The sequence below is a fragment of the Anomaloglossus baeobatrachus genome, chromosome 5, assembly GCF_048569485.1.
Source record: "Anomaloglossus baeobatrachus isolate aAnoBae1 chromosome 5, aAnoBae1.hap1, whole genome shotgun sequence".
In the NCBI taxonomy this organism is placed as follows: domain Eukaryota; kingdom Metazoa; phylum Chordata; class Amphibia; order Anura; family Aromobatidae; genus Anomaloglossus; species Anomaloglossus baeobatrachus.
The window spans coordinates 411,574,311-411,646,399 of NC_134357.1; the positions used below are offsets into that span (position 1 = coordinate 411,574,311).

Here is a 72,089-nt window from a genome sequence, read left to right on the forward strand (position 1 = left end):
GTTATCACGGGGGGGGGGGGGGGGGTCATCAGGATGTCATCAGAGTTCATTTGGAACTCTAATGATCTACTAGATGTCACTTTGTGATGGGCAGTCCGAATCTTTTTGGTGATCCGGTTCCCATGGCTCCGCTCACCAAAAAGAGCTGGCTCATTCGGATCGTTCTTGGCTCCCTATTAAATATGTGTTCACCGCAGGTGAACACATATTTAAGATTATAGTAACACCGCTGAAACCCCGCCCACCCACAGTTAAACCCCGCCCACTTACAAGGCACCAATTATATTGTTGAGTGGGCATGGTTCAGCCGCGGGTGGGCGGGGTTTCGGCAGCGAAAAGAGCAGTTTAGAAAATTTAGTGGCTCTCACTGGGGATCCGGCTCCTGTCAGTCACCGCAGGGAGCCAGATCTTTGTGTCGGATCATTCGCGACTGACACATCACTAACGTCACTGCACACACTGCTTGGTGATTACTCACCTGTCCACGCAATGCTGTCCTCGGCGGTGGTGTACACAGCGCTGTCGCTGCGATGTTCCGGCTTCCAGGTCCTCAGTGCTGAGAATAATCAATGAATATAATAGAAGCAGGAGACAGCAGAGCCAAAAAAAGCAGCGCTGGATACAGGTAAATATAGAAAATCTTTTTATTTCAAAGACCCGTATTTTTCCGGTACCTGTCACACGTATGACCATATCTATGTGTGTGGCTTGTACCTGATTAAACATGGATGTCTGAAACCAAACCAGCCTTAGTGAGGTAAAAAACCCGCCAAATACTCAGTGTATGCACATGGCCTTAGATTGTATTCTACAGCGCTGGCGATTAAAATCTATTAGACATCATGGACGGCCAGTCTTTGCTGCTGCTGAGATGAGAGCATAATCTCTAACAAGTGAAGAACTCATTCTGTGAGGGCTCCTGTATGGTTTTCTGTATAGTCGGAGGTACACCTTACTAATACTACTCTCTTTAGGTTAGGGATTTGGAGCTTTACATCAGCAGATCTCAGTTCACACTGGTATCAGGTGTGAGAGCTGCAGATGTTGGGTCCTGATCCATTCTATGCACTAATCCCCATGGTGAGGATTTCAATGTTATAATTTCACTAATTTGCACTGTTTTTTTTTTTTCTTTCATGTTTTATTAGTAATGTTTGTAGGAAACGGCAGTAATAGTTCAACATGACAAATACACTGTTCTTGTGCTGTTCTCCTTGGGAAATTTCAAGGGATTGGCTTCTTGCAATACAAATCGCTTTTCCCGTGAAGGAACGTAACCACACGTGCCGGAATGCTTCATGAAATAAGTCTGAATAACCTTTGAAACATCTGGTTCCAAAGACCATAATGCATTGCAAAAAGGGAGGAACATGGTATTCCTATAATATATTAATACTATGTTGACCAGAATGCATTACACATTATCGGCTAATATTGAGATGTAGTGGGGGGGGGAGGGTTACAATGAGTACAATGCATTGCCAGGCATGTCATAGGACTAAGAATTACAAGGCCGGTAACCGTGGTCTCCATGGTAAGGGTGGGGCAGGGGGGTGGATGGAACCACAATGCAATGAAGACTGGAGCCACTGAAGTAGAAAAGAAAAATCAGTAAGATTTACATGGCTCCCTACATGAGAACTTAAAGGACCAGAATGCATTGCAAGCTATGATGTTTCATACACCTTACACAAACAAAACACTAGGACCACAATGTTCAAGCTACTGGGAGATGTGTGTCTACTGGGTTATGCATACCCCGCTGCACAGGTGCTGAGACCATCTCCGCAGCAATGATGATAATGATTGAGCCAACGTCAATTCCGAGCCGACCGAACCTGCACCTGTTGTCCTTGTATCTCTATGTTAACAGGAATGGAGAGAAGAATCAAGGGTACATATCCAATCCAAAAATCTAGTCTCACCAAACATGAAGGGACTGGTCCCGCTGAGAGTCTCACTATGCAGTGTCATAGACTCCCAGGTCACAGAGGGACTACTATGCTTGTGTGCTGTGTCTGAGTGTGTACTGCATTTGTGTGTGTTTGTGTGTACACATATGTGATGTGTAAATGTGTGTGTACATGGTGTCTGTAGGTATCAATATCATGGTGCCTCTGGCCTTACACGCGAATCTCTCCAATGCTTGGGCTGTGCCTCGAAGATAGGGGAGAGTTGGGGGCAGGGTGTTGTCACTCTCCAAGCCCCTGGCTTCGGATTCAAGGGGTATCCCTGCGTTTTCTCCCCGAAGTCCTTTGAGGGGTATATCCTATACACAGAATGAGAATTGAGAAATCCCTCATTATTTCACATTAAACACCATCAGTGGTCTCTCCTCTCTCTTTTGCCAGGGGCTCTTCTTATCTTGGTCATCCCCACCTTCAGATTGGTCATTAAGGTCCTCATCCGGGCTGGTCATAGAATCCCTTCTTAGCTCGCTGGTGCTGCTGCGGGAACTGTCGCCTCTGCTGCGCCCTCTCCTGTTCATTACTGGGCAAGTGTCAGAGGCCTCATCGAGAAGTGGTGTGAGTGAGCTGTCTTCTGGGGAGCAGCCACCAGCAGTCCGACTCTCACTTAGGCTCTGTTCTCCTTCTTCAGCAAAGACCAATTTGGAGTAGGTCAAGCTAGAAGGCTGATGCTGTGACCTCCCACCTCTCCCTTCCTCTGGCCCAGGTTTTATTTTAATCTCATTGACATCCACACCTGAGTCCAGACTAGCATCAGTGCTACGTGTTTTGTCTCCAGCTTGCAGGTCAATATAGGAATGACGCACCTGTGCATTGGAACGTCCATCTAGTGACACAAACCAAGCTCGTGGGTGAGGCTTCACTCCAAGTTCTAAAAGCTTCTTCTCGGTCAGTGCTTGAAGTTCCCCATTCAGTTGTGCCATTGTGGACTCATTAAAAACTACAGGAATGGTGACAGAGCCACTCATTTGTGAAGAGTGGTTGCCCCAGCTTTTGCCGTCTTGGTCTTGTGAGGAGCCAGTAGATAACCCTTGTTGGTAGTTATGACCTTGCTGCAGTAATTGCTGGCGTTGGGCATGATCTTGAGGAGCAAAATGATGAGCATGAGAAACCTGGGCAGATCCCATTTCACTTTCTGACAGCTCTTCACCTTGTCCACTAGGATTTTCTTCTGATGATAATCTCACATAATGAGCTGGAATGACTAGTGTAGGCATTGCATGTCTGTAAGCACCTTCCTTCATGTGGTCAATGGATCCACAAAATATAAGCTGCCCAGGCTGTGTCAAAGATGTAGGACGTGATAATGGATCTGCGGATTGTGTCATCAAATAATCGGGTGGCTTTGAGTCTCCAATAACATGCTTGAAAGGTGGTGGAAGCGGAGGAGGAGATGGAGGGGGATCTCTGGCTCCACCCCTACCTCTCCTCTTCTGCTGCCCCTTTCCTCCAGTGCCATAGCTTCTTTTCATATCATCTGAGTCCAGCAAGTCACCAGACCGGGCTGATTTTAATGGATATTCATCTCGAGAACCTGGTCTTAATGGGAGCGTATCTGTGGAATGTTGAATAGAAGAACGGCCACCAGACTTACAAAAGTCCTCTCTTGAAGAAAAAGCAGAGCGCAAAACTGGAGTCCGAAGGTCACTGTCAGCTGTAGAGGTGGAGTCTAAGTGGCTGGTACTGATAAGGTTAAGGTGGGAGGTCGAGGTTGACTGGTCTCGTTTGGGCTCATTAAGGCCGGACAGCTGCAGCTTGTGATGCTGTTGTCTTGGTTTTAGACATCGCCTTCTGCCAAAAAAATAGATTGTAAGAAAACTGCATCAAGACAAATGTCTATGTCACATAGATATGGTAAAAAAAATGTGGTTAGATTATAAAAGGAAACGCACAATTGTAAATGTGCGATCATACATATCCCAGGAAATAAGAATGCACAAACAATGTTACATTGAAGAAGTGTAAGTGCCAGAAAAAAGCTTTTACCTGCAGTAATATATTAATAGGCACAGGAGGATGAGGACCAGGAGTGCAAGAGCGCCCAGGATAGAGAGCAGGAAGATAGTATGGTACCTAGTAATGTCCACGCCGCTCATAAGTGACAGCATACCTGAGAAAAGAGCACAGCATAAATAATCCAGTCATACAAGTATGAGGGTCGTGAGAAAATACCAATAATTGAAGAATGGAAACTCTATATTGGAAAAAAGGACTTACCACGACCAGTGGATGGAATCGCTGCTGCCCAATAACCCAGTTTTGGGTAGGAAAACGACCAGTATAACTGTTGTCCATCTGTTCGCACTACACCCATACCAGCACGTAGCCACAGACCTTAAAGGGATAGACGTGAAGTAGCCAGACCACTCAGCGCAACAAGCACCAGCTGATATGGAAAATATGCAAGTTTTCATCTAGCTGTTCACCTACCAGTCTTTGGCTCAAATTTCCAGGCAGGTATGCTGCTGGACGGTGTAAGACCACTGTCTGAAGGGAGGGGAAGAAACAGCTGAGCAGGACCCGTGAGATGGACTTCGGAGCCATTCCCTGTAAAGAGATGGACGCTCACTGCAGCAACAGGCAGCAGCTCCACCCAGCTGGAGTTACCTGATTATAAGAACAAGAGAGAGAAGAAGACAAAGGCCAAGTGAAGACAGAACCTAGGCCATAAGGAGCAAGTAAAACCTAAATATCTTTTACACACACACACACACACACACACACACACACACACACACACACGTCTCAAAACAATGATGTAGACATAATGTAGCCAACACCATAAGGTTTTTTGGTTTAAACTTGAGAATTAGCATGTGTTAACATCACTGAACGCTGTACACCTGAAGTAGAGTCAAGTTTAGGAAGGGATATATGGCTGCCTGGCATCCAGATGAAAAGGACACTTGGAGGAAGCACAGTCAGCTGCTCTCAGCCAATCAGCATTAGAGGGAGTATCCTCAGCAATTCTGTTTGGTTGGTGGCTATTGAAAGACAGGACACCAATATGTCATTTTAAGCTGGTTACCAGACACAGTAGTATACAGTACTTCAATCTAAGGTTCTGGGAACCGAAAGCTTTTTAACGGCTCACTCTATAGAGAAGTAGAGGAACACTATAAACAACCCTGTGATTTGAAGATACAAGTCACTCTGTTTGAAGACCTGTTGAAGAAACAGTCTTTTCTGTGACCTAATAAGTCAATACACACAGACACACACACACACACACTTGATTTTTATATTATATATATATATATATATATATATATATATATATTTCATACATACACATATATATATACACATTATATATATATATATATATATATATATATATATATATATATATATATATATATATATATATATATATATATATATAGTTATCATAGCTATCGTATCTGGTTAATTAATTTACTTCCTATATACATAGATACCGTACTCTCCAGGGTGTAAATTTTTAATCAAAATACATTTTCTCTGATTGTTTGGAATTAACTACAGATGTTCATTCGCTTTTTATAATCCTCTGAAAAAATGTCTATATTAGTAGAAATTTATTTTCAGAATCCCTCTTGATCTTTTCTTATTTTCTGTATTCATTATTTCACTTATGTTTAAACTTTTATGCATTAATTATAAAAAAATATATTATGTCAATTCAATATCTATATGGCCCTGAATATCTGGGCACAATAATTAGGGAGATAGCAGCAAGCAAATAGTTTCTGCTGCTTACAAGACTCCCCGTAGACAAGAAGATTTCAGCATCTGGGGCCTCATTGGGATTATGCTGCAATTATTACTTTTAAACTGCAAAGTGCTGCACATAAGAAGCCCATAAATAATTAATAATGTGAACAATAAACCATCTCCCTCGACTCACAGTAGGCTTTCCAGAAGCAGCATTCTAAATGTCATTCCCGGGCCTTGGTTCATGGCGAGGGAGGAGGTCGAGGTTATGCATAGACATGTCCAGGTAGAACACAACACAAGAATGGACACACTCCTAGCAGGGTATGGGATTTACAAGCGGTGTAAAAAAGGAGTTTGCCCCCTTCCTGATTTCTTATCCTTTTGCATGTTTGTCACACTTAAAGGGGTTATCCGGCTTCTTTGACATTTTTTTTTTTATTTCCCTATTGGGCTACATTGGGGCAGGTAAGTAGATAGAGACCACTTACCTGCCCTGCCGTCAGCCCCTCTCCCCCGGCTCAGAGCGTTCATGTGACCGCTCCTGCCGCGATTTTGTTGCTTCCGGTCATTTCATGTCTACATGGGAAGGGCCATGTTGACATGCAAATGTGGAACAGCATGTCGCCTCCCTGCTGGGTGTCTACAGTGTGATGAGCACCGCCCCCCTTCCCTGCACCCTCCCACACATTTCCCCCGCACCTCCAGTAACCTCCCCCTGCACTGCTGTGGGGTCCGTGACCTGGGGGCGGGGCCTGGTAGCAGCTGCCGTGATGTCAGCGCCAGCACCGGGCCCCCTGCCCAGGATCGCACATTCAAATGTACCGGCATCACAGATCACCGATGCCGGTACATTTGAAAGTGCTGATCAGAAGCAGCGCAGCGCTGCTTCTCATCACTGTCCCTCCCGCTGTCTGTGCTCTCTTCAGCACAGTGGTGACGTCACTACTGTGCTGAAGAGAGCACAGACAGCGCACGAACGTGCAGGAGCGGCGGGGACCGAGGACAGGTGAGTATGTACTCCACATATGTTCCCGATGGGGATGGGGGGGTTGCAGAGCCATATGTGTGCGTGTGCAGAGCCATATGTGTGCGTGTGAGGTGCTGAGCCATATGTGTGCGTGTGCAGAGCCTTGTGTGTGCGTGTACGGTGCAGAGCCATGTGTGTGCGTGTGCAGAGCCATATGTCTGTGTGTGCGGTGCAGAGCCATATGTGTGCGTGTGAGGTACAGAGCCATATGTGTGCGTGTGCGGTGCAGAACCATATGTGTGCGGTGCAGAGCCATATGTGTGCATGTGCGGTACAGAGCCATATGTGTGCGTGTGCGGTGCAGATCCATATGTGTGCGGTGCAGAGCGATATGTGTGCGGTGCAGAGCCATGTGTGTGTGTGTGCAGAGCCATATGTGTGCGTGTGCGGTGCAGAGCCATATGTGTGCGGTGCAGAGCCATATGTGTGCGTGTGCGGTGCAGAGCCATATGTGTGCGTGTGCAGAGCCATATGTGTGCGTGTGCAGAGCCATATGTGTGTGTGTGTGTGCGGTGCAGAGCCATATGTGTGCGTGTGCGGTGCAGAGCCATATGTGTGCGTGTGCGGTACAGAGCCATATGTGTGCGGTACAGAGCCATATGTGTGCGGTGCAGAGCCATATGTGTGCGTGTGCGGTGCAGAGCCATATGTGTGCGTGTGCAGAGCCATATGTGTGCGTGTGCGGTGCAGATCCATATGTGTGCATGTGCGGTGCAGAGCCATATGTGTGCGTGTGCGGTACAGAGCCATATGTGTGCGGTACAGAGCCATATGTGTGCGGTGCAGAGCCATATGTGTGCGGTACAGAGCCATATGTGTGCGTGTGTGGTACAGAGCCATATGTGTGCGTGTGCGGTGCAGAGCCATATGTGTGCGTGTGCGGTGCAGAGCCATATGTGTGCGTGTGCGGTGCAGAGCCATATGTGTGCGTGTGCGGTACAGAGCCATATGTGTGCGTGTGCGGTACAGAGCCCGATGTGGGGCTGTTATTTGCAATGCTGTAGTGATACCAGGTCAGGTGCTGGGGAAGAATACTGACATGGAATGTGTGTGCAGGGGGCGGGCAGGGGGCGAGGCTGGACACTGGGGTGAGGCTGGACACTGGGGTGGGCGGTGACAGCTCTGACTGAGGTTTTGCACAGGAAGTGGTCATGTTTGCTGGATCTGAATGTAAACAAGAGCTGCAGAGAATAAAAGGATAATTCAAGAGGAACAAAAGTTAGAAAACAAAAAATAACAATGTAGGTGTGATTTATATGACAATACAGCACAGATAAACTCAAAAATTTTTGTTAAGCTAATGTCGGACAACTCCTTTAAATGTGCTTCAGATCACCAAACAAACTTGAATATTAAACACAGATAACACATGTAAACACAAAATGCAGTTTATAAATGAAGGTCTTTATTATTAAGGGAAAAAGAAATCCAAGTATACAGGGCCCTACGTGAAAGGTGATTGCCCCCTTCCATAAATTAACTGTGGTTTATCACATCTTGTGGGAAGTGGAGTTCAATTTCCCTAGCCACACCCAAGCCCGACTACTGCCACATCTGTTCTCAATCAAGAAATCACTTAAATAGGACCTGCCTAACAAAGTGAAGTAGACCAAAAAATCCTCAAAAGCTAAACATCATGCCACGATCCAAAGAAATTGAGGAACAAATGAGAAACAAAGTAATAGAGATCTGTTAGTCTGGAAAAGGTTATAAATCTATTTCTAAAGCTTTGGGATGCCAGGGAACCACAGTGAGAGTCATTATCCAGAACAGGAAAAAATACTGAACATTGGTGAACCTTCCCAGGAGAATCCGGCTGACCAAAATTACCCCAAGAGCACAGCGATGACTCATCAAGGAGGTCACTAAAGACCCCTCAACAACATCCAAAGAACCGCAGGCCTCAGTTAAGGTCAGTGTTCATGACTCCACCATAAGAAACATACTGGGTAAAAATAGCCTGCATGGCAGAGTTCCAATATGAAAACCGTTGCTGAGCAAAAAGAAAATAAAGGCTTGTCTCAGTTTTGCCAAAAAACATTAGATGATCCCCAAGGATTTTTGGGAGAATACTCTGTGGATTGACAAGACAAAAGTTGAACTTTTTGGAAGGTAAGAAACATGGATCTTGAACCGGCACACATCTCTAATTTAGAAAACACCATTCAAGGTTTGGAAAAAGCCACTCTATAATAGAATTAGAACCATGAGAAGCAGGAGCTTTAAGGCAATATACAACATTTTTTATTAATCACAAGGTTAAAAACATCATATAATTAACACCAATTGTGGAAGAATACTAAAAAGTGCTATTTAGATGTTATTCAAGGAAAACACCCACAAGCATGTGGGGCCCTGAGGAAGCGAACACTGTGTGACGCGAAACGAGCGTTGGAGGGGTTTTGTGTATGTGGGAGACGAGGTGTGAGGTGAATTTCTTATGGGTAAGCCAATTATGAATATATAATTATAATTTAAGCCAACGTCTGCCTCCATTACTTTGTGGATGTTTGAATGGCAGTCTCACTATATTTGGCTATGTTATCTGTATGATCTTTGATTGTTTGGGCTCCCTATTATTTTCCTGGAGAGTTTTCCTGATCCCCGTCTCTCACATGCTTGTGGGTGTTTTCCCTGAATAACATCTAAATAGCACATGTTAGTATTCTTCCACAATCGCTGTTAATTATATGCTGTTTTAACCTTGTGATTAATAAAAAAAATTGTATATTGCCTTAAAGCTCCTGTTTTTCATGGTCCTAACTTTTTGGAAGGTGTATGACCCATTACATCTGGCGTAGAAGGAACACAACATTTCAGAAAAGGAACATGATACCAACAGTAAAATATGGTGGTGGCAGTGTGATGAACTGGACCTGTTTTGCTTCTTCAGGACCTGGAAGACTTGCTGTTGTAAATGGAGCTATGAATTCTGCTGTCTACCAAAAAATTCTGGAGGAGAATGTCTGACCATCTGTTTGTGACCTCAAGCTGAAGTGCACTTGGGTTATGCATCAGGACAATGATCCAAAACACACCAGCAAGTAAACTACTAAATGGCTTAAGAAAAACAAAATTAAGACTTTGGAGTGGCCTAGTCAAAGACCTGACCTAAATCCGATTGAGATGCTGTGGCATGACCTTCAAAAAGGCGGTTCATGCTCGGAAACCCTCCAATGTGGGTAAATTATAACACTTCTGCAAGATGAATGGGCCAAAATTCCTCAAGAGTGTTGTAAAAGACTCAATGCCAGTTATTGCAAACGCTTGATTGCAGTTGTTGCTGCTAAGGGTGACCAACTAGTTATTAGGTTTAGGGGGAAATCACATTTTCACACGGGGCCTTGCAGGTTTGGATTTCTTTTTCCCTTAATAATAAAGACCTTCATTTATAAACTGCATTTTGTGTTTACTTCTGTTATCTAACATTTACATTTGTTTGGTGATCTGAAAGATTTATGTGTGACAAACATGCAAAAAAATAAGAAATCAGGAAAGGGGCAAACACTTTTTCACACTACTGTATATAAGGAATGTAGAGTGGGTTCCTATTAACCATAGAAGTCATTGCTACTTTATGTGTATATATGCGTTTGTGGGAACTAAGGCATTTAAAACCTATACTCTGCTAAAATGTTGTCCCTTCTTGTGTTGTGTTACACCTAAACATTTATATTTATAACTCCCCACCCTTGCGCATGAAGAGATTAGCAAAATGATTTACCCAACCCTAGACCAGCGTCCACTTCTAGACTCCATGGCAGCTGGACAAGGGTAGGGTGCAGTACCTTCTCTGATCCGTCCGAATGCAGACATACTGGGCGCGCTTGTGATTGCGCAGCCCTTTCAATGTATGGGGGGTCCGAGGTGGGAGCCGGACCAAAGAAGTGTGAATGGTTTTTTTTTTTGCTCCTCTCTAATATGTATGAATGAGTTATATGTGTGTGTGTGTGTGTGTGTGTGTGTGTGTGTGTGTGTGTGTGTGTGTGTGTGTGTGTGTGTGTGTGTGTGTGTGTGTGCGTGTGTGCGTGCGTGCGTGCGTGCGTGCGCATGCGTGCTTTATTCAGCACTGAAAGAATTACGGATTTGACATACTCAGTAATGGGTGAGCTAGTATATTTGCCTTCATAATTTTCTTCCAGAGTATAATACACCAGGTCGATGTTTGGTTTTGCTGGGAAATATTTAGTATTACATTAGTTTCTACCTCTGCTGATTCACAGATTCAGAGTCCACTAGCCTATTTAGTGATTGACAGCTATTTCTGCACAGATGCTTAACACAGAGAAGGCTGTCAATCACCTACAACTGCCAGCAATATGGCAGCTGCTCCCACAATATCAGCTGTTCCCAACAGCATGAACCCCCCACTATTTATAACATGGTGACAAAAGGACCATTATCCTGACATCAACTTTCCCGAAGTAGACAGCAATCATGGATTAGGCAACATGAAAGCTACTATTTTAGCATTATAGCAGCACCCATACACCCGCCTCCCCCGTTCCTACCCCCATTGCTGGAATCAGGATCGGCTCCAATAAATGCTGGGAATCCTCTCATTTGATGGAGATTGTTAGCAGTGGTGAGTGATGAGGACAGTTGGTTATAAGTGGAAGATCGGGGTAAGCGAGCAGACTTTCTCTGAAACTGAACCAAGGGCTGACTGCGGATGCCTGTAATACGAGACAAGAAGAGCTGAATACACAATATACTCATATTATATCAGACATTAAATACATGCGAGGTGCTGTGTACATTGTCAGAGATTTTTAGCTCCTTACCCATGTCTCCATGTCCTCTCATTAGTTTAGGTTGGGTTTGTACCAACAATAACAAAGCATAGTGCATATTACCACTAAACATGGTAAGAATTGTGCATTTCATGCATAGATGCGGTTGTCTATTGACAAAAAAATATATATATGTTTAGATCTATTCCTGATCTAAGTATATAAAATTACTAATACATTTTTATTTCAGCTTTTGTCCCAGGAGCTCAACACATGTAAAGCTGCTATGACCGAGGACAGTGGCCTATAGGGATCTGGACATCAACACTATTAGCAAATTCTATGAATTCAGATTAGGAAAATATCCAAATTTTAAAGCTGGACAATGTGAAATTCCTGAGTTTGGAGTATACAGTGAATTTTAAAAAAAACAATTACCTCTCTAATGGTATGTTTGAACCTTCTATCAATCAAGGGTGGTACATGGAAAAAGCCTCATATGTCCAAAGAGGCACGGAAATCCATGTACAAACATGAAATGTTCCAGCATCACGTGATGCATGAATATTTCTTTTTTGTAAGTGGATATAAGAAGTCTACACACCTTTGTTAAAATGCCAGGTTTTTGTCATGTAAGAAAATCATTCCAAGAAGAATAATAATTTCAGAACTTTTTCAATGTTTATTGTCATCCAAAATCTGAAAATCTGTACTAATCCATTGAGAAAGAAACTGGTATTTTTATCCCCCATCCTCAAAATAATTTCAAGCTAAAATAATGTGGTTGCGCAAGTGTGAACACCCTCTTATAATTTGGGATGTGATTACGTTCAAAATTAGTTAATCTAATTTAAAATCATGTTACATAATGGTCAGTACATAGCTACCATCATTTACATCGATTCTAATTAATTCCCATAGAAAATGTAGCTGTTCTAGTAGGATTTTCTTAACATTTGCTTAGTTGTATTTTACAGCAAAGCCATTGTCTGTAACACAGCTTACAACACAGCAAAGGAATCTCAGTGTTGAAAGTTATGACAAGAAAGTTACAAAAAAAACCATGTGAGAAATCGTGTGTAATTGTCTGATGAGACCAAGGGTGACATGTATTGGCCATAATTCCAAAAGTATGTTTGCTGCAATGCCAATACTGTGCATCATCAAAAGAACACCATACCCACAGTGAAACATGGTAGAGGAAGCACTATGCTTTGGTGTTCCTTTTTAGCAGCTGGAATTTGGACTTTTGTCAAGGTGGAGGGAACTATGAACAGTTCCAAATATCAGTCAATTTTGCAAGGAAGCCTTCAGGCCTCTGCTAAAATGCTGAAGATAAGAGGCATTTCAGTACTATCATGGCCCTAAGCATACCTCCAAATCAACAAAACAATTGCTTTGCCAAAAGAAGATCAAAGTTCTAGAATGGTCCAGCCAGAGCCCTGATCTGATTCCAATTGAAACTCTGTGAGTAGCCTGAAGAGGGCGCTGTACACACGAGATGATGACAGATTTCGAACGCTACGGCAAGCAAGATTAGGCAAAGATTACCAATTCTTGATGTGCCATCATGGTAGATTCCTACCCAAAAAGACTGAATACGGTCATATATTCGACAAAGTAATAGTTTATTGGTGTGCATAATTATGCAACCAAATTATTTTAGTTCTTTATATTTCTTTTTCCACCTGAAAATATTTCAGTTAATTTTTTAATTGAATTGTACAAATTATGGAGAGTCTTTGTATGACAAAAATCTGGAATTTTATGCGCAATGGAAATGAAGACTTGTACAGGGGTTCAGATTCAGAATCCATCTGCAGCCCTGGTGTCTAGTCTGTGCCCTCAGGACCGGAGGGTGCACAACCTGCAATATCATACCCAACACCATATTTAGGAAGACACTCTGTTCCATACTCCAGAGAGTATAGGGTTTAGGCCTCTCGCTATACTCCCATACAGGTCCGGCATTACGTAGGCAGACAGGGAAATGTAAGCCGCAACTTATAGAGACAGGGATTACAGTTGTGCTGTTGGTGCAGGCTTTTCCAGTTCTGTCTTACTGGATCAGACGGGTCACAAGGTCATGTTTGGATGGTCAGACCATGTCAGGAGGCGAAGTATTCAGTGCACAACATGCAAGCTGCTTCTGCCATTTATGCAATTCTTATTGATATGCAAGAAGTAGTACCTGGGGATCCCAGCAGAATCTGCACATTGTCTTCATAGAGGATGAGTGTGGCCGGCCGCTCAGGAACCAGGTACAGGCTAACAGAGGCGTACACTGCGATGAGAAAAACAAACCATCTGAGTGAGAGAATGAGAAGTTAGCTCTCTGGACAGCGGTAAAGAGAATTGAGAAGCTAAGCAGAATGATATATAGGTTTGTTGTATTTTATTCATTGATATTCCTGGTATTTTTATATATGAGTCCAGTGGGCGGTCCTACTCTGATTAACAACCATGTCTGCATGCACAGTCATACAGAGAAGACTGTCAATCCCTGAATAGAACCGCCCACTGGACTCATGTATACAAATACCAAGGATTTCAATTAATAAAATACTAAGTCGCTGTGTTGTCCCAGCCATAGGCCAGAGTCACACTTGCATGTGACACATGCGAGAATCGAGTCGCATCACCGAGCACAGCCTGCCGACCTCCTGCACTTGTTTCTATGCAGATGCACACTCCTATTCGGAGAACGGCAAACCGTGCCGGGTGAGGAGACTCGATTCTCGTGTGGATCCGTCCTTACTGAAACTTTGCTCACAAAAATGGCCATCAAGCTGATCAGCAGCTCTTGCTCTATAACATCCTGCCTCCACATCACATGCTATTTCCACATTGAGAGGTTCCATTTAATGTTTTAGGCCAGTGACGTTCATTGCCATGTGAATTCATCTATACAGACTTTTCATAAAGTCACAAATTGGGCTTAACTTCTCGTATTCCTGGAGGTTAAAACTGTTCTGGTCAGTCATAGTCTTCAAAACCAGAGACATTTTTAAGGACGTTGCCCTGTATGTAGGGCCTGTTTCACACGTCAGTGATTCTAGTATGTACTGTATGTGCTTTTTTACACGTACCAGAATCACTGACATACACAGACCCATTATAATCAATGGGTCTGCGCACATATCAGTGATTTTTCACGGACCGTGTCTCTGTGCGGCGTACATGAGTGTCAGTGATTGCCGCACAGAGACAAGTCCATTTTTTTCTGGCATCACTGATGTCCCACGGATCACACTATGGTATGGTCCAAGAAACACGTACCAGAAAAAAAATGTACATTGAAAATAAAAAACAAACATTTTCAACTCACCTGTCTCCGACGACGCTCTGTGCAGCCTCTGCTCTCTGCAGATTCCTGGCCGGCTCATTATGGCATGTATATTCGTGAATGCAGCCAGAGCCAACCCGGAAGTAGCTGCAGAGGTGAGAGACAGCGGGGGCCGGATACTGCAGAGCTGGAAACTTCAGCACCATGGGCAGCAGGAACGGGACAGGTGAGTATACGTCCATATGCAATCACGGAGTACGGAGCACGTATCACGGATTGGACATTGACAACCCACGTGTGCCATGAATCACGGCACACGGAGAACCATATGTGTTTTTACACATCAGTGAAAAATGTCTGTGTTTTTCACTGACATGTGAAACAGGCCTAGGAGGCATCCTGCTTAAAAAGGAAGCATTTTTAAGAGTGTTGACTCAAGTTAGAAGTCCATATACAAATTCATCATCCTTAACTGATTTATGGAATCACTAAGGACTCTAATCTCTTGGGAAGCAAGCCCTGGGCTTAGAAATACCAAATGCAGCCGTTAAACAACTGCCGATAGGCTACAGCGCCTTGAAAAAATATTCATACCCCTTGAACTTTTCCACAATTTTTCATGTTAGACCCACAAACTTAAATATATTTTATAGGAATGTTATGTGATATACGGACACAAAGTAGTAAGTATTTGTGAAGTGTAAGTTGGTATATCACCTAAAATCTAAATAAAATACCTTTACGTTTGTGGGTGTAACGTGAAAAAATGTGAAGATGTACACGTAGCATAATACTTTTCTCAAGATACTACATGAAAATCGATCAGTGGCTGCTTAATAGCCTATTTAGGCAGGCCAACAACAATCCTATGTGCACGGAACAATCGTTAATGTTGATCGTTCTGTGCACACAGAAGATCATGTTATCAGTAGCACGTCTTGTTTATACAGGATGGTGTGCCGCCAAGAATGATGATTTTTAATCCTGCTTATAAATCATGGAGCATTTTGCTTGTTTGTGAGGTGAGGCATGCTTGGGTTGATAGCTGGGATAGTCGTTCCTATAAGCACCCGATTATATTGGCCCGAATATAAAAGTTTTTTTGCTCCTTTTCAAAGCTGGTGATGTTGTGTCATTTATCTGTGTATATTTGGAGAGGCAGATAATGAAGAACACATCTGGTAATAACACTATTTATGTTACACACATATAGCGCTTTGCAGACATCACCATCACTGTCCCCATTGAGGCTCACAATCTAAATTACCTTTCAGAGGAAACCCATGCAAATAGGGTGAGCACATAGTAACTCCTTTTAGATGTTGTCCTTTGTGGGATTTGTACCCAGGATCCCGAGCTGCAAAACTACAATGCTTACCACTGAGTCACCATGCTGCCCACCAAAATATGGTATATTGTGTACTAAGCATTCAATAAGGAATTGTTCTCCTTACATCTACTAAAACCAAATTCATCCATCCAGCTACCAAGAGGTATATAGGTTTCAGCCAAAGTAATAGTGGTAAGCTTGATAGCCCTCCAAGTGATGTCCGGCATTGCTTATGGTAGGCGTGTGTGCAGGTTTTCAGCCATTGGAACCCTAAGGTATATACATGTTGAGTATTTTTTCAGTTTTTACCTCAGTATTTGTAGCCAAAACCAGGAGTGGAACAATCAGAGGAAAGATACAATAGAAACACATCACCACTTCCGTATTTATACCCACTGCTGCTTTTGGCTACAAATACTGAGGTAAAAAACTCACCAAATACTCATCGTGTGCATGTGCCCTCAATATGAAGATCCTGAAGATCTAGGAGCAGATAGGACCCCTGAGTGGGTGTCTGATTGGTGGTCTCATTCCGTGACATTTCCTGTCAGCGCGTTTTGTCACTTCACAATAGTGATTTGTGTGGGACAGGTGTTATCCAGTGACAAAACAGACTGAGCTAATCTATATGTTACCGCTGTTTCACTATGGAGACTTGAATTTTAGGAATCCACTTAGAGAAATTGACTCTAAGGCTATGTGCGCACGTTGCGTAATTACATGCAGTTACGCTGCGCTTTGTAGCGCAGCGTAACTGCATGCATCCTGCGTCCCCCGCATAATCTATGGAGATTATGCAGGAGACGTGCGCACGTGGCGTCTTCGAGCGCAGCGTTTCGGGCAGCGAAGCGCGCGTTCTAAGTAGTGACATGTCACTTCTTTCATGCGCTCTGCCTGCAGCCCCTGCTCTGTCTATGGGAGGAGCTGCAGGCAGAGCGCAGGGAATCGGCTTTTTTTTTTTTTTTTCACTACGGACATTTTCTGCAGCGATTTGAAGCGCACGTGTGCTCTTCAGATCGCTGCAGAAATTTCTGCAGTGACAGTACGCAACGTGCGCACATAGAAATACGTGAGATGGCCGACGGTTAGGCTATTATCCCGAGATGTTATGGAGGGTGTGGTATACAGAAAGGTAATATAAAGAGGAATATTGTCTGAAAACCAGGAGATGGAGGCAAAAACATAACTGTGACAAAAATGATAGTTTCTTTCTTTTTGTGACCTTGGATGAAAGACAGGAAACAAGATACATCCTGCCAGACCGGGGGAGGAAAAGACAACAGCAAACAATGCGAGAAAGGCAATATTCAACATAAAAAGACTCGTAAAAAGTCTCCTACTCAGCAAGACAGAAATACATGGCATTGGCAACGTGGCTGTAATGAATTAACTGGGCAACGTTCGATGTTTATTAGGCTACCTGCGCACAGGAGGAGCAGCCATGTACATACCGTAGAATGAATTTACTCAGTAGGAATGACTATATTACTAAGGCACAATATACCTCAGCGATATGAATCGAGAGGTTTAAAAGGGGTATTCCCATCTCCCAAATCCTATTCCAATATTTAGTAGGTGTAATAATAATAATAATAATAATAATAATAATAATAATAATATTAGCAAACACTGCCAATTAGACATGTAGTATTGTTCTCCTGATATAGCCATGTCTCTTACCTTATGTGCAGGGCATTGCAGCTTAGGTATCCATGGTTACGTCCACTCATATAGTAACAGTTAGTTAGTTGCTAATGGTTGTAACCATGGATACCTAAGCTGCAATACCCTGCACATAAGGTAAGAGACATGGCTATATCAGGAGAACAATACTACATTTGTAATTGGAGGTATTTCCTACTTATTAAAAGGAAACTGGTCACCAGATTTGGCGACTATAAGCTGCGGCCACCACCAGTGGGCTCTTATACACAGAATTCCAAAATAGTGTGTATAAGAGCCCAGGCTGCTGTGTAGAACGTAAAAAACACTTATTATACTCACCTAGGGGGCGGTCTGGTTCGATGGGTGTCGCAGCTCTCCAGTCTGGCACCTCCTCTCTACAGCGATAATTGTTCTCCTTCTTTTGAGGCCAGTGTGCATGACACGTCCTACGTCATCCATACAGGCCGGCATTAAGGTCCTGCGCAGGCGCACTATGATCTGACCTGCTCAGGGCAGATCAAAGTATTGTAGTGCCCATGCAGGGACGGTCTTTAACCTTTCCTCGCGCCTGCGCATTACAGTACTTTGATCTGCCCTCAACAGGGAAGATAAAAGTGCATCTGCGCAGGACGCAATGTCAGCATGTGTTGATGACGTGAGGCGGGGTATAAGGAGGACGGTGATCGCCACAGAGAGGAGGAGCCGGACCAGAGAGCAGCAACACCCATCGGACCAGACCGCCCCCTCGGTGAGTATAATAAAAGTGTTTTTTACATTCTACAGCGCGGCCTGGGCTCTTACATACAGTATTCTGGAAGAGCTGACTTATGGTGGCCGCAGCTTATAGTCGCCAAATCTGGTGACAGGTTTACTTTAATACAGTATTTCGTCCACTACATATTGGGATAGGATCTTGGAGATGAGAATATCCCTTTAATGTGCCTCCATTGTAAATGGCAGATTTTCATTAAGGCTCAAATATGCGACAGCCAAGAAGCAAAGATCACAGGATTGTGATCACTCTTGGGCACAGTTGTGACTCAGCTAGCCAGGAATTTCCCTGCATCTGACCAGTGTGGACAGGTGGCTAAATAAGCTTTCCAATATGAAAATAACACCAGATGTCAGCACCCCAGCTACACCCAGGATGATGAAGAAAGTCCACGAGATCTAAAAAGGTCACGGGGTGAATTCAGAGTACAGCTTTATGTGTGAGTGGAGAAAGTAAGAGACCCAAACTCAGCCGTCACAAAAAATTCTTGAGTGTTAAATTAAGGCCAGAAGATCCTCGGTTAGTTACGACATTGTGGTCTGTACTTGAACGGGGAAAGTCAGATATCTGAAACCATCGCACTTTTCATTACTGTAACAGCATGTGTTCCTTCTAATGACTCAGTATTTCCACCGAAAACAGATTTACATATGATGGGTGAGACAATATTTATGGCTGTGTCCCTACATCCATCTGAATATGAACATATATACAGTCATATGAAAAAGTTTGGGCACCCCTATTTATGTTAACCTATTTTCTTTATAACAATTTGGGTTTTTGCAACAGCTATTTCAGTTTCATATATCTAATAAATGATGGACTCAGTAATATTTCTGGATTGAAATAAGGTTTATTGTACTAACAGAAAATGTGCAATTCGCATTTAAACAAAATTTGACCGGTGCATAAGTATGGGCACCCTTATCAATTTCTTGATTTGAACACTCCTAACTACTTTTTACTGACTTACTGAAGCACTAAATTGGTTTTGTAACCTCATTGAGCTTTGAACTTCATAGGCAGGTGTATTCAATCATGAGAAAGGGTATTTAAGGTGGCCACTTGCAAGTTGTTCTCCTAATTGAATCTCCTATTAAGAGTGGCATCATGGGCTCCTCAAAACAACTCTCAAATGATCTGAAAACAAAGATTATTCAACATAGTTGTTCAGGGGAAGGATACAAAAAGTTGTCTCAGAGATTTACTGTCAGTTTCCACTGTGAGGAACATAGTAAGGAAATGGAAGAACACAGGTACAGTTCTTGTTAAGCCCAGAAGTGGCAGGCCAAGAAAAATATCAGAAAGGCAGAGAAGAAGAATGGTGAGGACAGTCAAGGACAATCCACAGACCACCTCCAAAGACCTGCAGCATCATCTTGCTGCAGATGGTGTCACTGTGCATCTGTCAACAATACAACGCACGTTGCACAAGGAGAAGCTGTATGGGAGAGTGATGCAAAAGAAGCAGTTTCTTCAAGCACGCCACAAACAGAGTCGCCCGAGGTATGCAAAAGCACATTTGGACAAGCCCGTTACAATTTAGAAGAAGGTCCTGTAGACTGATGAAACAAAGATTGAGTTGTTTGGTCATACAAAAAGGCGTTATGCATGGAGGCAAAAAAACACGGCATTCCAAGAAAAGCACTTGCTACCCACAGTAAAATTTGGTGGAGGTTCAATCATGCTTTGGGGGCTGTGTGGCCAATGCCGCACCGGGAATCTTGTTAAAGTTGAAGGTCGCATGGATTCAACTCAGTATCAGCAGATTCTTGACAATAATGTGCAAGAATCAGTGACGAAGTTGAAGTTACGCAGGGAATGGATATTTCAGCAAGACAATGATCCAAAACACCGCTCCAAATCTACTCAGGCATTTATGCAGAGGAACAATTACAATGTTCTGGAATAACCATCCCAGTCCCCAGACCTGAATATCATTGAACATCTGTGAGATGATTTGAAGCGTGCTGTCCATGCTCGGCGACCATTAAACTTAACTGAACTGGAATTGTTTTGTAAACAGGAATGGTCAAAATTACCTTCATCCAGGATCCAGAAACTCATTAAAAGCTACAGGAAGTGACTAGAGGCTGTTATTTTTGCAAAAGGAGGATCTACAGAATATTAATGTCACTTTTATGTTGAGGTGCCCATACTTTTGCACCGGTCAAATTTTGTTTAAATGCAGATTGCACATTATCTGTTAGTACAATAAACCTCATTTCAATCCAGAAATATTACTGAGTCCATAATTTATTAGATATATGAAACTGAAATAGCTGTTGCAAAAACCCAAGTTGTTATAAAGAAAAAAGGTTAACATTAATAGGGGTGCCGAAACGTTTTCATATGACTGTATTATGTATTGGTGGCCCGATTCTAACATATCGGGTAGTCTAGACTGTGTATGTAGGTTAGCAGATTGCATAATAAGGTAATGAATGGACTGGATGGGTTAGGTTTAATTTAGTATTCTTATAATAGTTTATTGGTTTTAAAATGACAAACAACAGGAGGAACAGTTTTAATAGATGAGTCTAATGTTTAATGATGTCCATGGCTTGTAATGAAAGAAGGCCATGAACAGTGTAAAGTTAAGTAAAAATATCCTGATGCTGTGATGTGGCCCAATGCTGGTACATGCCCCCATCGTGGTGCAGCCACCATCCTGACATGTGCCGCCATCCTGAGGGGTAATGTGTGCGGGGGGCGGAGTGTGGGTGGGGGGTTGGGGGAGCCGAGCGGGGCCATAGTGCTGAGGACATCAGTGTCGGGGACTGCATGGCTGGGGACAGGTGACTATCCAGGTGTGTGTGTGTGTGTGTTCAGTGTAGACATATGTAGGGTTGAGTGCGGGGGGGCGGAGCCGAGCGGGGTAATGTGTGCGGGGGGAGAGTGCGGGGGGGGGTGGAGCCGAGCGGGGCCATGGCGCTGAGGACTTCAGTGCTGGGGACTGCATGGCTGGGGAGAGGTGACTATGTGTGTGTGTGTGTGTGTGTGTGTGTGTGTGTGTGTGTGTGTGTGTGTGTGTGTGTGTGTGTGTGTGTGTGTGTGTGTGTGTGTGTGTGTGTGTGTGTTCAGTGTATACATGCGAAGTGCGGGGGGTAGAGCCGAGTGGGGTAATGTGTGTGGGGGGTGGAGGCGAGCGGTGGGTATGTGTCGGCTGGGTTGCCAGTGTGGGCTCCCGGGGGCAGCACTCACCGGGGAGTCGGGGCTCCGTGTGGGTGCGGGGAAAAGTGTCGAGCGTCGTCCTGTCGGCCCGTAGTTCGGGCTGTTCAGTTAGCTGAGCCGTTGGTCGCAGGCTTTTTAGCGTGTGCGGTGTGGCGACGGTTGTCACTGTAATGACGTCATTTTGGAGCAAGACAGACAGACAGAATAAGGCAATTATATATATATAGATATATATGTTACAGGCAATGTATAGAATACCTAGGCAATGTATACAATCCCTGTCGTTTTCAGGCAAGGTACGATATATCTGCGTTGTTCTATACTTTTCCTAGGCATTACATAAAATGTCTAGGTATTATAAAGAATGACAAGAACTGCTCAGGCACAGTGTGAAATAATGCCCAGATTGGAAAAGTTAACCATTACATAAAATGTCTAGGTGCCCAGATTGGAAAAGTTAGCCATTACATAAAATGTCTAGGTGCCCAGATTGGAAAAGTTAGCCATTACATAAAATGTCTAGATATCTTTTTGCTGGGAAACAAAAAAAAAAGGAATCAGAAGTGTCATTCCTGACTATTAGTTGCAGCACGGGAGGCTAGAATGGCATTTTGAATTGCACTTCATTTTAATTTTTGACGCAAAGGCATTTGTTAGTTTGGCACTTAGTCTTGCACATACATTTCAAAAATCCTTGGCCACTTCCTATGGACTGAGCAGTAGCAGCAGATCGAAGAGGTATTTTGTGGTCAGGAACATCTTGAACCTTGAGCAAGCCCTTTTGACAAACACTCAATCTTGCACAGAGTCCACTTTTCATTCCTCACAGACTCTTTGGAAAATGAAAGGTGGAATCTGATTGGTTGCTAATGCTAAAGCGGGCTTTACATGCTGCAATCTCGCTACCGAGATCGCAAGGGATCGGACCCGCCCCGTCGGTAGTGCGACATGGGCAAATCGCTGCCCGTGGTGCACAACCTCGTTAGTCTCCGTCACACGGACTTACCTGCCCTGCGACGTCGCTCTGGCCGGCGAACCGCCTCCTTTCTAAGGGGGCGGTTTGTGCGGCGTCACACCAACGTCATACGGCAGGCATCCAATAGAAGCGGAGGGGCGGAAAGGAGCGGGATGTAACATGGCGCCCACCTCCTTCCTTCCGCATTGCCGGCGGCCACAGGTAAGCTGCAGTTCATCGTTCCCGGGGTGTCACACGGAGCGACGTGTGCTGCCTCGGGAACGATGAACAACCGGAGCACAGAAGGACGTTCGATTTTTTGAAAATGAGCGACGTGTCAACGAGCAACGATAAGGTGAGTATTTTTGTTTGTTCACAGTCGCTCATTTGTGTTACATGCTACATAATGTCAATACGATATGTCAAACGATGCCGGATGTGCATCAATAACGATGTGACCCCGACGACATATCGTTAGATAAATCGTAGTGTGTAAAGCGGACTTAAGGGCAACTGAGCCAGTTTCACAGATCTGCTGCTGCCTGCTCTGTCCACCTACTTTTGGACGGACCACCCATGTAGTATTCTAGACGCCGCCTGTTTGTCATTTAGGTATTCAATAGAATGACTAGGAAATGTATGAACATCTGATGTATGTCATACTTTGACGACCCATTTCCGACATTGTATACATTGCCTAGGTATTCTATAGAACAGTGATGGCGAACCTATGGCACGCGTGCCAGACGGGGCATGCGGAGCCCTTTCTGCAGGCACATGCGCCTCATCCTGACGCTTTGTACTGCTGGTGCGGTTGCGCCGGCAGTTCAAAGTTGTGTTGGAGCGTAGGGACATTTCTCCTCGCTCTGCCACTCCTCCTCTCCTAGGCCGCAGGTCTGTTACCTAGGAGACGGAGGAGCGTCAGTAAGCTACGCCGGCATAATGACGTCTTGTGGCCACGCGGGAACTGAGGACCCAGCAGTGCGCAGCAGAGGAGCGGGTGCTGGAAGGTGAGTTGTTGTGTGTTTTTTTAACTTATATGCTGCTGTGCCAAGGTAGGGATGGAGGCAGTACCAGCATGGGGGAAACATGCATGCCAGGGTCGAGGAAACATACAAGCCAGCATGGGAGAAATATACATGCCAGGATGGGGAAAATATACATACCAGGATGGGAAAAATATACATGCCAGGATGGAGGAAACATACATGCCAGGATGGGGAAAACATGCATGGCAGGATGGGGGAAACATGCATGCCAAGATGGGGGAAACATGCATGCCAGAATGGGGGAAACATGCATGCCAGAATGGGGGAAACATGCATGCCAGGTATGGGGAAAACATGCATGCCAGAATGGAGGAAACATGCATGCCAGGTATGGGGAAAACATGCATGCCAGGATGGGGGAAACATGCATGCCAGGATGGGGGAAACATGCATGCCAGGATGGGGGAAACATGCATGCCAGGATGGGGGAAACATGCATGCCAGGATGGGGAAACATCCATGCCAAGATGGGGAAAGCATACATGCCAGAATGGGGGAAACATGCATGCCAGGATGGAGGAAACATACATGCCAGGATGGAGGAAACATGCATGCCAGGATGGTGAAACATGCAAGCAAGGTATGAGGAAAACATGCATGCCAGGATGGGGGAAACATACATGCCAGGATGGAGGAAACATGCATGCCAGGATGGGGAAACATGCATGACAGGATCGGGAAAACATGCCAGGACGGGGAACATTTACCGGGATGGGGGAACATGTCGAGATGGCGGAACATGTCGGGATGGGGTACATTTACCAGAATGGGGGAACATGTCGGGATGGGGAACATTTACCAGGAAGGGGAAGATGCCAGGAAGTGGGACATTTACCAGGATGGGGGTACATTTACCTGGATGGGGATAAATTTACCAGGATGGAGGAACATTTACCTGGATGGGGTATATTTACCAGGATGAGATACATGCCGGGATGGGGGAATCATTTACCAGGTTGAGGAATATTTACAAGGACGGGGAATATGCTGGGATGGGGTATATTTACCGGGATGGGGCCATGATGGGGACAAATATACCAGAATGTAGGAAATATATATCAGGATGGGGGACATGTTTACCAGGAAGTGGCCCAGGAAGGGGGACATAACTACACAATGAAAGGGGAAGGTAGCAACTCATATGTCTTTATGGGATTTCAAGATGTTCAGACTTTGAAATGTAGATGTGGATTACAGGGTGACACCTGATTGCATTCCAGGCTAAAATCTCTGTTTAATATCCTGCAATTTTTTCCAGAGGGATCAATCCAACTGCTGTGTCTGGAAAGGGCAGTGGAGGGGCTCAGCTTCAATGTGTGATTAGCACACATGAGCGTGATGCCCCCTGCTGAGAAGAGAAGACTTCAAAAGGTAAGATTAAAATCAATTATTTACATGATAGGATTGGTTGGCACTTCGGAAAAAAAAGTGGGTTTAGGGCTACAGTTTGGGCACTCGGCCTGCGAAAGGTTCGCCATGACTGCTACAGAATGCCTGTTTTAACACATTGCCGGTAACATATATACATTATATATATATATATATATATATATATATTATATATTATATATATATATATTATATATTATATATATATATCTGATGGTTTAAGACCTGTCAGGCTACTTTCACACATCTGTTTTTTGCTGAGCGGCACAATACGGCGCTTTGCAGAAAAAACGCAACCGTTTTTTTTGCCGCCGGTTGCGTTTTTCTGCATAGACTTGCATTAGTGCTGTTTTGTGCCGCATGGCCTTGCGTGGCGTCCGTTTTTTGCCGAATGCGGCATATTTAGCCTATGTGGCGGCCGGATGGAACGTTGCCTGGCACGTTTTTTTGTGCGGCGAAAAAACCGCATAGCGCCGGATCCGGCGTGATTTACAATGCAAGCTAAAGGACGCCAGATGCGGCGTCCTGTGGCAAAAAACGCATCCGGCTGCCGGATGCGGTTTTATGAACTGCGCATGCTCAGTATCAAGCCGCATCCGTCAAAAAACGGATGGGCCGCATGGAAAACTTATGCAACGGATCAGTTTTTTCTCGCCGCATCCGTTGCATAGGTTTTTGAGCCATATTGTGCCTGATGCAAAAAAACTGGTATGAAAGCAGCCTTAGTAGATACCTACAGATTTTACTACGGAAAGCTCACACTGCAATAAATACTGCACCCAATATGTTCAATGTTATCTTAAAGGGGTTGTCTGGTCCTCTGATAAAATGCTGCTTTTACTCTATATGACTGCAGACTCCTGACTCCTTACAGCATGTGGTCCACACGCTGTTAGGACTCTCCTGTATTGCCAGTGAGAGTGGGCGGTCACATGACCACGGTTATGTAATTTGCATACATGCAGTCACGTGCCGACTAGACATACCCAATCTCTCTAAATTCACATATTGAGAGACGTCAAGAACGTCTAGTCAGAATGTGACTAGAAGTATACAAATCCCATTCTTCCGGTGACATGACTGCCTGGTCTCACCGGCAATACCCGGACACACTCACAACAAAAATGGACAGACATGCCAACTCAATAACTATCGTCAATGGTGACCTGCCTTAGCCAGTGAATGGCTGAGCGGGCATTTCTGGGGTGTCACGACTGGACCTACAACTAGGGGATCAGGAAAATCGAACCAGCAGCTTTAAGGGATCAGTGAGGGTAAGTAATATTTTTTTAATCAGTCAGAGCTTTATGAAAATAATTTTTACTCCCTGGAAACTACTCCAATTAGTCTAGAACTTCAGCCATATTTTTAATAACGGAGTAGTTCATTTTCTGGTGCTATCAGGGGACAATAAGGCTCATTCTCAGTGTCTCTGTGGTTCCTTTGACTTATGGAACATAGATTTAAAGTACTCAAATTATCGCCATAAACTCTCACTCAAAATCGTAAATTCTACTAGGATCACTCTTATATCCTATTTAATGATGCAGTCTAATATAATGAAAAAATTAAAAATAATTGTGTTTACAGAATGATCCCAACACTTGCCATGCTGAATTCCAGCTGGAGTCATGTAAGGCTACCACCAGCCTAAAGTAATCTGCAAAGAGTTTGTTGAATCAGCAATATATGTCCAAGTGATATATTACCCATTGTATTTCTACCGGAGCACATGGCACAGATTCCAACATTACAGTCAGATATATACATATATATGGTATGTCTCACAATCCTTACGTGGAAGTCTATCCACACGCCAGGGCACAGAGTTGGTCACGTAGCCTCTCTTGCTAGCAGTAACAAGAACCCAGGTCCCCAGTCTGTAGCTGATGCCCAGCACTGCCATGCCATCCTGGTCAGTTACTCCAGATGCCAGCCCACTCTGATTCCCGAATATCTCCACCACAGCCGATGCCAGAGGCGACAGGTCTCCATTCTCGTACACTTGGACTTTTATGTTGACTTCTGCCAAGGATACAGATATAGGTTCAGTTAGGTGCATAAAGGGAAAGATAATGACAAATATTACAAGATGTTTAGGAGACAGGGATGGATAGGATAAGGCAGAATTTGGTATCAGATGATAGTTAAATATTTTAATATCTACGGAGCAGTGGTGGCCACAGCAGCCGTCTAGTGACTGGCATGTCCATGGTGCAACTGGGCAAGTGCATGGTACTGTGTATTAAAATATATCAATTTCAGACCTCAGATTCTCCATTTTTTAATCAATCTGCACCTGTTACTGGTGTGGCCATCAACATCTTAATGAAATGGATTTTTGTCACTGTTTCTGTATTGGACTAGAATGAAGAATGATCTTAGGTAGCCCTAAGGTGGTGAAATCCATAAAGTACTAGGTTAACTATCACTGCGAATGAGTACAAAAGGAATTAGAAAGTCATAAGGTCAATTTTATTTGATGTCAGCATAGTCTACAAGTCAGCTCATTTACTTTGGTCTCAAGTTCTTCCATCTTCAACCGTTTGTGTACAAGGAAGCAACTGATGGAGGGATAGGGACAGAGAAATTACCTTTTTGTAAGCTTTTCTCTGCCCGTGATCCTATTCCTTAACTTGTCACATGTAGAATTTTTGTGTCACCCCAACGTTCCTAGAATTAACTTTTCTATGTTGTCCGCTATTTATCAGACGTAAAGTTATATAACCTCGTCTATATTGTTCATCCTCAGGCTGATGCACCAATACAGTCTTCCTTCCGTACAGAGTATGTATCGTACTTTACACTGTATCTGAATTTTGTCTGCTCTGTACACATTCATTTGTATAGCACAAGTTTGTTAAAAAAAAAGTATTATATAGGAAGATTCACTTGGAAAAGTATCTGAATATTCTGTGATAACAATCGCTACGACGAAGCAATCAAAAGGAAACAACGTGCTTCTCTGTATATTGAGCTTCAAACAAGTCAACATGTCCCCATTTCTGAGCAATAAGGTAACAGGAGGTTACTTCAAGCAAGGTGGAACAACGTGTCACAAATCGGCAAGGAGCATGGAAGAATTGGAGCCCTTATTTTGGCAATACGGTAATTTCAAAGTGGTTTTGGCCACCAAGATTGCTGGACCTGACACCACCAGACTTATTCCTATGTGCAAAGGAAAAGTCTAACCTTGCACCCTGGAAGATTTGAAGGAAAACATCCAGTGTGATGCTATCCTCACCAATATGCTTGAAGAACATGACAAGGGAGTTTTCTTGCTTTTCTTAGTGACTAAAGGCCCAGTAGATAGCTGACAGCCAAACAAGCATCTTTCTCAAAACACCCAATCACATGTGTTTGGACAAAAGTCTGGGAGTTTAGGCTATGTGCGCACTAGAAAGTGCCTTTTCTTAAGGAAAATCCGGACCCTCTTAAAGAATCCACAAAACCGCAGCGAAATCCGTATGCTGTTTTACCGCAGATTTACAGCGGATTTTCCGCAGGTTGGTCCCTGTGAATTTTTACCATTATCTATGGCAAAAACCGCAGGTACCTGAGAAAAAGAAGTGACATGCTCATTAATTCCTCAGCGGAAAATCCACGGGTAAATCTGCGGGTATAACAAAATGTAGTGTGCGCACAGCATTTTTTAAAACCCATAGGATTTGCTGGTGAATGACTGCAGCAATGTTAGTCACATTTTCTGCAGCAAATCCACGGCAATTCCGCGGCAAAATCTGCTGGAAATACGCAGCGTGCCCACAGGGCCTTAAAGGAGAGAGCAGAAAAAGCTGCTGCCACCCTCCTCTGGCAGCGGCCGTATGAAAAGGCCAACTGACTGATCATTATCTCCTCCGACATCATCTGTCATGGAAGAGTCGTCAGGCCCCCTACACACAAGACTGTTACCCAATATCGGCAGGTTGGGCCCACTTTAGTCTAATTTGTATGGGGGGCTCTTTGGAAAGATTAGTTTTGCTAAGTAATGACGAGTATTATGAACGGCACATACAAAGATGAGCACAATGAATGTCTATCAAATTCACAAGCTGTAGACAATAGTTACAATCACATCAGTGACAGGTTCACAATGATGATTTTTGTCATCTGGCAAATTCAGAATAAAGCAGAACAATACATTTAAACTCTGTATTTAAATGTCAGCAAGAAAGGGAAGAAGACGCTGTAATAACAGTCAAACTAAGTGTTTTCTCCTTGGTTCGTTAGTCATCATACATCCCCTCCAGAGGTCCCAACTAGTGATGGGCAAGAATGCTCGGTAGTCGATCAAGCATCGGGGTGCTCAGGTTCTCACGGAGCTCAGCTGAGTATCGCAAGTGCTCAGATGTTTTGTCCGTGAAACAACCACAACGCACAGTCTTTCCTCACTGTATGATGTGTGTAGGCACCCCAAGGAGAGCCATTCATAGTCTCACAATGGCTCTGACTGGGATTAGGCCAACATTTAACAGTAGTGTGTCAAAAAAAAATATATATATAAGCCGAGTATCATTAACTATGATCTGATTCTCTCGCATGTGAGAATCGGATCCCAGGTGCAAAGAAAATGGAGAACTTAATTTCTCTATCTTCTCCATTGCCTGTCTAGGTGTATATTATACTGCACTCGGAAGACATCAGTGTACTCCAATGTTTTGCATGCCCCTATAGACTCGTATGGGTGCATGCTGTCCGATATAAGCTGCCAATCGCAGAAGAGTGAGGGAGATAGAGAGAGAGAGAGACAGAGAGGCTATCCTGGGCATTGCCGGGTACTACAGCTGGTGTTTAGTAACGTTAATTTAATTCCCCAAAAATGCAGCAAGAATACATGGTTGCATTATATGCAGGGTTTTCTCACACTCTTTGCTTTCTATGGTAAAAGAACGCTGAAAGAAAAGACATGCTGCAGTTTGCAAATACAGAACAGTTTTCCAATTCATTATTTCTGAAATCTCATAGCTTTTTCTGGTACTGTAAAAAGCAGCTTATATTTGCATAAAAAACCGCAACTTAAGAACACAGCCTTACTGTGCAGGGAGGCACTTTATCTGGCAGACTGTAGTGTGAAGTTGGGGAAAAGTGGTGACTGCGCCCTAGAAGTGATCAGCTATAGATGTCTGTGTGTTATTTCCTGCAGAGATGAGTCCTGGCTAGAAGTGATAGCAGTCTGCACCAGATGAAGAGGAAAAGGAACACGAATGACGTCAACTAGAGAAGTCACTGGTAAGTCACTGTATTACATGTACATTTATTATATGCACTATATCTAGAGCTCCTGTGTATCATGTCACGGGTAATCTCTGTATACTTGTACACTCTACACTGTATACAGAGCTGCTGTGTATAATGGTGGTAATATTAGTGTAATAAATATTGTGACTTCTATTCATGATCTTTATTGTAGTATTATTTGGTCACTATGGGATGATATGATGTAGTCTAGTCATGGTGTGGTGGAATTTGTTCCTTGTATGTGATATTCAGTCAACATGTGGTGGTAATATTTGTTTTAGTCAGGGTTTGGTGGTATTTGTCCCCTTTATGTGGTATTTTTGGTCACTATGTGGTGGTAATATGTGGTCTGGCTATGGTGTAGTATTTGTCCCCTGTATGTGGTATTATTGGTCTTGGTATAGTGGATTGTTTTGTGTATGGAGATCATTTATTCCCTCTGATAATAATTAGGAGATTATTTATTTACATTTGTAATTAAATACTTGGAAGTTTAACCCCTCCCTTTCCTTGGGCTATTACACAGAGACAAAGATGCACTTACAGGGGTTCTCCACCGAAAACAAGTAATCGCCTATTGTCAGCATAAGTGACAGCTTCTTGATCGGCGGGGGTCCGACTGCTCAGCAGCATGGGGAATTTTATCCCCATTAGAATGGAGCTCGTTTTTGACTCAACCACTGATCCATTCAGTCCCTCAGTGGCTGCGAGAGCTGGTCTTGGCTTCTTCTGGCAGCCACAAAGAGGCTGAATGGAGCTTCGGTCACACATCTGACCTGCAGCTGCATTTTAAAATGGGATTAAAAGTGCACGGTCCATGATAAACATTCCACATTCTTTCGATCTGTGTGGTTTCCAATGGTCAGATTCCACCAATTAATAAGTTATCACTGATACTGATCCTGTGGATCCCATGGATTGGTGATAACTTGATTTAACCCCAAAGAACCCCTTTAATGCAAAGTACTGTAATTGTACATCGCAGTTATTAGGCTATGTTCACATATGGCATTTTTTTTTTGTCAGTGCATCTTGAGTGCATCTTAAAATGCACCAAAAACGCACTGCGGCAAAAATGCATCAAAAATGCAAAGCGTTTAACGCGTTTTGACCGCGTTTTGACCAATGCCTTTTTTTTAAGGCAAAATCTATTGACTGGAGGGCTCAAAACCGCAGTAAACACACAAAAAGAATTGACATGCTGCATCTTGAAAAACACAGCCAGGATGCAGCCAACAAAAGATGCTCAGTGTGGACAGCAAAATAGAAATCTCATAGACTTTGCTGGGAGAAGGACATGCATGCATTTTGGTGCATCTTTGTGACCTCAAAAACGCAGAAAAAGATGCCCTGTGTGAACTTAGCCTTATGGTGTGTGCAGTCGACTCTCCACAATAAGGCTATGTGCCCACGGGGACAGTGTCCTGCGGTTATATCCGCAGGACATTCCGCAGGTGCTCACAGAAAATTGCAGCAAAACTTCTGTCTGTTTCCATGCTGCGGATGTATTTCAGAATGTCCTGCGGATATGGTGCGGGCATTCTGCATTGAGGATACAGTACCATGGCTTCGGCACTGCATCCTCAATGCAGAACAAGTGCTGCAGCGATCGGGGCGTTCATATTACTTACCTCCATCATGCAGCACCTCGGTTTCCGGCGGCCGGGCACTCTGTTAGCGTCTGGTGCATTGTGCTGGAGAAGGTGGGCGGGCCTGCACTAGCTCCGGCTGTCACATGACCGGAGCTCGTGCAGGTCCCGCCCACCTCTTCCTTCCTGTACCTGGATCGACCGCGCTCCTGTGCACCGGACGGAGAAAGTGACATCGTTGTTTTCTATCAAGGCAGGTAAGTATATGGGACCCTGCGGAGAGTCCGCAGGAATAATTCCCATGCTGCTGATTTTTCCGCAGGGAAATCTGCATTATTTCCGCTGCGGAAAAAACGCAGCGTGGGCACAGCAGTTCCCAAATGCCATAGAAATGGCAGTAGCTGTGCTGCAGATTGTTGAAAAATCTGCGGAATTTACGTGAAAAATCCGCGGCAAATTCCGCGCATTTTCCGCAGCTTGGGCACATAGCCTAAGGCTACATGCGCACGCTGCAGTTTTTTCTGCACACAAACTGCAACCAAAACTGCAATCAAAACTGCACCTTGTCAGAGAGAGCCTGGAAATGTAAAAAAAAAAAAACCCCTGCTTGTAATGTAGGTGCGTTTTTGGTACTTTTTTGATGCGTTTTTTTAAAGGAGAAACAAAATATAATAGAAAAGGATAATGGATAGCTAGAATAGATGATAGAAAAAAAATCGAAAGAATAGCTAGATGGATTGATAGATAATAAGTAACATATAGATTAGATAATAAGAAAGAACAGAAACAATACATAGAAAGAAATAACAGAATAGCTTGATAGAGGGATAGCTTCATAGAGGGATAGCCAGCTTGATTAACTGCTTTTTTAAATTTTTTAGGGGTAAAAAAAATAACGTGAGGTCCCCCCTTTTTCATATCAAGCAAAGGAACAGCAGCAGCTGCAGGTTGCAACCCTCAGTTGTCTGCTGTACCTTGGCTGGTTATGAAAAATATAGGGGATCCCATGCTTTTTTTTTTTTTAATTATTTGATTTATTAAAAAAAAGTGACGTGGGATCCTCCCATTTTTCTAATACCAGCCAAGGTGCAGCAGACAACTGGGGGCTGATATTATTAAATTGGGAAGGGCCATCGTTATTTGGCCTTTTTCAGCCTAACAAGGTGCCCCAGAAGTGGCGCATCCATAAGATGTGCCAATCCTGGCGCTGGACCCGGCTCTTCCCGGTGCCCTGGTGCGGTGGCAATCGGGGTAATAAGGGGTTAATGGCAGCCCATAGCTGACACTAAGCCCTAGCCCTAGCTTAGTGATGGCAGGCGTCTATGAGACACCCCACATCAATAATCTGTAAGTGAAAGTAAATAACCACAAACAGCCAAAAAATCCTTTACTAATCCCCAAAACACCCCTCCAGGTCCAAAGTAATCCACACGAGGTCCCACGACATTCCAGCTCTGCTACATCCCTGTCCTGTCACTGCTAGCGGTCATACAGCATGGCTGCCAGCTATGAGTGTGGATAGAGCCGCAGCAATCAGAATGAACTAGGGTGAACCCCTGACGTCACAGCTCCGGGTCCCGTAGTACGGCGGGTGTTGCAGCAATGATGTCACAGGTTCACTGCGGTTCAGGCCGCTACTAAGGTGAGCAGCGCCGTCACTCCAGTCCTCCAGCTACGGTTCACTGCAGTCGTGGCCTGATTTGCGCTCACAGGTGGAGGACTCGAGCTGTGACAGCAAACACCTGAGTGATGGCACCACTGATCGCGCTGCTCACTTCAGTCACTCGGGTGGTTTGCTGTGACAGCTGTGGAGCGACGGTACCACTGATAGAGCGACTCTCTTCAGTGCTGTACGATGTAGACACGCCCACCGGCGGCTGTGATTGGTTGCAGTCAGACAGCTGTCACTCAGCATGGGGGCTCATCTGACTGCAACCAATCACAGACAGGGGGAGGAGTCAATATGTATGCGGCTAATGAGCAGGTCCGGAAGAAGATGAGAGGCACGGTAGCAGAGTGACAGCCGGTGATCGGTGAGTATGTACTGCTTGGGGAGAAAGAGAGAGAGCACAAGAGAGACAGAGCCACTGACATGGGCACCGACAGGCACCGACACCGGCATGCCAAAATCACTCCAGCATTGATTTTGCTATTCTGGAACTAAGTTGGTGAGCTGCGTTTTTGTTGACAGAACCGCAGGTAAAATGCATGGAAAATACATGCTAAACGCACCAATTTGATAGCATGCATTTTTCCTTGTTTTTTTGTTGCCCTCATTGATTTCAATGGGTGACAAATGTTGAGAAAAACGCAAGAAAGATTGAACATGCTTCTTTTTTGTCACAAAATTTTGACAAAAAAACGCTGACAAATAAACTACAATGAGCGCATAAAAAATCTGACTTCTCATAGACTTTGCTGGGAAGTCAGATGTCAGAAAGTTTTGCCAACAAAACTGCACCAAAAAAACGCAACAAAAACGCGTAAAAAAACGCAGCATGTGCATGTAGCCTAACTGGGATAACGGCTAACAGGTATTTGCATATAGCTGTAGGGTGGGCCCCTGGAGTCAATTCTCAATGGGGGCCTCAGACACCTCAGTGGCATCTGTATTCATATATCATCATTTTCACCCTGAAGATATGACACTTTGATACAATTTAATGTAATCTGTGTACAGCTTGTATAAGTTTAATTTTGGTATTCCCTCTAAATAACTGAACACACAGCCGCAAAAGCGCTGGCAACAACAGCGAGTAGAGTCCAAAGTGAAAATGGCCAAATTGTGCCCAAAGTGTCAATTTTTTGTGTGGCCACCACTATGTTCAAGCATTGCTAACTCTCTTGGGCATGGAGTTCACAGGAGCCACTGGAGTCCTCGTCCACTCCTTCATGATGACATCACGGAGCTGGTGGATGGTAGAGACCTTGAGCTCCTCCACCTTCCGTTTGAGGATGCACCAAAGATGCTGAATAGCGTTTAGGTCTGGAGACATGCTTGGCCAGTCCAGCACCTTTACCCTCAGTTTCCTTAGCATGGCAGTGAGGTCTTTATCATGTTGGAATACTGCCCTTTGGCCCAGTTTTTGAAGGAAGGGGATCATGCTCTGCTTCAATATGTCACAGTACATCTTGGCATTCATAGTTCCTCCAATGATCTGTAGCACCCCACAACCGGCAGCACTTATGCAGCCCAAAAACATGACATTCCCACCACCATGCTAGACTGTAGGCAAGACACACTTGTCTTTCTACTCCTCACATGGTTGGCGCCACGCATGCTTGACACCATCCGAACCAAATAAGTTTATCTTGGTCTCAGCAGACCACATAACATGTGTCCAGTAAACCATGTCCTTAGTCTGCTTGTCTTCAGAAAACTGTTTGCGGCCTCTATTGTGCACCATGTTTAGAAGAGGCTTCCTTCTGGGACAATTGCTATGCAGACCAATTTGATGCATTGTGCGGCGGTGAATCGTCTGAGCACTCACAGTCTGCCCTCCACCCTTTTAACCCCTATTTTGAAAAGACAATCTCTGCATAGGACGCTGAGCACGTACCCTCAACTTCTTTGGTCTACCATGGAGAGGCCTGTTCTGAAAGGATGTCTTGTTCAACCGCTGTATGGTCTGGGCCATCAATCTGCAGCTCAGTTTCAGGATGTTAGCAATCTTCTTATAGTCTAGGCCATCTTTATATAGAGCAGCAATTATTTTTTTCAGATCATCAGAGAATTCTTTGCCTTGAGGTGCCATGTTGAACTTCCAGTGACCAGTATGAGAGAATGTGTTAGCGATAACAACAAATTTAACACTCTGCTCCCTATTCACACCTGAGACCTTTTAACACTAAGTCACATGACACCAGGGAGGGAAAATGGCTAATTGGGCACAATTTGGGCATTTTCACTTAGGGGTAATACTCACTCTTGTTGACAGCGATTTTGACATTAATGGCCGTGTGTTGAGTTATTTAGAGAGCACAACAAATTTACACTGTTATACAATCTATACACTGACTACTTTACATTGTATCAATGTGTCATATCTAGTGATGAGTGAGCACTATCATGCTGGGTACTGGTAACAAGCAGTCAGATGTTTGGATGGGCACAACTCGCGAATCTGAGTATAACAAAAGTCAATGGGAAATCAAGCATTTTTCCAGAAGAGTTCCCATCCAAGCATCTAACTGTTCGTTATGAGTATCGAGAACCCGAATATGGTAGTGTTTGATCGTCACAGTGTGGTCCTATGAAAAGCTATAAGGTATTTACAAAAATGTGTAGGGTGTACTCACTTTTGTGATATACTGTAGCCTCCCTTATTACTCCATATAACCTCCCTATATCCCCTCCTAGTACTCCATATAACCTCCCCTATATCTCCTCCTATTACTCCATATAACCCCCCTATATCTCCTCCTATTATTCCATATAACATCCCTATATCCCCTCCTAGTACTCCATATAACCTCCCCTATATCTCCTCCTATTACTCCATATAACCTCCCTATATCCCCTCCTAATACTCCATATAACCTCCCTATATCCCCTCCTAATACTCCATATAACCTCCCCTATATCTCCTCCTATTACTCCATATAACCTCCCTATATCTCCTCCTATTACTCCATATAACCTCCCCTATATCCCCTCCTAGTACTCCATATAACCTCCCCTATATCTCCTCCTATTACTCCATATAACCTCCCTATATCCCCTCCTAATACTCCATATAACCTCCCCTATATCTCCTCCTATTACTCCATATAACCTCCCTATATCTCCTCCTATTACTTCATATAGCCCCCCTATATCTCCTCCTATTACTTCATATAGCCCCCCTATATCTCCTTCTATTACTCCATATAACCTCCCTATATTTCCTCCTATTACTCCATATAACCCCCCTATATCTCCTTCTATTACTCCATATAACCTCCCTATATCTCCTCCTATTACTCCATATAACCTCCCTATATCTCCTCCTATTACTCCATATAACCTCCCCTATATCTCCTCCTATTACTCCATATAATCTCCCTATATCTCCTCCTATTACTCCATATAACCCCCCTATATCTCCTTCTATTACTCCATATAACCCCCCTATATCTCCTCCTATTACTCCATATAACCTCCCCTATATCTCCTCCTATTACTCCATATAACCTCCCCTATATCTCCTCCTATTACTCCATATAACCTCCCCTATATCTCCTCCTATTACTCCATATAACCTCCCCTATATCTCCTCCTATTACTCCATATAACCTCCCCTATATCTCCTCCTATTACTCCATATATCCTCCCTATATCTCCTCCTATTACTCCATATAACCTCCCTATATCTCCTCCTATTACTCCATATAACCTCCCTATATCTCCTCCTATTACTCCATATAACCTCTCCTATATCTCCTCCTATTACTCCATATAACATCCCCTATATCTCCCCTCTATTACTCCATATAACCTCCCCTATATCTCCTCCTATTACTCCATATAACCTCCCTATATCTCCTCCTATTACTCCATATAACCTCCCTATATCTCCTCCTGTTACTCCATATAACCTCCCCTATATCTCCTCCTATTACTCCATATATCCTCCCTATATCTCCTCCTATTACTCCATATAACCTCCCTATATCTCTTCCTATTACTCCATATAACCTCCCTATATCTCCTCCTATTACTCCATATAACATCCCCTATATCTCCCCTCTATTACTCCATATAACCTCCCCTATATCTCCTCCTATTACTCCATATAACCTCCCTATATCTCCTCCTATTACTCCATATAACATCCCTATATCTCCTCCTATTACTCCATATAACCTCCCCTATATCTCCTCCTATTACTCCATATATCCTCCCTATATCTCCTCCTATTATTCCATATAACCTCCCTATATCTCCTCCTATTACTCCATATAACCCCCCTATATCTCCTCCTATTATTCCATATAACATCCCTATATCCCCTCCTAGTACTCCATATAACCTCCCCTATATCTCCTCCTATTATTCCATATAACATCCCTATATCCCCTCCTAGTACTCCATATAACCTCCCCTATATCTCCTCCTATTACTCCATATAACCTCCCTATATCCCCTCCTAATACTCCATATAACCTCCCCTAGATCTCCTCCTATTACTCCATATAACCTCCCTATATCCCCTCCTAATACTCCATATAACCTCCCCTATATCTCCTCCTATTACTCCATATAACCTCCCTATATCTCCTCCTATTACTCCATATGGCCCCCCTATATCTCCTTCTATTACTCCATATAACCTCCCTATATTTCCTCCTATTACTCCATATAACCCCCCTATATCTCCTTCTTTTACTCCATATAACCTCCCTATATCTCCTCCTATTACTCCATATAACCTCCCTATATCTCCTCCTATTACTCCATATAACCCCCCTATATCTCCTTCTATTACTCCATATAACCTCCCTATATCTCCTCCTATTACTCCATATAACCTCCCCTATATCTCCTCCTATTACTCCATATAACCTCCCCTATATCTCCTCCTATTACTCCATATAACCTCCCCTATATCTCCTCCTATTACTCCATATAACCTCCCCTATATCTCCTCCTATTACTCCATATAACCTCCCCTATATCTCCTCCTATTACTCCATATATCCTCCCTATATCTCCTCCTATTACTCCATATAACCTCCCTATATCTCCTCCTATTACTCCATATAACCTCCCTATATCTCCTCCTATTACTCCATATAACCTCCCTATATCTCCTCCTATTACTCCATATAACCTCCCTATATCTCCTCCTGTTACTCCATATAACCTCCCCTATATCTCCTCCTATTACTCCATATAACCTCCCTATATCTCCTCCTATTACTCCATATAACCTCCCTATATCTCCTCCTATTACTCCATATAACCTCTTCTATATCTCCCTCCTCCTATTACTCCATATAACATCCCCTATATCTCCCCTCTATTACTCCATATAACCTCCCCTATATCTCCTCCTATTACTCCATATAACCTCCCTATATCTCTTCCTATTACTGCATATAACCTCCCTATATCTCCTCCTATTACTGCATATAACCTTCCAATATTTCCTCCTATTACTCCATATAACCTCCCCTATATATCCTCCTATTATTCCCTATAGCCCCCTATAGCTCCTCCTATTACGCCATACAACCTCCCTATATCTCCTCCTATTACTCCATATAACTTCCCTATATCTCCCCCTATTACTCCATATAACCTCCCTATATCTCCTCCTATTACTCCATATAACCTCCCTATATCTCCCCCTATTACTCCATATAACATCCCCTATATCTCCCCTCTATTACTCCATATAACCTCCCTATATCTCCCCCTATTACTCCATATAACCTCCCTATATCTCCTCCTATTACTCCATATAACCTCCCCTATATCTCCTCCTATTACTCCATATAACCTCCCTATATCTCCCCCTATTACTCCATATATCCTCCCTATATCTCCTCCTATTACTCCATATAACCTCCCCTATATCTCCTCCTATTACTCCATATAACCTCCCCTATATCTCCTCCTATTACTCCATATAACCTCCCCTATATCTCCTCCTATTATTCCCTATAGCCCCGTATATCTCCTCCTATTACGCCATACAACCTCCCTATATCTCCTCCTATTACGCCATACAACCTCCCTATATCTCCTCCTATTACTCCATATAACCTCCCTATATCTCTCCCTATTACTCCATACAACCTCCCTATATCTCCTCCTATTACTCCATATAACCTCCCTATATCTCCTCCTATTGCTCTATATAACCTCCCCTATATCTCCTCCTATTACTCCATATAACCTCCCATATATATCCTCCTATTACTCCATATAACCTCCCTATATCTCCTCCTATTACTCCATATTTCCTCCCCTATATCTCCTCCTATTGCTCTATATAACCCCCCTATATCTCCTTCTATTACTCCATATAACCTCCCTATATCTCCCCCTATTACTCCATATAACCTCCCTATATCTCCTCCTATTACTCCATATAACCTCCCCTATATCTCCTCCTATTACTCCATACAACCTCCCTATATCTCCTCCTATTACTCCATATAACCTCCCTATATCTCCTCCTATTACTCCATATAACCTCCCTATATGTACTCCTATTACTCCATATAACCTCCCTATATCTCATCCTATTACTCCATATAACCTCTCCTATATCTCATCCTATTCCTCCATATTTCCTCCCCTATATCTCCTCCTATTGCTCTATATAACCTCCCCTATTTCTCCTATTATTCCATATTTTGAGTATTAACCATCGGGGATATACTGTAATACGTCAGATGTATTCTTGTCCCGTTTTTGCTGAATACATGAATGTACAGCACAATATATATTGTGGAAGCCAGAAAAATCTATGTATAAGCGAAGTGTGACAAGGTGACAGGTCCTGGGACAGTCTCCCAGTATTCAATGGCTGTGAATGGGATGGCAGACATTTCCTGTTGTCCTGGTAACGACCTCATTCACATCCTCTAGGCTTACAAATTGTAGAGAAACGAAGGAGGGAGAGATTAGGAAGAAGAAGAGACACAACATCACCAAGGACTAGGAGTGCCAAACCAAAGGAGAGCTCCGACATTGATGTAGGGACAAGGCCAGTCTGTCCTCACAGTGAGCACAGGCGAGAACCTATTATGTACATTGGTCAGGACTAGAGGAAAATGAGTTCTGATGACAATCTCAGCTCTGCTGCATCTGTTTATCATGGAGGCAGCATTACCATGACATAAGGGGGTCACTAAAATATTCGGCACCAAAAGATCAAGAGCATATTGCTTTCCTAGAGGGTGATAGGGAAGGAGCATCCATCTTCTGCATCATAGCCACAATCTAACAACCCTTGATTACGCCTTCAGGGACACTCCACCATAATAGGTTGCTGTGGGAATCTTAGGTATTACTTTACAAAATATAAGAACCTTGAATTGTTTTTTACATTTGTCTTAAAATCTGAAAAGGAACCTGCCACAGAGTTTATAATCTCTTATATATCTCTTATGATCTGTGGACAGCAAAATATAAAGAAGGAGAAGCTGAGCAGAATGATATATAGAAATAGTGAAAATGATTCAGTATAACTTGTATTTTATTCAATGAAATCCCTGGTGTTTACATGTATAGGAGTCCAGTGGGCGGTCCTATTAGTGATTGACAGCTATCTCTGCATGCACAATCATACAGGGGTGACTGTCAATGTTTAGAAGCAATGCCTACTGGATTTGCATGCATAGAAACATAAAATACAAGTTAGTCTGAAACATTTCCCAAAAATGTCTATCAATCAGATCAGCTCCTCCTGCTTTGTAGCATCTGCCTGCAGATCAGATACCATTTTCAACATGACATTGTAAGTGAAAGAGGGGGCATTACCATCGTCAAACATGTAGATCAGGAGAGTAGTGTCACGCAGTGACAAGCAGGGTTTTATCATGTACCAGGAAAAACCCCAACAGGTGTTGCAACACTCAGGGTACATAGGAGCCACAATACAACCGAGTAACCTGGCACTTTGGAGGGGGGAGTGCAGGGTCACCACCTGCACTCACCTGAGGCTGAACCCTGCACTCCCTGATGTCCCTATAAGGGTTCTTTCACCCCATCACTGATCACATTCCTAATCTCTTGTTTGCCTTATACTCACCCTGGCTAGTGAGCAGGCTAGCGAGAGCACTAGTCTCATCTCTGCAATAAAGAAACACAAGGGTAGGAAGACAGACAGTGGGAAATACAAACACAAAAAACCCAAAACACTCCAAGCAGCTATTATGCAGCTATCTCCACAGCTGCAAAAACGACAAGACAAAAAGCTTCTTCCAGAGCCAGGCTCCTTCTAAAGTGGACCACATGGAAATGAGGATTCAATATCTATCACCAGCATCAACTGATCAGACACTTGACTTTATATAGTGAAAGGGCGTGGTAGCAAAAAGGCTGCACCTAGGTTTAGTGGAACTAGAGAAGAAGATAACCGTATTCAGGCAGTTATCCTTGCAGAATTTCTCTCTTGATTGCCAGTCCACCACTGGATTGTGCATAACCAACCACGGAAGGTCCAATACTATAGGAGTAGGAAGACCTTCCAAGCAATAACATGAAAGAAGCTCCTTGTGAAGGCCCCTATGCACAGGTCTAGATTATGTACCTCTTGCATAAAATTTCCCTGACTGAGAGGAGCCAAGTCAATACCGAATATGAGGATGGTCTTAGCTAGCGTGTTACAGGACAAGCCATGAGTCTGTGCAAACCGAGAATCCACCATAGTGGCTCTTGACGAACTATACCACAGGACAGAGATGGTCTCAGCTTTGTTACCTAAGACAACCTCAGCAGGTAAATTAACACTAGAACTACTGGACTCCTGACACCTACTAGAACTACATAGTGCGAAGTAGTCAAAATGACTAACTCAGTAGTTCTAGTGTTAAACTTAGACACACATGCGGAGGAAATATAGATGCCCAGGTTGAAATCCTCCACACAACCTGAGGTCAGACGTTTTCTGATTACTTTGTTTCCTTAGGATGCTATGGACAGACTCCGATAAAATGCCCCCTACGACAGAAAAAAACCCACACACACCTGACTTGCAGCAAACAGCAAGGGACCCAGACTGAGAGGAAGCCCTCCCTAACTGAATGGGTTAATCACAACTTATAAGGAGGACGTAAGCCAGGGAGCGTAGTCTTCATAGGTCTCTCTCTGAGGCTTCTATCAATGTGTATATATGGCCAGAGCCATGGAAGCCTCCAATATATCAAGCATTTCAAATAGCACCAAAGCATCCTTGAGCCTGACAGCCCCTTGCAAAAATGTCTCCTAAAAGCCTGTCAGTAGCCCATCTCCGGAATTCGAAACAACATTCCTCTGCTGGCCGGTCTCCCTGCTAGAGTTTGCACGCTGATACTCAGCAAGGGAAACATGGTCAGGGGTTATTGTAGATGATACCTAGGACAGCAAAAGACTCATCAACTGACCGAAGTGACAGAGTGTCGGTCGAAAGAGAGAAAGACCAGGATTGTCCCTGAAGGAGGGATATCACAATCCCCACCTGTTGTTCCTCACTCTCAGAAGAGTCTAGGTGGAGCTTAAAGTTTAGCTTGCAGGCCTCTCAGAAAACAAAAACTTATCCTGCCCTCCCGAAAATCTATCCGGGACGGTCACCTTGGGTTCAGATATATTAAAGCTGGCTACCAGACCCGCGGCCTGCTGTGGTTGCAAAACTCTAGATCACAGGTCTGCCAGACCAAGGGACAGGCTCTGCACCCATTCTGCAAGGGCTCTATAGAATCCATTCAAGGTCCAGAAAAAAAGTGGGCTGGTGATAATGTCACGCAGTGACAAGTGGGGCCTTACCATGTACCAGGAAATCCTCCAGCAGGTGCCGTAACACACAGGGGCCTCAATACAACAGAAGACCCTGGCGCTACGGAGAGGAGAGCGGGGTCACCACCTGCACTCACCTAAGGCTGAACCATGCACTCCCTGACGCCCCTATACAGATACTTTCAACCTGTCGCCGATCACATTCCTTAGTTCTTGATTGCCCTAAACTCACCCTGGCAAGTGAGCAGGCCGGCAACAGCACTAGTCTCGCCTTTACAATAAAGAAACACAAGAGTAGGAAAACAGACGGGAAATAGACACAAAAAGGAAAAGCACTCCAAGCAGCTTTTATGCAGCTAACACCACAGCTGTGAAAATGACATGAGACCCAGGCTCCTTCCAAAGTAGACCACATAGAAATGAGCATTCAGTTTCTATCACCGGCACCAGCTGATCAGACACATGACAATATAGTGAAGGGGAGTGGTAGCAAAAAGGCTGCACCTGAGATTAAAGATACAGCCAGCAGCCAGACAGGAAAGGGTGCTTATCCCTTACAGCACTACAAGCAAGTAGATGTCATTCAAGTGTCAGTAGTGGATCTGCAAGCAATAAGGTGCTGTGACCATCTGATTTCAGATCTCTCCCAAGTGAGACACACTAATGACAAGTAGACTGTCAGTCATTACATGTCTCACACTGATAATGAAGCCTTTTATTTAAAATAAGTTCTCAGGGAGATCTGTGTCTGGCCCATAGATCTTAGCTCATTTACATATAAAGAAAAACGTGGATTTCTCTGGAATAATACCTCGGAACCAAGATATCAAGGTATCACTATATTTAGCTTCCTATGACCTACATGCCCATATAGACTACTTAACTTAAAAGTAGGAGGGTTGATACTACTGACAGATTCCCTTTAATGAAAACTAAAAGAAAAAAATATGACCATAAAGGAATAATAAATATCAAACACTAACATAGTAAAGCAAAAGCGGTTTAAAAATTCGTCATCTTACGCTTCTTGTCTTAGGATATCTAGAGCCAAAGAAACAATAAGTAGATATGGTCCTCTCGTCCTTGTTTGTAAGTCCATTAATTTCAGCCAAGTAGGTGTGGTCCTCAACTCTTCTCTATGAGAGTCTTTTTAAAAATCACACCCACTTGGCTAAAATACTAGATTTACGTACAAGATAGATGCGGTCATATCTCAGGAATGGTGATGCACAATAAGAAAAGAAAAACAACGCTAGATTCAGGAGAAAAGCCAATTTCACCAGGAACATATATGACATATTTAGGGTATGTGACCCTCTTCTTTAAAAATACAAATGTCTCCAGGGTACGGCTATACTGTAGGCATCATGGTAAGTTGTCAGCAGTCCTGAGGATACAGCTAGTCCTGGGGATACAGCCATTCCTGGGGATACAGCCATTCCTGGGGATACAGCCAATACTGTATAAAAGGTACACAACAAAAGGGGGAAAGGACATAAAAGGACAAGGAAATGAGATGGTAGGAGATAAATATGATGAGTAATTAGCCTGGGATCTGGCCAGAAACACTAGACACAATATACACTGTGTATTAGAAGCGGAAATCTTATAGAAATAATGCAGCGGAGCCCACACATCTCTCACACATGAAACATAGCTGTTTGTGAATTTAAGTAAATCCCCAGCTACCAACTAACACAAAGCAGAAGCCCCAGGAGACTTCCAGCAATGAATACAACATGTCACCTCCTACCAGTCATTCTACCTGCTGTGCACGGTGGCGTACCGTCCATAGAGGCAGGCCACACGACCGCTATGGGTCCGAGAGTCAGGGGGGCCCGAAGCCAGCGCTGTACTGGCTTTTTCCCTCTCACGGCCCTTCCCGCCGAGAATTGCACTTTGGCCGAGGTTCCACTTGCGTATGACTTGAGCGAGTCACCCATCGGTATCACCTGGCACAGCCGCACACTCTCCGGACATGAGCGCCTCAGCTGCATGGAAATACATGCAGTCGACATGCTCATGTCAAGAGAGTGTGCAGCCGTGCCGAGTGATACCGGCGCGAGACTTGAGAGCAAGTGGCACGCCGGCCAAACTGTATCGGCATCGAAGATGCCGATACAATTGAAAGCAATGATGAGAGGGGGAGCACACCCCTCTCTCTCTCATCATTCTCCTGCTGTGTCTGCTCTGCTGCACTCTGACAGCTCAACACAGCGGACCACTCCCTCTCAAATCATTCTCCTGCAGTGTCTGCTCTGCTGCACTCTGACAGCTTAGCACAGCGGAGTGCGATGATGTCACCATTGTGCGCCAGTATGCAGAGTTGAGCAGAGCGGATGAACAGTGGACACACGCTGAGGAGACCAGAGCACCGGTGGATCAAGGAGAAGTATGTATTTAATCACGGTGGCAAGACAACCATGGGGTGAATACTATTTTTATGACGGCTGCTTATTAGTATATGGTGGCTGCATGTTTGTACAGTATATGGTTGCTGCATGTTTGTATACGGTGACTGCATGTTTGTATACGGTGGGTGCATGTTTGTATACGGTGGGTGCATGTTTGTATACGGTGGCTGCATACTAGTATATTGTGGCTGCGTACTACTATATGGAGGAATATAAGAGGTACATACTGCTATATGGGGGCTGCATACTGCTATATGGGAGAATATGTGAGCTGCATTATAATACACGGAGGACTATGAGGAGTGCATTATAATATATGAAGGACTATGTGGTGCATTAAACTATATGGAGGACTATGTTGGGCCCATTTTACTTTATGGAGGACTATGGGGGAGCACATTACTCTATGGAGGACTTTGTAGCCCATTATATTATATGGAAGGCTTTGTGGGGCCCATTATATTATTTGGAGGGCTATGCAGGAGCCATTATACTTTATCTACAGTTATTTGAGGGCCATTATACTGTGTGCAAGCATATATACAGTGTGTTTGTGTGGGATCTATCATACTGTGCGGAGGGCTGTGTGGGGGCCATTAAAATATTGGAGGGATAGTGGGGGACATTATACTATATGTAGGCCCATTAGACTGCATGGAGGGCTGTGTGGGCGTCACAGTTGGGGATCTTCCTGTGTCGGGGTCACCATTCATTTCCAGGGCAGTTAAAGAGTCCTTCAGTAGGGTCATCATACTGTGCATGTAGAGGGTAGTGTGGAAGACTTCACTGTGGGGGATCATACAGTGTTTGTGGAGCACTTTTGTTGCCATTATACCTTACTTGGTAAGTTGTGAAGTGTGCTTCTGTGACCCAGCCGAATATTATTATACTTTTTTTTTTGGGGGGGACCCAATTGGAAATTCTGTTATGGGGCCCCATGATTTCTATGTACACCCCTTCCTATGCATGTGTGTCAGGACTGTCTCCATGTCAAACATAGCCACGTCCAGCAGGGTCCTGGTCATTCACAAGGAGGTACTCCCCTATGAGCAGTAGGCCTTTGCTAATTCCATACCATCATAAGTATGATGCTTCAATCCGCCACCAATAGTAGATGTTTGGGTGGGTTTAACTACTTTGACCCCCACCAGTCTTGGGACCAAGTGATTGGGACTCCGCAATGCCCCATTTGAATGACTGGATTTTCTGCTTGGGTATTATCGCTCCATTCATTGTTTACGGGAGTGCAGGTGACAGCCATCACCACTGTCCCATAGACAATGAACGGAGACAATCAACCACATTAAACAATTGCTTCAGTCTAATGTGGCAGTCCAGTGCTCCGTTCTTAGGTTCGGTGGGGTCAGGACGGATAGGTGATAACTGCAATTATGGTGCAATTTCCTGGGGTTCCCCTTTATGTACAAAATCAAATCTAGGGACACTATTGGCTTTGTGCCTGAACAGATATAAGCTTATCTGTCACCACGTACAGTCCGAGAGGCACAAAGTGAAATTTTACAGGGATCAGTGGACAATAACTTAATATATGGAAAATTCTGGATTGGCATTCACTGGTCTAAATATTGGCTGCTGGTTTCTAAACATAGTGTACATTGGGCCCTATTACTACAGCCCAGACAGTGAGCGGCCGCTGTACAGGACACACATCTGCATTCATCCTGTCAGCGAGTGAACACAGAGCATAGCAACCGCCGGGCTCCTCGCGCCCATTTATGCTGAGCGGCACTGGAGGGATGGAAGCTGCATCCTGATTGGTTGCTAGGATGCCCAGCAGATTTGTACCATTGCGCCATGGCACCCTGTATTTAGGAGGGGAGGTCTCCAGTGCATTTACAATGCCTATTATTTGGTTTTGCATGCACTTCTATTATTATTGTAGGAATCCTATCAACAACTAAAGTGATGCCCACCCTAAATGTCTCCAGGCACAGATGCCACTTGGAGAGAATTGCAAGCAGACAATCGTCTGCCAGGATGACAGCTGAGAGCGGAGACAGCTGATATTGGGAGTTACTACAAATAGAGAACCACAGCTAATATACACTTTTCCCTGGAGAATCACATCCTCCAACATTCCCCAAACATGTGATTGTGCCAGGGGGTCTCGCCGCCGCCGCCTCCTCCGCCATAATACAATAGCCCCCACAGGATAGGACATCATGTGATATTAAAGATATTAACCCCTTAGTCACTTTTAGAATGAATTACCTCATCAATATATCACTAAGCTTTGAGTCACTATGCAAAAGAAAGCTCTGATTGGCAAAATGTTGCCCCTTCTATGCCCACCCTCCCGATACATCCACAGCAGCTTCTTCTGTATCACAGTGTAACAAGGACACATACAATGTAACATCAATCATAAACAATCCTTCATCCTTGGGTAGCAGAGCGGCTTCTACACCCCAAATCCATCCCCACCCATTACATCACACATTACAATTACCCTGGAGACTGTAACCCCCACCCTAACTGGTACTACGGTGTACCACCCAACCCATGGCTACTCCAGCCCCATCCATAACACCGACCCAACAGGGACAGCACCCCAACAATATGAATGAATGAATCCGTATATCGACAGCCACAAAATAGGGTCACCCTAATTTATCTGTCTGAGCCAATCAAAAATCAGAAGCGGGCTCTCCTATCAGAGATCAGAACCACCCTCTCCAATCAAAGATCAGGCTCCCTGAATTCTCAAAAGCCCTCACCCCAGAAATGCTAACAATAGAGCCCGCAATCACCCCCAGATCAGCAGGCATCATACATGCAGACATGCCAGATCACATAATGCATGCACTGAGGCCACAGTGGAGCTCCATGCACATCCTCTGACCCTGCTAACACCCATTTCATTGTCTTCCCATCCTGCAGACTTACCCTGAGGCATTGGGGGCTCCACCAGGGATTTTGCATGGCAGCCTATGCAGCATATCACCATCAGGCCCAGCCAAGGATTCCTGAGCCCCCCAGAAGACATCCCTAAATCAACTGCTCGCCCCATGCCTCCCACTCATCACCCCTCCATTCTTCCTTCTCCTCTACATACACAGACAGCTTATAATTCCCTGCTTCTCCCTCCCTCCCTCTGCTTTCTGTCTCCTGTGCCACACCTCCCCCTTTTTTCCAACTTGAAAACCAGTGCCATCTGCTGGCCAGATGTGGAGTTACATGGATAAACTCACTGAGGCGAAAATAATGCTTCACAGGCAAAACCTCATAGATACAAGGGGTTTTCTCACCGCCGGCGAAGACTGTGCCCCCTCCCTTGCCACATTGGCTCTTATCCTATTATGTGCCAAACCTCATGCACTTACTGGGCAGATAAGAGGCATTTCCTATCTGGATGATTTTTCTATATTCAATCCCTAAAATTTACAGTAAAGAAATGGAAAGGGTAACAAACTCCTAGTGGCACGATCAAAAACATATCACTATTTCACTAAGATTTCTATGTGGGATAAGCAGCTTAACAACCGGATTAAGGCGCATGGTTTTAACTCCTAATTCTGTTAAACCCTTTATTTAACCATTTTACATTTCAGCGATTTTAACTTTTTTTGTAAGACTGACAAAGTTGTATGTTACAGAGGTCAGATGTTTCCTGTAGTTCTTGACCAGGTTTGCACACACTGCAGCAGGGATATTGACCCACTCCTCTATACAGATCTTCTCCAGATCTTCAGGTTTTGGGACTGTCACTGGGCAGCATTGAGTTTCAGCTCCCTCCAGAGATTTTCTATTGGGTTCTGGTTTGGAGATGTACCGCCCCGCGCTCGGCTGCAGCCGAGCCGCTCTGATCCGGGCTCGTTGGTGGGTGGCTCGAGCGCCTCCGGATCCGGGGTCACTTCGCTCTGAAAGGGTGCTGACGCTACTTCGTGGGGTGGTAGGTAGGTGTACGGCCGGAGCCGTGTTTAAGTTCGTGACGCCACCCACGGGATGTGGTGAAGGTGTAGACACCACCGCTGCAGTTACGGGGCACCCGGGGGAGATGGTTATGCAGCAAGATGTTAACACCTCCGTGGGCAGGGATGATGGCCTCGGGACCCGTTGGGGAGGAGTAGCTGGAGGGTGCAGGGCGGTGCACGGCCGGATGGCACTGTTGTACTCACTGTTATTGACACACACAAGTGTCTGGTAAACAAAGTTGATGGTGGTCAGTGCCCGCAGCCGGCTGCGTCTGGTCCCCCACCCGGTTCGGTGGTCTTTGCCTTTCTCCTGCACCGTGTAGTGTATGTGTAGACTGCCTGCACTTCAGCGACGGGAGTCCGCTCCCCGGCTTTGTATATTTCAGAGGAGCCTGTTTGCCCGCAGACGCTGGCCCGTGGGATCTCTCTGCCTGTGCGGCTTTCTATCCCCCTCGGTGGGCTGTTGTCTTCAGTCGGACCTATAGTCCAGACCGCAATCAGTGAATTAACTCAGTCCGCTGGATTCTGTACCTCGTTTCAGGGTCTGAGTACCCCCCTGTGTGCTCCGGTTCCGAATTTGTTTCCCCGGGTCAGTACCGGCGGGCCACTACCCTGTCCCGGTCCACCATGGTTCCACTGAACCGTCTTCCCGGCTCCTGCAGGCTAAGGCCACTGTATGCCTCCTAGCCAAGGTACCAGGGCTCCGACCCTGGCACCTGTCAGACTGCTGCAGACCTGCTACACAGGCCTGCTTCCACTCTCCTTCACTCCTGTCACTAGTCACAACTCAACTCCACAGACTAAAACTGAACTGTTTCCTGCCTCAGGCTCTCTGAACTCCTCGGTGGGCGTGCCTACCGCCTGGCTCCGCCCCCCTGGTGTGTCCATCCAGCCCTGAGGGAGGTGACTAGGGTTTATGGTTTGGCTGGTGTTACCTTGTGTGGGACTGGTGTTGTGCGGGGCTCTATCTGTGACTACCTGGCTAGTCCAGGGCATCACAGAGACTGGCTAGGCCACTCCAGGATCTTGAAATGCTTCTTACAAAGCCACACTTTAGTTGCCCTGGCTGTGTGTTTCGGATTATTGTCATTCTTGAAGATCCAGCCCCGATCCATCTTCAATGCCCTAACTGAGGGAAGGAGGTTGTTTGCAAAAAGCAATACATGACCTCAACCTGATCTATCCTCCCTTCAATACGGTAAAATAATCCTGTCCCCTTTGTAGAAAATTACTCTGAAAGTATGATGTTTCCAACCCCATCCTTCATTGTTTAGACTGTGTTCTTGGGGTGGTATTCATCTTTCTTCTTCCTCCAAACATGGCGAGTGGAGTTAATGCCAAAAAGTTCTATTTTGGTCTCATCTAACCACATGACCTTCTCCCATGACTCCTCTGTATTATCCAGATGGTTATTGGCAAACTTTAAACGGGACTGGACATGAGCTGGCATGAGCAGAAGACCTTACGTGCCCTGTATGATTTTAATCCATGACGTCGTAGTGTGCTACTAACAGTGATCTTTGACAGTGTGATTCCAGCTCTCTTCAGGTCATTGACCAGGTCCTCCCATGTAGTTCTGGGCTATTTCTTGACCTTTCTCAGAATCCTCCTTACCCCACAAGGCAAGATCTTGCATGGAGCCCCAGACCAATAGTTGTTACCTTCTGATCAAGCTGTTTGCCTATAGTCCTATAGCCCATCCCAGCCTTGTGCAGACCTACAACTTTGTCCGCGGTGTCCTTAGACAGCTCTTTGGTTTTGGCAATGGTGAAGAGGTTGGAGTGTGATTCATTGAGTGTGTGGATAGGTGTTTTTTATACAAATAACAAGTTCATTCAGATGAACTTAATAAAAGGTAATGAGTGCAGAGTAGGAGGGCTTCTTAAAGAAAAAATAATAGGTCTATGAGAGCCATATATCTTGCTGGTTGGAAGGTGATCAAATACTTATTTCATGCAATCAAGACAAATTAATTATTTAAAAATCATACAATGAGATTTTCTAGATTTTATTTATTCAGTATGTTACAGTTGAAGTTTACCTATGCTAAAAATTACAGACCTTGCAAAATCAGCAGTGTATCAAATACTTATTTTGCTCACTGTATATTCTGGTTTGTTTCATATGTGTGTAGGGGGGGTCAAGGCCATGCCACCCCCTGTAGAAGTAGTCGGCGCACCGAAGGTTGTAGTTAATGTACTCAAATGTACGGTCTCTCTTTTAAATGGCCACCAGGTCGCAGTGTGGTAGTGACTGCTTTCCTAGCACCTGGGTAGGCAGGAAAAGGGTTAAGAGAAAGGAGGAGGATATGGTATATATAGGGCAGGATGTAGAAGGAGGGTAGGAGAGTTCCCAGTAGGAGATAGAGAAAAGAGGCCATACTATTGAACTTGATTAACGATCCTAAGGGTCAACCCTTTGATCCCGGACACGTGGGGTCCTGCTTTTTAGAGGACTGTTGAACTGCGTCCCCAGAAGCGGGGTTTAGTCTGGTCGGTTGGGATGACGTCCGTTCTTTCCTGGATAAGAAAACCCAAAGAAATCCCCTGTGAGACCAAAAGTCAATGGGCCCTTGACATGAGAAGCAGGCCAGGACTGACCATAGGGCAATTCTGGCAAATGCCAGATGGGCCGGTCCCTGTAGTGGGCTGGTTCCTGTAGTGCGCCGCTGTATCTGCAGGTGTGTGACGCCCTGGACTAGCAAGGCAAGTTTATCTTGCTGAAACGCGTTGTGATAACAAGAGCTTTATTTGTTTTAATCTAATTGTCACAAATAAAGCATAATTATTCACAAAGAAAACCTGAGATAATAGATCTATTAGCGCTCAAAGGACCGGTTTTATCTATCTACATGGACTAGCAAGGTAGTCACAGACATAATAACATACACACCCCCCACCCTAGACAGTTACAACAGTCAGACAAAAACCCTTGTTACCTTCCTCCAGGGGCTGATGTCCACACCAGGTGGGGTGGAGCCAGGCGGTTGACCCCACCCACCGAGGAGTTCACAGGCCTGGAGGCAGGAAAAGCAGTAGATTAGTTTTGGAGGTGAAAGTGAGAGGTCAGGAACTACAAGTGTCTGGGTTGGAGCCCAGGCACTGACAGCAAGGTTGGCAGACGGTGGTGGCCGTCTGCAGGAGTTAGCGGATCTCTGCAGGGCCGTGGGACCGGGGTTGGGCGGTGGCCCACCGGTACCGAACCGGGGAGCGGAGTGAGGTTAAGCACACAGGTGGGGCCATCGGACCCCGACTAGGCTTGGAGCCGCCGCCGACGGTCAAATCCAAGTGTCACCGGAACCTCAGGGGTTTCCTAACAGCCAGTTCCCGCTAGAAGGCAGCAGTCCACACCGTGAGGATATACAGCCACCGCCACAGGCTAGAGATCCAAGGGCCAGCGCCGGCGGGCAAAACGGGCTCCTACGGCACCTATACGCCGGGGAGCGGACTACCGGTGGGCAACCACGGGAGTCAGAACATTCTAACAGGTGCAGGGAAAGACGGCCACCATCAGCCGTCCGGGGAGAGCACAACAACAATGCAGCCGGCTGCGGGACCCGTCCATCCAGCCGTTTTGGTTTACCAGAGACTCTGTCATTGATTGCCTGAGTGAGTACACCAGTGCCGTCCGGCACCGCGCCGCGCTGTCCCTGCAACCCTGCACCCCATCCATCCAGCCTCCCCGTTACACCACCGGGCCCCGGGATCACCAACCCCTACCCACGGAGGGGACAACATCCCAGCTGCTCCCTACCATCTCTCCCGGGATCCCCGTCACCAGCAGCGGTGGTGCCATTGTCACAGGCGGAGGAGGGGACGCTGCGCTCTCCCACTGCATGGGTCCGGCTGCTGCTGCCGCTGCTCTGTGGTGGCTCGAGCGGTGGGCCGGATCCCGGGGACTCAAGCGGCGCTCCTCGCCCGTGAGTGAAAAGGGTGGGGAAATGATTGTGGGGGACTTGAGTATTGTCCGTGACGCCACCCACGGTTGTGGTGATATTGGTGACACCACCGCTGCTCTAGACGGGGATCCCGGGAGCGGTGACAGGGAGCAGCTTTGTTGTTAGTTCTCCCCTCCGTGGGTAGGGGTTGGTTGTCCCGGGGCCCGGTGATGGGGTAGGGATGGATGGCAGGCGGGTTACGGGGCCTGGTGAGGTGCAGGGTCGCGGGGGCAGCGCTGTGCCGCACGGCACGGTGGTACTCACTCAGCCAATGATGAGGACACAGTTCTCGGTAAAACACACGGCTGGATGGACGGGTCCCACAGACGGCTGCGGTGTTGTTTCTTCCGGCAGGTTGATGGTGACTGCCTTTCCCTGCACCTATGTACGGTAGATGGTTCCAATGGGTTCCCACCGGTAACCTGCTCCCCAGCTTGGATATGGGCTGGAGGAGCCCCTTTTGTCCGCAGGCTCTGGCCCTGGGAACGGTAGCCTTGGCGGTGGCTGTGTTTCCCTCTCTCGGTTGGACTGTTGCCTTCTGTCGGGTCTTGGCTGCTGGGAAACCCAGGAGGTCCCCTTCGCTAACGAATTTGGCAAATTCACGGCGACTCCTAGCCTTGCCGGGGTCCGTAAGCCCCTGCCAGATGGTGCTGACTTCTCTTTGTGTACCGGTCCGGTACCGCCGGGCCACCGTCCGTCCACGGTCCTTACGGTAGACTCCGATAGGCCACTCCTGCAGACGGTCACCACCGTCTGCCAACCTTGCTGATCTGTCCGGGCCACACACCCGGACCAACTTCAGTCTGCTCCACTACCACTTCACTTCCTCTCACTTCCACTATCAAACTGAACTGGCTTTTCCCGCCTCAAGGACTGTGAACTCCTCGGTGGGTGGGACCAACCGCCTGGCCCACCCCCCTGGTGTGAACATCAGCCCCTGGAGGAAGGCAACAAGGGTTTTGTGTCTGACTTCGGTGTGCCTGACCGGGAGTGTGGGGTGTGTTGGTGTTATTCTCTGTGGCCCCTGGCTGGTCCAGGGCGCTACACCATCATCACCACGTCCCGTGGGTGGCGTCATGAACTCTCCCCCCAAACAATCCATCCCTTTTCACTCACGGGTGAGGAGCGCTGCTCGAGTCCCCAGGTCCGGCCCACCGCTCGAGCCACTGAGCAGCAGCAGCAGAAGGCCTGGACCCGAGCGTGGCGAGCGTGTTCCCTCCGCCCCCGACACCGGGCACACTAGCTGCAGCAGGACCAGGAGGCAGCGCTGTGCTGTGCCAGCCCTGCTGTGTGTTGTGTGCCCGGCATGCACACACTGCTGAGGAGTGCGGCGGTGGCGGTGACCGCAGCTTCCTCCTTCCTGTGCAAATGTATTTACGTCTTTCAGACGTAAATACATTTGAACAGTGTGCCGGGACTGGGCCCCGCACCCGACGTGCAGCAACGTGATGAGATCATCACCTTGCTGACGTCATCACAGTGCTGCGGGTGACACACAGGAGACACCAGGAAGCGGTAAGCGCTCCATGGAGGAGCCGAAGATGGCAGGTTTAATTAATGGGGATGAGTGGGGAGGGGCTGATGACACATTACGGGGAAACATTTGTGAAGGAACACAGCTTTGTGACAGGCCGAGGGGGGGGGGGGTGGCAGGAGTATGTAGTGATGGGGTAGTGTAATTTGTGTGTGTAGCGGCTGACGGGGGGTGCATTGTATTATGTCTGGGGAGGGGGTAATGGAGGGTGCATTGTATTGTGTGTGTGGGGGGGTAATGGGGGGTGCAATGTATTGTGTGTGTGTGCATGTGTGTGTAGGGGGTGATGGGGGGTGTATTGTATTGTGTGGGGGGAGGGGTAATGGAGCGTGCATTGTATTGTGTGTGTGAGTGAGGGTAATGGGGGTGCATTGTATTGTGTGTGTGTGGGGAGGGGTAATGGGGGTGCATTTTAGTGTGTGTGTGTGTGTGTGTGTAGGGGGTTATGGGGGCGTGTATTGTATTGTGTGTGGGGGGAGGGGTAATGGGGGTGCATTGTATTGTTTGTGTGTGTGTGTGTGTGTGTGTGTGTAGGGGTTAATGGGGGGGTGTATTGTATTGTGTGTGGGGGGAGGGGTAATGGTGTGTGCACTGTATTGTGTGTGTGAGTGAGGGTAATGGGGGTGCATTGTGTGTGTGTGTGTGTGTGTGGGGAGGGGCGCGGAGTCATTAATCGAGGACTAATTAGTGTTATATCAGTGATATTAGTCCTGGACCTGTCCAGACACAGGTGCAATCCCCTGTAGTGATTGCAGCACTTGTAGAGTGATTAGGACACAGGTATGTGGCGGAACAATCCACAGATCAGGGAAGCAAAGAGCAGAAAATACATCAAGGTCTGCTACACACTGCAAAAATGTGTCACATAGTGCCATACAGTACTCACATAGTGCCATACAGTACTCACATAATGCCATACAGTACTCACATAATGCCATACAGTACTCACATAGTGCCATAGTGTGTCACATAATGCCATACAGTACTCACATAGAATGAAACCACTTCTGGTTTCATTCTAAGTTTGAATGCAGGAGAAGTCTCTTCTGGTGGGTTAGAGGCATGGATCCCACTTTTTTTAGACATTTATGGCATATCTGTATGGTGTCTCAGGGCGGTAGTCATGGGAGAGGAATTGACTCCAAACACCCCGACATGCTACATGAAAGAGCTGGTCCTGGCTGGGTGTATGAGCTTTGTAGTGTGCGCTGTTCACATGATTCACATGTGCAGGCCACATGTTACCCATGACATCAGCTGGGCAGGACCAAATGACAACTAGTTTCCATAATGATACCACAAGTTCGTTTCAAACAATAGTAATTTACTCAATGGTTCATCTTCATCAACAACTTTACACACCATCTGGCAGGTACATATCTTCCAGCTCAATTCAATCGTACAAGACATTTTCAGACACACACTGAGTTCTTGCTAAGTTGTTTCTGATTTTACTGGTTCTGTGAGTCCCAGCACAACCCAGCCTAACGCTACACTCTAATTCATCAAGTGTTGACTTTATTCTACGCTTTTTAGCGTTTCCCTCCTTCATCAGGATCATCACATTTACCATCATATTTAGGTAAATGTGATTATCCTGATGCAGTAGAATAACTGTAACACGTAGAATAAAGTCCCATCTTGAAGACATAATATTCATCTTTATTGCACAGCAGAGCGGCATTTATCCCCTTTCCAGTCCCAAAGGGACTAGTCAGGGTCCGATGGCCCTGCCGGTGTGCTTAACTTCACTCCGCTCCCCGGTTCGGTACCGGTGGGCCACCGCCCAACCTCGGTCCTACGGTTCCGCAGAGATCCGCTAACTCCTGCAGACGGCCACCACCGTCTGCCGACCTTGCTGTCAGTGCCTGGGCTCCTACCCAGACACTTGCCGTTTTACGCCACTCACTTTCATCTCCAACACTCAACTAACTACTTTTCCTGCCTCCAGGACTGTGAACTCCTCGGTGGGTGGGGCCAACCGCCTGGCTCCACTCCACCTGGTGTGGACATCAGCCCCTGGAGGGAGGCAACAAGGGTTTTTGGTTGACTGGTGTAACTATCCGGGGGAGGGGGTGTGTATGGTGTTATGTCTGTGACTACCTTGCTAGTCCAGCGTCACAATAACAATAAACACAGAGGAACACCGGCCTACCTAAAACTCCCTACTGAAGAACCAGCTCCTAGTTGCATCCAAAGAGGAACCAGACAAGGATGCCCCCTATCCCCAGCTTTTTTCGCTTTAGAAATGGAACCTCTGGCAGATGCTATCAGGAATCATCCGGACATTAAGAGCTTTGATACCCACACTGAAACATACAAAGCTAGCCTATTTGCGGATGATTACTCTCCATAACTCAACCAACAACATTTCTACCCAACCTATGTTCCATTCTCCAAGTATTTGAGTCAATTGTAGACAAATCTGAAGCTGTTTCTTAATATGAGCTCCCTGGCGTCCCTGACGTGTTCTTTCACCCCGTGCGGTGACCACGTTCCAAAGTTTAGAAGACCAGATCAATTACTTAACCCTAGCAGCATTAGATCAAGAAGAATCTGCACAGCAGTATTAACCTGTGTAAGTGTGCATGTAGCCCTGTGATCTAACACCAGATATAGTAGGGACGACTCTCAGTCATGGTACCCTTGTGACATCCCTGCACTCTTCCTCAGTGGGTCCCAACGCATTTCTTACCTTCTGAAGTCTTCAGTAGACTTTATTGCATATGGAGAATAAAAGAACTAGACTTAGGCGGGCTTTGCACACTACGACATCGCAGGCCGATGCTGCGATGCCGAGTGCGATAGTCCCCGCCCCCGTCGCAGCAGCGATATGTGGTGATAGCTGGCGTAGCGAAAATTATCGCTACGCCAGCTTCACACACACACTCACCTGCCGTGCGACGTCCCTGTGGCCGGCGACCCGTCTCCTTGTTAAGGGGGCGGGTCGTGCGGCGTCACTGCGACGTCACACGTCAGGCGGCCAATCGGAGCGGAGGGGCGGAGATGAGCAGGATGTAAACATCCTGCCCACCTCCTTCCTTCCGCATATCCTACGGAAGCCGCAGTGACGCCGGTAGGAGATGTTCCTCGCTCCTGCGGCTTCACACACAGCGATGTGTGCTGCCGCAGGAGCGAGGAACAACATCGGACCATCGCGCCGGCGTAATTATGAATTACGCCGACGCTGTACCGATGATACGATTACGACGCTTTTGCGCTCGTTAATCGTATCATCCAGGCTTTACACACTGCGATGTCGCATGCGATGCCGGAAGTACGTCACTTTCAATTTGACCCCACCGACATCGCACCTGCGATGTCGCAGTGTGCAAAGCCCGCCTTAGGTTTTGAGGTAGAGTTAAACCGACGTTACATGCTTCGATTTATCTGACGATATGTTGTTGGCGGGGTCACGGTTTCTGTGACGCACATCCGGCATCGTTAGCGACGTTGTTGCGTGTGACACCTACGTGCGACTCCAAGCGATCACAAATAGGTTGAAAATCGCTGATCGCTAACACGTCGTTCATTTTCAAAATATTGTTCGTTTGGATCGCAGCAGACATATTGGTACGTTTGACACCCTGCCAACGACGAACAACATCCACACGACCGCCTTGATCAAACAATATATCGCTGAACGATTTTGCGTCGCTTGTGAAATCGTTACGTGTGACCGCTAATAAACGACCTATGTGCAATCTCGGCAAATCGTAACTACGATCTGGGCGTGTCACATCGCTAATGAGATCGTCAGATAAATCGTAGCGGCCTTTACTCCTGTCTATGCTGAATGCACTGAGGAAGGGAAGGTGTCTCGCAGGAAGTTTAACTTGTGCTCAGTTATCTCATCAATATATCAATTAGTTGCAGATGGAACACATGTATTTGAATATTATGTTCCATTTGCACTATGAACCGCTATTCTATTATAATCAAAAGTGTGTGTTTGCTCATTACATACCTACATTAGGCGGTCCGCATATTCACTGTTGTTCCCCTACAATGGGGTATGTATGTGTTCCTGTCTTTGGAACGTATGCTGGCTGTGGAGTGCTTATGAGTACACTTCTGGTATATGAGATGCATATGATTTCCGGGTTTTTGGAATGCATAACGGAATAAAAATCAGTTCAGGGCTATGAAGCGGCAAATACTGCTGACACGCATGTAATTTCTAACCCCACCTCCGATTTCAGTAAACCCGAAGCGCACTGTGGCACGCTGCTGTGTATCACAATAGGATTGATAGGTTTTAATGTAAATCACTAAACACTTTTAATCTGATATTAATTAACCTGTGGCTGATCCCTGAGCTCTCTAACATCCATAGACGGGTCCTTCCCCAGTGTGCAATCACAAGCCTAATTGATGGCTGACCCTGGACTAGTCCGGACGCTGGAGGAGTAAATTCACACAGAGGACCCGACCCACAAAGGCCCGCCCCAGTGAAATGTCAATCACAGCATTCTGAACCTTTATCAACGTTTTTTTCTGCAATCAAAAATCCAATCTGAAAAGTGAAGGTATGATTTTATTCACCATGCTAGTGTCAGTATGGCACTGCCTTTACTTTATATGGGAAAATTCTGGTGGTTGGTTCCCTTTAATATTATTTCCGGAGGCAGATTCTCTTGCTAATCAGTGTCCGGCCCATAGCCCAGAACAGCTCATTTACATACAGTGCCTTACGAAAGTATTCGGCCCCTTTGAATTTTTTAACCTTTTACAACATTTCAGGCTTTAAACATAAAGATAAAAATTTTAATGTTATGGCCGGAGCCAAACGGGGCACTAGTGCAATGCTCGCATGACACTCGGCTCACACTGGCAGTACAGCAGAGCCGAGTGTCATGCTAGTATCCCTGCGACTGTGCGAGCGGACCTCAGCTGCGGGGGGCGAGCCGGCGCTGTGGAGGGAAGGGTGGAGGAGATAGGGATTTATCTCCCTCTCTCCTCCGTAGCGGGCTATTGCGATTCTCGCCCTGCACTCGTGGTACACCGGTGTACCGCGAGTGCAGTGCGATTTTTCTCTCACCCCATACACTTGAATGGGTGCGAGAGAAAGAGTCTCGCATTACAGTCGCAGCATGCTGCGACTATTTTCTCGGTCCGATTAGGGCTGAGAAAATAATCACTCATGAGTGCTGACACTAAAGGCCGCTTTACATGCAGCGACATCGCTAAAGCGATGTCGTTGGGGTCACAAAATTTGTGATGCACATCCGGCGCCGTTAGCGATGTCGTTGCGTGTGACACCTACGAGTGATCAAAAAAGGTCACAAAATCATGCAAAACCGCTAATCATTGACAGGCTCCTCCATTCCCAAATATCGTTGCTGTGGCAGGACGCAGGTTGTTCGTCATTCCTGCGGCAGCACACATCGCTATGTGTGACACCGCAGGAACGAGGAACCTCACCTTACCTGCCGCCGCCCGCAATGAGGAAGGAAGGAGGTGGGCGGGATGTTCGTCCCGCTCATCTCCGCCCCTCCGCTTCTATTGGGGACTCGCTTAGTGACATCGCTGTGACGCCGAATGAACCGCCCCCTTAGAAAGGAGGCGGTTTGCCGGCAACAGCGACGTCGCTAGGCAGGTAAGTACGTGTGAGGGGTTCGAGCGATATTGTGCGGCTGTGCGCCACGGGCAGTGATCTGCCCGTGACGCACAACCGACAGGGGCCGGGTACGCACGCTAGCGATATCGATAGCAATATCGCAGCGTGTAAAGCGGCCTGTAGGCTAAAATTGGTCCGAGTGGAATGCGATGTTTTATCGCACTCCACTCCCACCGTTTTTCTCGCCGTGTGGCTTAGGCCTATGGTGAAGAATCAACAACAAGTGGGACACAATTGTGAAGTTCAACAAAATGTATTGCTTATTTTAAACTTTTATAAAAAATAATAAACTCAAAAATTGGGGCGTGCAATATTATTCGGCCCCTTTAAGTTAATACTTTGTAGCGCCACCTTCTGCTGCGATTACAGCTGCAAGTCGCTTGGGGTATGTCTCTATCAGTTTAGCACATCGAGAGACTGAAATTCTTGCCCATTCTTCCTTTGCAAACAGCTGGAGCTGAGTGAGGTTGGATGGAGAGCGTTTGTGAAAAGCAGTTTTCAGCTCTTTCCAAAGATTCTCGATTGGATTCAGGTCTGGACTTTGACTTGGCCATTCTAACAACTGGATACATTTATTTTTGAACCATTGCATTGTAGATTTTGCTTTATGTTTTGGACCATTGTCTTGTTGAAAGCCAAATCTCCGTCCCAGTCTCAGGTCTTTTTCAGACTCCAACAGGTTTTCTTCACGAATGGTCCTGTATTTGGCTCCATCCATCTTCCCATCAATTTTAGCTATCTTTCCTGTCCCTGCTGAAGAAAAGCAGGCCCAAACAATGATACTGCCACCACCATGTTTGACAGTGTGGATGGTGTATTCAGGGTGATGAGATGTGTTGCTTTTATGCCAAACATCGTTTGGCATTGTGCCCAAAAAGTTCGATTTTAGTTTCATCTGACCACAGCATCTTCTTCCACATGTTTGGTGTGTCTCCCAGGTGGCTTGTGGCAAACTTTAAGCAACACTTTTTATGGATATCTTTGAGAAATGGCTTTCTCATTGCCACTCTTCCATAAAGGCCAGATTTGCGCAGTGTACGACTGATTGTTGTCCTATGGACAGGCTCTCCCATCTCAGCTGTACATCTCTGCAGTTCATCCAGGGTGATCATTGGCCTCTTGGCTGTATCTCTGATCAGTCTTCTCCTTGTTTGAGATGAAAGTTTGGATGGACGGCCGGGTCTTGGTAGATTTGCAGTGGTATGATATTCCTTCCATTTCAATATGATTGCTAGCACAGTGCTTCTTGGGATGTTTAAAGTTGTGGAAATCTTTTTGTAACCAAATACAGCTTTAAACTTCTCCACAACAGTCTCACGGACCTGCCTGTTGTGTTCCTTGGTCTTCATGATGCTCTCTGTGCTTTAAAGGGAACCTGTCACCACTTACTTATGCTACCACCACCAGGCTCTTATATACAGCATTCTAACATGCTATATATAAGAGCCCAGGCCGCTGTGAGAATATAAAAAACACTTTATAATACTTACTTAACAATCGTGCGGTGGGCCATACGGGCGTCTCCGTTCTCCGGTGCCGACACTGCCTCTTTCGGCCATCTTCGTCCTCTTTCTGAAGCCTGTGTGCATGACACGTCTACGTCATACACACTCGCCGATCCTGCGCAGGCGCACTACAATACTTTGATCTGCCCTGCTCTGGGCAGATCAATGTGCGCCTGCTCAAGACCTGAATGCCGGCGTGTGTGGATGACGTCGGACGCATCATGCACTGCGGCTAGAGAAGAAGGAGGACGAAGATGCCTGAAAGAGGCGGCATGGCACTGGAGAATGGAGACGCCCATATGGCCCACCGCACGACCATTAGGTAAGTACGAGTATTATAAAGTGTTTTTTATGTTCTCACAGCGGCCTGGGCTCTTATATACAGCATGTTAGAATGCTGTATATAAGAGCCCGGTGGTGGTGGCTGCAGCTTATACGCCAAAAAAGTGATGACAGGTTCCCTTTAAACAGAACACTGAGACTATCACAGAGTCGGTGCATTTATACGGAGACTAGATTACACACAGGGGGATTATATTTATCATCATCAGTCATTTAGGACAACATTGGATCATGCAGAGATACTCAATGAACTTCTGGAGTGAGTTTGCTGCACTGAAAGTAAAGGGGATGAATAATATTGCACGCCACAATTTTCAGTTTATTCTTTTTTACAAAAGTTTAAAATAAGCAATACATTTTGTTCAACTTCACAATTATGTTCCACTTGTTGTTGATTCTTTACCATAACATTAAATTTTTATCTTTATGTTTGAAGCCTGAAATGTGGGAAAAGGTTGAAAAATTCAAGGGGGACGAATACTTTCGCAAGACACTGTATAAGAAAAATGTGGATGGAAGAAGACATCAGATCGCTGATATCAAGGTATCCTTATATTCTGCTTCCTATGACCTATATGCCCATATAGATGGCTGAGGAGGGTTGATCCTACTGACAGATTCTCTTTACATTCACATTCACAGCTTATGAAGCTGCTCGGAACTAAGATACTAAACCAGTCAATGACAAATTGTCTCTCCTGTTCATTAGGTCAGAAAATAAGATGTCCCGTTTTGTGTTGTAATGATTTACACAATGCCAGAATAATATTGAATATATTACATTAGATTACATAAACTTTATTTTGTCATAGAAATAAAGAATTTAAAAGTTTCTTGCCTTTCACAGGTCACTATAACCTTTCAGAAAGAGATCAAACTGTTATTGTCAGGAAACTAATGGAATGAAAAATGGCAAAAATCCTAGTATATGAAAGCCAATTCTTCAAAGCATAGTAAGGTTGACCAATAGTCCTAGTAACAATTCCAAAGCAGCAGGGACTAAAACTTTTCTTTTAATTGACATGATTAAAATTACAATAAAAAATAAAGTGCAATGCAAAATATAAAGTGCAATAATCAAGAAATTTAAGGGTTAATCTCACCCGATCCTTCTCCACGGATGAAGTACGGCCGGTTTCACACTTGCGTTGAACGTCATCTGTTGCTATCCTTGAAGAATTACGGTAACAGTTGCAGGAAACCGTTTTATTCCTCATAGACTTCTGTTAGCTACGGATAGCAACGGATGGCCTTGCGTTGCATCCGTCAGTCCACGCTGCGTTACATGCGCCTAGCGGATGGAACGCTGCATGTAGCGTTTTTCTGCGCTTGGCGGAGTGTCAAAAAACCGCAACCTGCAGGATTTCGTCGGCGTCCGTTGTTTTTATAATGGACGCCTATGGTGGCGGATTCTGTTAGAATCCGTCATTTGACGGATTCTGTTAACACAACCGTCTTTACACAACTGCGCATGCCCAGATGTGTAAAGTCCAGAAAAAAAAACAATAACGGATTGCGTTATTTTGTACTATTTGTTGCATCAGTTGTGCCACTATATGCAACGCATCAGTTGCATCCGTCACACAACGCAATGCAATGGATGCCGTTCAACGCAAGTGTGAAGCCGGCCTTAGCACCAATCACACAAGCGATAAGCGACAGGTTGGAAGAACACAAGCAAACACCAGGTTAACGAGTACAAACTATCCCTTTTCGTGCCCCGTTTATAGACTTCCACCCTGAAAAGGGCAGCACCCTAGTAAGCTGTCTGCCCCACAACCTCATAAAAAAAACGCCCTCCCAATGCAGGGGTACCACCGTCCGTCTTTGCACACACTGCCTTTTCGTGCAACTTTGTACCAATCCCTGCCCTGGAGGTTGATTTTTGTTTCTCCCCCAATTCTGGGGTCTTTAACTGTTGCAAAACTATAACTTCCAGCATGCTAACAGCAAGCTCAGTCCCTATTGAAGTGAATGAGAGCTGAGCAGCAGAAACCAGGAACAGCCACTACAAAGGGGAAAGAGCTAATCAGTCCTGGATTTGTATGCCATTTACTTCCAGTCACCCCAAGAGTTGAAAACAGCTGAAAACAGCTGATTGGTGGTGTTCCCTATTGTCCAACTCCAATCTGATATTGATGATCTGTCCTCAGTCATCAGGATCTAAAATCTGGACAATCCCTAGAAATAGAGCAAAATTTGCAGCTGGTAGTATTGCAGGATCTCTAGATGATACACTGGGACTTGCTCATTTGCCTTAGGGGCACTTTACACACTACGACATCGCAGGTGCGATGTCGGTGGTGTCAAATCGAAAGTGACGCACATCCGGCATCGCATGCGACATCGTAGTGTGTAAATCCTTTATGATACGATTAACGAGCGCAAACGCGTCGTAATCGTATCATCGGTGTAGCGTCGGTCATTTCCATGAATTGGGAAAGACTGATGTTACGATGTTGTTCCTCGTTCCTGCGGCAGCACACATCGCTGTGTGTGAAGCCGCAGGAGCGAGGAACAGCTCCTACCTGCGTCCCGGCCGGCTATGCGGAAGGAAGGAGGTGGGCGGGATGTTTACATCCCGCTCATCTCCACCCCTCCGCTTCTATTGGCCGCCTGCCGTGTGACGTCGCTATGACGCCGCACGACCCGCCCCCTTAATAAGGAGGCGGTTCGCCGGCCAGAGCGACGTCGCAGGGCAGGTAAGTGCGTGTGAAGCTGCCGTAGCGATAATGTTCACTACGGTAGCGATCACAAGATATCGCTGCTGCAACGGGGGCGGGGACTATCGCGCTCGGCATCGCAAGCATCGGCTTGCGATGTTGTAGTGTGCAAAGTGCCCCTTAGGCCTGCGCCACACATCCGTGCTGCCGGCACGTGTTTGTCATTTTTTACACGTACCGGCGGCACGGAGACACTTTAACCAATGCTACCCTATTGTAGCTGGCACACACACGTAAAACCACACGGAACGTGTGTCCGTGTGCGTTTGTACGTGTGTGCGATTTTCAAAGCGCTGACATGTCCGGTTTTTCGCCGGCAGCACGGGTGTTACACGGCCCGCACCCGCACCACACGGGTGTAGTGTGGATGCGGTCCCGTGTGACACGCGCCGGAGAAAACACACATGTCAGTGAAAAAAAAAAAAAACATTAACTCACCTTCTCCAGCCCTCCTGTCTCTGCCGCTGCTGCCTCTTGCTGCCGACCGCCGCTCATTATTCTCATTGAATATTCACTTCACTGCCTGGCAGCAGCAGCAGCGGGGAGACGGGAGGGCTGGAGACCGAGGATCAGCACCACGGACAGCAGCGCGGACATCAGGAAGGACCAGGTGAGTATAATAATTACTGATTCTACGTGTGCTATCGCGGATAGCACACGTAGAACACACGTGTCACGCACGTACCAGAGACACGTACTTACCTGCACACAACACGCAGGGAAAATACGTGTCTCTCGGCACGTGCGTGAAATTCACGTGAGTGTGGCAGAGGCCTTAGTGTGAAAGCAGAAATAACTTAAAGCTAGCCATACACTATAGAAAGTTGCCTGTTGAATGCTCAATTGGTTGGCAATAGTGATGAGCGAACTGTTCAGTGCTCAGGTGCTCGGTACGTGTACTAAGCATTTTGATGATACTCGTTTATTGAGTGTAATGTAAGCCAATAGGGAACTGCAGTACTTTTTTGGAAAATCTCCCCCCAAAATGCTCAAGTTACCCATTGACTTCCATTATACTCAGTGATCGACTACCGAGCACCCGAGCATCAAAATGCTTGTCACGCGTACTACAGTAAGCACCAAACAGTTCGCTCATCACTAGTTGGCAGCTATTCCTTCAGATCCATGTACAGTACAGACCAAAAGTTTAGACACACCTTCTCATTCAAAGAGGTTTCTTTATTTTCATGACTCTAAAAATTGTAGATTCACATTGAAGGCATCAAAACTATGAATTAAAACATGTGGAATGAAATACTTAAAAAGTGTGAAACAACTGAAAATATGTATTATATTCTAGGTTCTTCAAAGTAGCCACCTTTTGCTTTGATTACTGCTTTCCACACTCTTGGCATTCTCTGGATGAGCTTCAAGAGGTAGTTACCAGAAATGGTCTTCCAACAGTCTTGAAGGAGTTCCCAGAGATGCTTAGCACTTGTTGGCCCTTTTGCCTTCACTCTGCGGTCCAGCTCACCCCAAACCATCTCGATAGGGTTCAGGTCTGGTGACTGTGGAGACCAGGTCATCTGGCGTAGCACCCCATCACTCTCCTTCTTAGTCAAATAGCCCTCACACAGCCTGGAGGTGTGTTTGGGGTCATTGTCCTGTTGAAAAATAAATGATGGTCCAATTAAACGCAAACCGGATGGAATAGCATGCCGCTGCAAGATGCTGTGGTAGGCATACTGGTTTAGTTTGCCTTCAATTTCGAATAAATCCCCAACAGTGTCACCAGCAAAGCACCCCCACACCATCACACCTCCTCCTCCATGCTTTACAGTGGGAACCAGGCATGTAGAGTCCATCCATTCACCTTTTCTACAAAGACACGGTGGTTGGATCCAAATATCTCAAATTTGGACTCATCAGACCAAACCACAGATTTCCACTGGTCTAATGTCCATTCCTTGTGTTCTTTAGCCCAAACAAGTCTCTTCTGCTTGTTGCCTGTCCTTAACAGTGGTTTCCTAGCAGCTATTTTACCATGAAGGCCTGCTGCACAAAGTCTCCTCTTAACAGTTGTTCTAGAGATGAGAAGGTGTGTCTAAAGTTTTGGTCTGTACTGTGTATATAGATGAACACTTGGCTCAGCTGATTATGCAAATGTTTTAAATGGGTACATGGGAAGAATGCACTGCCTTTTTGTGACCAAAAAGATCTGGGGAAAGTTAGGACACCCCTACTCACATAGATGGTCTTCCTTTCCCACTGAAATCAATATTATCTAATGTGCACAACCAATTTAAGAATCTATTCTTAACCCCTTCACACCCGAGCCAAGCCCCAGGCCAATTTTCTTTAATTCTGACCAGTGTCACTTTATGAGGTTATAACTCTGGAACGCTTCAACGAATCCCAGTGATTCTGAGACAATTTTTTGTGACATATTGTACTTCATGATAGTGGAAAATGTAGGATATTTTTTGCTTTTATGTGTGAAAATATCAGAAAATTTGGCTAAAATGTTGAAAATTTAGCAATTTCCAAACTTGGAATTTTTGTGTTCTTAACCCAGAGAGTTATGTCATACAAAATAGTTAATGAATCACATTTCCCACATATCTACAGCTCAAAACCACATCCAAGAAATGTATTAACTCTTTAGATGCTTCACAGCAACTAAAGCAATATAGAAAGAAAAAATAAAACTTTTACTTTGTCCTACAAAAATGTTACTTCCGCCCCAGATTTTGCATTTTCACAAGGATACCAAGAGAAAATTCACCATACAATTTGTTGTGCAATTTCTCCTGAGTACACTGATATCTCATATGTAGTGGAAATCTATTGTTTGGGCGCACCGCAGGGCTCAAAAGGGAAGGAGCGCCATTTGAATTTTAGAGCACAAAATTGTCTGGAATACATAGCGGACGCCATTTCCCGTTTGGAGAGCCCCTGAGGTGCTTAAAAAATGGAACTCTCCCACATGTGAATCCATTTTGGAAACAAAACCTCTCAAGGAATTTATCAAGATGTTTGGTGGGAACCTTGAACCCCCGGGGGCTTCACTGAATTTTATAACATTAAGCCGTGAAGATAGAAATTGCTTTAACCCCACATCTTTCAATTTCACAAGGGTAACAGGACAAAATATAATACACAAATTGTTGTGTAATTTCTTCTAAGTACACTGATGCCTGTGCTGTTCCTACCTGTTTTCTTTTAACTGTTACCTTTAAAGTTCATATCCACTGTTATTTAATGTATGTTATTCATGCTTGTCCTCTGCTGCCACCTACTGGTCAGGCCCTTCTGTTCCCCTGTTTCTTTTCTTGTCCAGCCCATGTCTACTGCCCTGCTTATACCTGACTTCCTTGCATCCATTTTAGTTCTAAACCAGTGCTTGTGAGAGTCACATCCCCCTCATTTGGGCTACAGAAGGCAAAGTCTTTTGACCCACGTAGCGGCCTCATAGACAAGCATTGTGCCAGGTACTTGGACCACTGTACTAATGCATGTCCTCAACTTATGGAGAAAATAAACCACCGTTGTTCATCTCAGCGTGTGCATGTTTGACTCCATCAACTCTGGAGTGCTTTGTCCTGTCTGTTCCACTGATTGGGTACACGAAGGTAAGATTTCTCACAGCACTTCCTAACTACCCACCTTCAATCGCCCTTAAGTGGAAACAGAACAATACCCCATATGTGAAGGGAAACTGTTTAGTAGTGTAGCGCCCCTGAGACACTCAGTGCACTACAAGGAACTGCATCCTCTTGGGGATGCAGGACCTACCCCCTGGGACCTGGAGTACCAGTGTCGATACCACCAAAGCACAACTAAAATCCTAGTTCTCCACTCCACACCGGGCATAGAGGGTTAACCATGTAAGGGGATGGTCGCCATGGAAAGGAACGAGTCCATGGGATTAGCCAGCCTAGTGGAAGGGGTCAGCAGTCAGTAGAGAGTCTAGAGAAGTGTGGCACACCTTAGAGGTGTGCGGACATGCCTGAGCTGGGTCCGTGCAGCAGTGACCCGGGGGCACAGGAGAGAGGTCGCCAGGACGGGTACCGGAGCTACCGCTGGGAGCGGAGCACGCACGGGGCACAGGACCCTAGGTCAGGCGCCAGTTCTACATGGCTTGATAAATACCTGCCCAGTGAGGACACCTTCACAGACTTCACTGAACCAAATAATCCTAGGGCATCAGTAGTAAACTAGAATCGGGCTTTGGACACTCACCTCCCCACAGGGTCCGCACTACCTGCCGTACGAAGGAGACTGTACCCCCAAAAGGGACATTCAGGCCCCAAATGCTCCACGCTACAGGGACCCAACCAACAGGGAGTGACGGGGACAGAGCAACCTGGGTCACTACATTGGCACTGATACTCCAAGGGACCTGAACCAGCAACTCCTGGGTCCAAGTAAGTAGAGACTGTTAAAGACAACCTGGTGTGGTCTCCGTTATTATCCTTCATCATCTCCCAGGCATGGCCCTACCTGCGGAGGGCCTAACACCATTGCTGCAATCACCACCAGCTCTCGGAGTTCCCACATTTAGCAGCAGCAGTTCTCTATCCTTAACCAAAATCCGCAGGTGGCGTCACATGACATTAACTCTATTCACCCCTGTAAATACCCCCTTTTACAAAAGAACCCCCAGGGCACGGGACCGCGCAACGGCCACCAGAGTGACATTCTCATTTGTTACCGCCCGGGACCGAGTATCCCCTTTCCTGGGCGCGACAGTAGCACAGCAGAGCTTGAAAGAGAAGTAGCGACATTTAACTTTTTGAACTCAAAATTGTCTTGGATCATTTGAGGATGTCATGGCGCTCTTGGAGAGCCCCTGATGTGCCTAAACAGTGGAACCTCCATACAAGTGACCCCATTTTAGAAAATAGACCCATCAAGGAATTTATCAAGGTGTTGGTTAGCACCTTGAACCCCTAAGCACTTCACAGAATTTTGTACTGATGAGCTGTGAAAATGAAAAAATACATTTTTACTACAATAATGTTACTTTAACGCTAAAGCTACTTTCACATTTGCGTTGGAAGGCTTCCGTAGCATTGCGTTGTGTGACGGATGCACTGGATGTGTTGCATATAGTGGCACAACGGATGCTACGGATCGTACAAAACAACGGAAGGCTTTTTTTTTTTATTTTTTTTTTTTATTCTTTACAGTTTTACCGGCAGCAGACTATTGTGAACGATCAGCTGATCGCTCTCAATAGATGCGGCCGGGCATGTCGGCGGGCGGGCGCTCAGCTGAACGCTGTCACTTGCCGGCGGCTGGGCATGCCGACGGGCGCTCAGCTGAGCACTCTCACTTGCCGGCGGCCGGGCATGTCGGCGGGCGGGCGCTCAGCTGAACGTTCGGCCACCGCGAGACAAAATAAAGTTTGAGATTTAAAAAAAAAAGAGCATGCGCAGTGAAATCCTACGGATTGCGCTGCTCAAAAAAAGTTACATACTGCGTTTATTTCGCGCGACGCAGCGTCAAAATAACAACGCTGCGTCGTCCAGCGGATGCAACGCAGACACTTGCGTTACAGTGCGTCGTCCATGCAAGTCTATGGAGAATAGCGCAGTGCGTTAACGGACGGCACTATTCTCCATAGTGACGGACTCCGCTGAACGAAGTGTGAAAGTACCCTAAATCATTTATTTTCACAAGGGTAACAGGAGATAATGCACCATACAGTTTGTTCACCAACACCCCATATGTGGTCAAAAACTATTTGTGAGGCAAAGTACAAAGTGAAAAAGGGAAGGAGCATCAAATTTGAGTTCAGATTTAGTTGGAATGATTTGTGGGTGTCATTGCACATTGTATAATAGCAATTCTGCCAAGCAGAAAGATAGTGCCCAATAGTCCAAATACAAGAGTAATAATAGCAGGGACTAAAACTTAACTTTTAATCTTAAGGATAAAATTTGGTAATTAACTTGCTTGTGCATAACTAGTGCATTAAACAAAAATGCCAAATGGCAACAAATTAGACATATCTCACCCAGACTTCATCCAAGGGTAAGACTTCACACCGATCCAGGAGTGAGAGGTCACGGGCTGGAAGGACCAGGGTCAGCCGTCGGGTAATGGTATGAATAAATGGGAATTTCAGACTCAACCACTTAATTTAGGTACTTAAGGGGAAAGAAAGCCATACATAGTATATGACCCCAGCACTCAAAATGAAGGCAAGAAAAATTATTTGATTCAAGTGGATTTATTGACACACTGCAAAGTGAACCTTAACCAGAGCAACACCACCGACGTTTCGGCGCAGAGCCTTTCTCAAGGTAGTTGCATCAATGGTTAAAGCTGGATAGCGTGGGTCACAAAGGACAACCGAAATGCATAAAAGGAGGTAAGGTTCTTTCACAATTGCAGAGTGTGCTCGTATGCAGGAGAGTGACAGTGCCACTATGGAGGATGGGTGAACGCCTGCAGCAATGGCCCGTGGAGAACAGCAGAGGCTCGGTGCGTGGCAGCAGCGGCGTGTTATCCGACGGCTGACCCTGGTCCTTCCAGCCCGTGACCTCTCACTCCTGGATCGGTGTGCAGTCTTACCCTTGGATGAAGTCTGCGTGAGATCTGTCTAATTTGTTGCCATTTGGCATTTTTGTTTAATGCACTAGTTATGCACAAGCACTTTATTACCAAATTTTATCCTTAAAATTAAAAGTTAAATTTTAGTCCCTGCTATTATTTGTCATTGCACATTGGCAAAGTTAGGGAAGATTGTGTGTAACAGAGACGACAGGTAGTCTGCAGGTTGTCAAGGTCACATGCAGTGGGTGACTTGTGGCAGGAGGAGGATGGAGAC

At 45.5% G+C, this 72,089-nt stretch overlaps 1 protein-coding gene across 3 annotated transcripts; it reads right to left on the reverse strand.

Moving 5' to 3' along the window:
* Nucleotides 1-1,119: 1,119 nt before the first annotated feature.
* On the reverse strand, nt 1,120-48,821 carry FAM171A2 (family with sequence similarity 171 member A2). 3 transcript variants are annotated; one of them, XM_075350245.1, is made up of 9 exons: nt 48,623-48,821; nt 26,835-27,071; nt 13,618-13,710; nt 11,205-11,369; nt 4,398-4,574; nt 4,185-4,301; nt 3,954-4,077; nt 2,380-3,758; nt 1,120-2,269 (listed from the first exon to the last, which is right to left on the reverse strand). In XM_075350245.1, exons 1-9 carry the CDS (start codon nt 48,744-48,746, stop codon nt 2,220-2,222), a joined length of 2,466 nt encoding a protein of 821 aa, XP_075206360.1. In that variant the 5' UTR covers nt 48,747-48,821; the 3' UTR covers nt 1,120-2,219. The 3 variants fall into 3 exon arrangements, with proteins under 3 accessions (XP_075206360.1, XP_075206359.1, XP_075206358.1); XM_075350244.1 differs by having other exon boundaries at nt 1,120-3,758; nt 26,844-27,071; XM_075350243.1 differs by having other exon boundaries at nt 1,120-3,758.
* Nucleotides 48,822-72,089: the final 23,268 nt, after the last annotated feature.

Coding starts and splice junctions, on each gene's coding strand:
- FAM171A2 (XM_075350243.1), bottom strand. CDS start 48,746: ATGGGGCGAGCAGTTGATTTAGGGATGTCTTCTGGGGGGCTCAGGAAT. Junction 11,370..13,617: donor GATTCTGCTGGGATCCCCAG/GTACTACTTCTT, acceptor CTCGTATTACAG/GCATCCGCAGTCAGCCCTTG. Junction 4,575..11,204: donor TCCTGATTCCAGCAATGGGG/GTAGGAACGGGG, acceptor TCTTATAATCAG/GTAACTCCAGCTGGGTGGAG.